Source organism: Acinonyx jubatus, chromosome F2, assembly GCF_027475565.1.
Source record: "Acinonyx jubatus isolate Ajub_Pintada_27869175 chromosome F2, VMU_Ajub_asm_v1.0, whole genome shotgun sequence".
NCBI classification, from domain to species: domain Eukaryota; kingdom Metazoa; phylum Chordata; class Mammalia; order Carnivora; family Felidae; genus Acinonyx; species Acinonyx jubatus.
The window spans coordinates 21,522,339-21,594,427 of record NC_069394.1 but is presented as its reverse complement, the minus strand read 5'-3'; the positions used below and the strand labels follow the sequence as shown (position 1 = coordinate 21,594,427).

Below are 72,089 nucleotides of genomic sequence, written 5' to 3'. Positions count from 1 at the left end.
TCATAATCAGAGAGCGCCTGACAGACTGTGATTCACATTTGCATTAAATCCAAAATAGCTGCCTACAGCTGCCTCTGGGTTAGTGTCCTTCTCAGGACCTACCAAGACAAGTCTCTCCCCATCATGTAGTCACTTTCTCTTCATTTAATGTCTTGGGGATATTGGTGGCCAATATTGGATATTGTATTTGGCAGCCATGACTTTGGGAACTTGGGCCTCTGGTTCTGCTTTCCATATCACAATATGGAAATTGCACGATAGTGTGCCCCAAATAAATGGCAAGGAAAACCAAGAATAATGTAAGCCAGACCGGCCAGTCCCTTCACAACTTTGAATAAGCAAAGCTGTACAGATAGATTCTGCCTGCTGGCACGCTCAGATTTCTGCAGAGTTAGTACCCACAACTTTCGCTGACTACCCAAGTGAGAGCAACTGAGCTTATAGCTAGAAGGTCAGCAGTCGTTCAAGTAAAATTTAAATTTGCATAAAAAAGGAAAGTCAGGGACACTGTCAAGTACATAAGAAGGACTCACCACATTGTTAGCCACTACTACAATCACTTGTTCTCCCTTACTAGGCTTAGTTCAATATGGAGAATATGGGAGCATCTGGGTGGCTCAGTTGGTTAAGATTCCACCTCTTGATTTCAGCTCAGGTCATGATCCCATGGTTTGTGAGTTAGAGCCCCACATCAGTTTCTGCACTGACAGTGAAGAGCCTGCTTGGGAGACTCTCTCTCTCCCTCTCTCTGCCCCTCCCCCACTTGTGCACACACACACACACACACACACACACACACACACTCTCTCTCTCTCTCTCTCTCTCTCTCTCTCTCTCACTTTGTCTCTCTCTCAAAAATAAACTTAAATTTTTTTTTTAAATATGGAGAATATGTATTTTTTTCCTATTTGAAAAAATGGAAAGTCAGGACACTGGATACTTTCTCCAAAGCAGAGAAATTCCCTGAGCCAAAAGTCATATAAAGGATGCTTACATTTTTCCTTTCAAATATTTTCTCTACTTCTCTGCTTCTCCCTCTTGTTCCAAGTACACTCTTCAAAAAATATATGATTCTCATGGGAATATGAATATGACCAAACTTGTCAAATTATTGTATACATTAAATATGTGCAAGGTTTTGTATCTCAATAAAAAAATCAGATGAAATTGATTCAACTCCTTTTTTTAAGTTGTTATTTAAATTCCAGTGAGTTAACATCCAGTGTAATACTAGTTTCAGGTATATAATATAGTGATTCAACATTTCCATACAAAATGGACTCATCACAAAAACTGACTCAATTACTATAAAAAATATGATTTCCTGTGGACAAAACAACTATGCTTGCATATTCCTTTCTTTGTCCAAAATGTGTTTATAAACCATACCAAGCAGATAAGAAAGGATTATATGTATAGAGATAGAGGGTTTCATGCTATTGCTATTCCTGGCCTGCCTGGATACTCTGATTCCTATCGACATTTCACAGGGAGTTATTTTGAGGACTTTGATGGGTATCTGAGATAAGGTATTTGTTGTTGGCAAGGACTTTCCTGGGGGGCCTTTTGCAGAAAGCTACTTCAATCCATCCCAAAGAATGAGTGGATCACCTTAAGACAAAGGGATACAGTAAACAGAAGTCATCCATGATCAGAGGGGCCTGCTCACCAGGGTGACATCTGGCAGCCAAGCTTTGACCTTGGGGGGCACGTGGACACCAAGGAGACGGTCTTCATGCCAAGTAGGACCTCAGAGAAAGTTGGAAAAGAAGAGCTGTGCCACAGGGCAAGCCCAGCATCACAGGGCAACCCAGTAGAAAGTGAGGAGCATGCAGAAGCAAAGTGGAAGGCAAAGCTTAGTCCTGGGAGGTGAGGCACGGGGCGTGCAGAGGCTACAGCCTGCATGATGCAGAGAGGGCGATGAGCAGAGGAGACAAAGCACAGGCAGGAGGGAAGTGAGCACCTACGGGTAGATTATATGAGCAATCAGGAGAGCAAAACCTGTGTCCTGGGCAAATCAAGTGGCAGGTGAGGAGCATCTGGGAGCACACAGAGCGAAGATGAAAGAGAAGCAACTCGAGATCAAGAGGTCCCAGAAACTGGGCTGAGACCCTCACCTAGTAAGGCAGAACTGGCCAACCAGAACCAGGATTACACTGTGGCCCTAGGTTCATAACCACTCATAATGTTTAATTTAACTCTTTAGTAATTTGAGTAATATTTAATTTATAGGATTTAATCCATTATTCACAAAGAGATAACTTTTATCTGAAAGTAGGTTTTCAGTACCTTTTAAAAACTTCCAGTTCAAAGAACTGAAACAAGGCAAATGAGCAATGGGTCAGACCCACACATGGAGCCTGGAATGTCACCCACACTGGGGCCAACTGCCCCCCACTGAAGGCCGACTGAGGTCTCCCTGCACCTGTGCCTCTCTAGTGGGAAGAATCAGAGGCTGGACAGGAGACTTGAAACAGGTGGGTATACCTTCATGTCTAGTGTTCTTAGGTCTCACGGGGATGTTAGCTGTTTTCCCACCATTTTGAGGAAATTTAGGCCTTATAAAGGTTAATATTAAATAGTTTAAGGATATAGAAGATGCCAAAAAACTCCAACTAGAATCCAGAGCTCTCAATCCTTTTGGAAAAAAACCAATATTCAAACCAGTACAAAATTTAATAGCCCATTTTCACTGGCTTTGAGATTAGGAAAGGAAAACATACCAGTGAATACCAGTGGTACTGGCATCTTTTCCTGCTCCACTGGAGAGCTTTTCAGTAAAGGGAAATGTGGCACAAGCATGATACCGACAGCAATAGCTTCTGTTTATTTATTGAGAACTTGTTTCAGGCCAGGCATTGTTCTAAGCACTTGATAAGTTAATTCATTTTATATTCACAATAATTCTATGAAGTAGATATTATTATTATCTCCATTTTACAAATAGAGATATGGAGGCATAGAAATGTAACATGCCTGAGTTCACACAGCAATGATGATCAGAACCAGGCCTGGTACCCAGCCTAGGCTGGAGAGCATTTGATCTCAACAGTTACATTCCCCTGTGTGTTATCTGGGGATCCTTGGGCAAGATCTACCAACTATAGTGACTGTATTCCTTACACATTCATAAACCAAGTCTCTAGATTAGAACACTGGCATTTATAGATTCCTGTGTCACGTGTACCATGTAACCAACACCCACATAAGCCTTGAAAGAAAGAAAGAAAGAAAGAAAGAAAGAAAGAAAGAAAGAAAGAAAGAAAGAAAGAAAGAAAGAAAAGAGAGAGAGAGAGAGAGAGAAAGAAAGGGGAAAAAAGACCCTGAGCTTCTGGAAGACAAGACCCTTATTCTACCTGGTCCTGTGTTTTTATACTAATAAATGTCTGGCATAAATCAGTTGCCTGTTATGCATTTGGTAAATGGATAAAATAGCTACTGATGAAAATCTGGCTTTTCACCATCAACAACACTATCTGCACAGAACTCTGATTCTTCAGCATAGTGAATCATAAATTAGTAGCCTATACATCTCTCCCTGAGCTCAGGCTCTATGAGCACAGGGACTGTATTTTATTTTTACTTCATCCCAACTGAAAGGCAAAGTGCATGGGGCATAATTGTGCTCAATACCTTCTGGTGAATAGGTAAATTAGGTTTATACACCTACCTACAGGAAAAACTGGATTCAGTACCACTATCAGATGAATATTGCCTGTGATCTCATCTTGACTGTAGGGGGGGATTTGTTGAGTCAAGTCAACCAACACCCACTGAAAGGACAAAAGGCATAGTTCTTGAGCACTGAGCAATGCAGGTGACAGAGGAGGAGGGGTCACGAGAGCTGCTGAATTGGGGAAGATGCCCTTGGCAAAGGAGGGGGGCTCAGTCACTAATGCAATCCCAAGTACTCTTCAGAGGGAACTTTCTGCCCTGAACAAAGGCACATAACTCAGAATGTTCACTGCATGTACTGAGAATTAATGTTTGAAAGAAAGGATGGGACCTATCAGGGAAGAATATCAGGGGCCTTGGTCAAAAAGGGGAGTGATGAAGTAAAACAGTGACATGTCTGGAGCACTTCCAGGGCTCTACTGACAGAGTGGAGATTAAAGTAGGGACACTTATGTAGAAAGTTCTGGAACAGGGTGGAATTTGTGTGTGTGTGTGTGTGTGTGTGTGTGTGTGTGTGTGTGTGTGTGTGTGTGTGTAGGGTGGAATCTTTTTAACTGGTGGAATGTCTGGCAGCATGGATGAAGAAAAAGAGGATCATTTTGAACAAAGAAGGGTCATCTTAGTGTCACAAGTCACACCAACCCTAATATGCAACATGAGATCTTAGAAACAGATCTGCCAATTTCTTATAAAGACAGAGATGGTCCCTGAGAGTTCATTTTCCTGAGGGAGTGCTTGTTCAGCCTTTTCCTACAGGTTCCACAGCCATGGGATTAGACATAGATTATCCTAAGTATTTTCCTAAGGGTATTAATTGATATTCTAGCGGGAAAAATGGTTCCAGGGTCAAATAACATTGGAAAACATAGGTGTAGTGGAAAAAGTTCTGAGCAGAAATCAGAAAATATGAGTTAGAATCCCTATTTTGCCATTTCTTGGCCACATGACCCTGAAAAGTCACTTTTATCTCTTAATTCTCCATGTTTTGAATCTGAAATATATTAACATCAATCACTAATCAAATGAAATAAAGCATGTTGAATGAAGTAAAATCACATAAAAAATGTAATGAGAATTTGCTTGGAAACTAATACTTTTCATTGTATGGAGTGAATTGTGTCCCTCCCCAATCAAATTCATATGTTGAAGCCATAACCCCCAATGTGATTGTGTTTAGGGATAGGGCTTTTAGGGGGTAAATAAGGTTAAATGAGGTCATAAGAGTAGGGTCCTAATCTGATGGGATGGTGGCCTTATAAGGAGAGAAAGAGAGAGAGAGAGAGGTTTCTTCTTATTCTTCATATAAAAAGAGGAACCTGTATATGTACTGAGGAAAGGCCATTTGAGGGCACAGCAAGAACTAAGCCAGAAAGAGGGTTCTTACCAGAACACAGTCATGCTGGTGCCTTAATCTTGGACTTCTAGCCTCCAGAACTGTAAGAAAATAAATGTCTGCTGTTTAAGGCACCCAATCCATGGTATTTTGTTAAGTCAGTCTAAGAAGACTAAGATATCCATATATGTTAATATTATTATCCATGCTTCTATTTATATTTTTCCAGTTGATATGAAGCATTCAGAAATGAAAGCTGGCATAAACATGAGAAGGAAACTGCTCTTGTCATAAAAATCCTCTGTGGGAGCAGAACTAGACTTTTGAAACTTGGGAAGGAAGATGAAATGCACAGAAATTTTTTTAAAAGAAAAAGTCTTCAGTGACACAGGTGACCCCTGTTGGAAGTCGGTACAAGGCTTCTAAGATGCAAAATGAAGCTGCAAAGAAGGAAAGTGCCATCAGGAAGACACCAATATGTAAGGCTGCAGAGTTTAGTGAACAGTCTTTTTAATGTAAGTGCCAATTCAAGGAAAATTAAAATTAATGGAACAGAATAGAGAGCCCAGAAATAAACCCATACTTAATGGTCAATTAATCTATGACAAAGGAGGCAACAATATAAGACCAAGTCTTCAATAAATGGTGCTGGGAAAAGTGGGCAGCTACATGCAAAAGAATGAAACTGGACCACTTTCTTACACCATCTACAAACATAAGCTCAAAATGGATTAAAGGCCTAAATTTAAGACATGAAACCATAAAATTCCTAAAAGAAAACATAGCCAGTAAACTCTTTCACATCAGTCTTAGTGATATTTTTTTTGGATCTGTCTTCTCAAGGCAACAAAAACAAAAATAAACAATTAGGACCACATCAAACTAAAAAGCTTTTGCACAGTGAATAAAACCGTTCATAAAATGAAATGTCAACCTACTGAATGGGAGAAGATATTTGCAAATCATGTGTCCAATAAGGGGTTAATATCCAAAATATATAAACTCATACAACTCAACACCAAGAAACAAAAACAAAAACAAACCCAAATGATTAAAACATGGCTGAGGACCTGAACAGACATTTCTCCAAAGAAGACATACAGATGGCCAACAGACACATCAGTCAGATACTCAACATCACTAATTATTAGGGAAATGCAAATCAAAATTGACGTGAGATATCACCTTACACCTGTCAGGGTGGCTAGTATCAAAAAGACAAGAATCAGCAAGTGTTGGTATGGATGTGGAAGAAAGAGAACCCTCATGCACTCTTGGTAGGGATATAAATTGGTCAGTCACTACAGAAAACAGTATGAAGGTTCCTCAAAAAGTTAAAAATATAAATACACAATCCAGTAACTCCACTACTCTGTATTTACCCCAAGAAAACAAAAACACGAATTCAAAAAGATACATGTACCCATATGTTTATTGCTGCATTATTCACAGTAGCCAATTTATGGAAAAAAACCCACACGTCCATCAATAGATGAATGGATAAAGATGTGGTATATATACACAATGGAATATTACTCAGCCATTAAAAGAATGAAATGCTGCCATTTGTGACAACATGGATGGACCTAGGGAGTATTATGCTAAGTAAAACGAGTCAAAGAAAGACAAATATCATATGATTTCATTTACATGTGGAATTGAAAAAAAATGAACAAACAAAAAAACCAGAAAAACTCATAAATACAGAGGACAAACCGATCATTGCAAGAAGCAGGCAGTGAAGAGGATTAAGAAGTACAAACTTCCAGTTATAAGTCACAGAGATGAAAAGTCCAGCATAAGAAATATAGTCAGTAATACTGTAATAACTTTGTATTGTGACAGATGGTAACTACACTTGTGGTGAGCATTTTAAAAAGTATATAAATGTCAAATCACTATGTTGTGCACCTGAAACTAATATAATGGTGTATGTCAACTATACTTCAATTAAATTTTTTTAATTAAAATTGGTATGTTTTACATTTTCTCATTCAAAATAAAAATGACTATTAAAACTCATATTCAAAAATTGTATTCTTGGGGTGCCTGGGTGGTTCAGTTTTTTAAGCATCCGACTCTTGATCTTGGCTCACATCATGATCTCACGGTTTGTGGGTTGAGCCCCATGCTGGATTCTGCACTGACTGTGTGAAGCCTGCTTGGGATTCTCTGTCTCCTTCTCTCTCTGTCCCTCCCCACCTCTCAAAAATAAATAAACACGAAAAAAATTATATTCCTGCACCTAAGCTTATCTTTTACTGAGTAGAAAATTATAAGTGAGATTATTGGTCAGCCCTCTTACCTTCTTCTTTGAGAAATAGGTCTGGAGCTCTGAAACCACAGAGAATTTGCTTATAATGCTAGTCTGTATATTAATCCTCCCTTAAAATGTTAGGTTAATTTTTTTTCATTTTTAAAAAATTAGGTTAATTTTATCTCCGTATGTACCATAGGATGAGGCAGACTACCAGTTTCATAGGCCATTTTTCTCAGATAAAATTCTGGGAAAGAATTTATTATTATTTATTGAGGTAAAATCTACATAACATAAACATAAAATTAACCATTTTGAAGTGTATGATTCCATGATACTAAGTATATTCACAATACTTTGCTACTATCACCTCTATTTCCAGAACTTTCTCACACCCCCAAAGGAAACCCCATATCCATTAACAGGTAGTCCCCATTCTTCCCACCTCCCCCAGCCTCTGGAGCAACCAATTGGTTTTTTCTCTTAAGACTTTATTTTTTTAGAGTAGTTTTAGATTCACAGCAAAATTGAGAGAAAGATACAGAAGTTTCCCATATATCCCCTTTTCCCATATGCACATAGCCTCCTCCATTATCAACATCCTCCACCACAGTGGTAACTTGGTACAACTGACGAACCTATATCAACACATCATAATCATCCAAAGTCCATAGTTTTACAGTTCACTTTTGGGGTTACACATTCTCTGTGTTTAGACAAATGCATAATGACATGTTTCCATCATTATGGTATCATACGAAGCATTGTCACTGCTCTAAAAATCCCCTGTGTTCTGCCTATTTATCTTTCTCCCTCCCCCAAATCCTGGCTATCACTGATCTTTTTTCTGTTTCCATAGCTTTGCCTTTCCCAGAATGTCATATAGTTAGAATCACCATACGGTATGTAGTCTTTTCAGATTGGTTTCTTTCACTTGGTAATATGTATTTAAGTTTCTTTCATCTTTTTTTTAAGTTTATTTATTTTTGAGAGAGAAAGCAAGCACCAGTGGGGAAGCAGCAGAGACAGGGTGAGACACAGAATCAAAGGAGGCTCCAGGCTCAGAGCCCAACATGGGGTTTGAATCCACAAACTGTGAGATCATGACCTGAGCCAAAGCCAGACGCTCAATGCACTGAGCCATCCAGGCACCCCTCATCTTTTCATGGCTCCATAGCATACTTCTTTCTAGTGCTGAGTAATATTCCACTGTCTGGAATGTTTATTTTAAACATTCACTGGGGAAGCATTTTAACTTCTCTGTAGGTGGCTGACTTAGTAGCTTAAGAGGATGTATGAAATGTTGCTTTGTAGATCATTACCCACCTCCTCCCACTCTCTTTCTTAATTCATGAAATTAATTCATTAGTTCATTCATTGATTCATTTTTTTCAACAAACAACTATTGTTCATGCTAGTGGCACAGAATTTCATGGAGCTTATAGCATAGAGGAGAGGGCAGATGATAAACAGCTAATTATATCATTAAATTTGTTTTAATTAACTATTACGATAATGGCTACAAAAGAATATCAAGTACTCTGAGAATGTAAAATAGCATATGTTAACCTAGACCAGGATGGGACAGAAAAGTCTTTCCTGAAAACTTGCTCTTATAGCTGGGAATGTAAAGTATGAGAAGGTGGTAAGAAGAAAAGGAAAAGGCAGAAGTGCCTTGCAGGATACAGGTCAGCACAGGGAAGGAAGAAGGTAAATGTGAGAGCCAGCAAAGACCAATATGACCAGAGTATAGAAAATAACTGGGAGCTTAGCACAGAAAAAACCTGGTGCTGGAGGCAAAGGCCAGGTAACTTCTGACCTTGGGAGCTTTGGCAATAAATTTATACTTCAAGAGCAAAGGGAGGCCACTAAGGATTTTAAACAGGGAGTAGGATGATCACAGGGTAATCTTTCTCTGCTTCCTAGAGCATCTCCAGTTCTATCAGGGCTTTGCGCTCCAAAGCAACATAATCCTGGTTAGAGGAAAATGGAAAGTCCTATCTGGTATTGGATAATGCCATGTGCTTGCCAGTTTGGGGATTTTGCTGTTCTTTTCTGAACATAGTTAAATATTTAAAGGCAACACACTGGACAGCTATTGACTCTGGCCAAAAAGTAATTATTAATGGCTGCAAAGGGTTTTGTGGATGGAAAGCAAAATAAGAAATATCATTACAATGACCCTACGTGAGTAGTAGCAGGTGGTAGAGCCTGAGGACAAGCTTTTCTTCTGTGGTGGTCTCCCCATATCAGCTCATCTTGTCCTGCTGCTACACGTAGATAAACACAGACCCTTTTAGGGGAAAAGAAAATCTACAGCATGAGTAAGGCTTTGTTTGCTTCACTTTAATCTCAGATGCATGTTGTCCCATGAAGAACAGTCAAGATGGGCACCCATTCCAATTTAATACAAAGTCATCAGACGTTGGGTAACTAATGTAGTCATTTCCTGGACAGTATAGAGCAACAGAATCAGAAAATCCTCCAAGCACTACCAACTGTATGAATGCAGACAGGTGACCTAAACAAAATTTAGTTAATTGGCCTTAATTAAGTCAAGCCTTAGATTACTCAAAAAGGTAGATTCACTCATTCACTCATCCATCCATTCACTTAAGTACTCATTCAATTATTTGGTAACTACTTGCTGAATGCCAGGCCTAGTCCTGGAGACAATAGCAAGCAGGACTGAGTTTTCTGGTGCTCACAAGGGAAAGATATGCAAACAGTAAGATAAGTTGTACTAAAAAAAAAAAAACAAAAACAATAGGAGTTACTGTGAAAGCATATAGAAAATGTTAATACATCTATTTAAAAAATAGTTTTTATCCTGAATTGATTATAGATTCACAGGAACTTTCAAAAATAGCTTAGAGAAGTCTGCTGTACCCTTCACCCAGCTTCCCCCAGTGGTAGCATCTTACAAAACTATGGTACAATATCAAAGCCAGGACGTTAGCATTAGTAGGATCTATGGAATTTATTCAAATTGTACCTATTTTGCATTCTTTCATTTAAATATCTGTGTGTGTATAGTTCTATGAAATTTTATCACATGCACCCATTATATAACAACCACTACAATCAAGATACAGAATCGTTCTATCACTACCAAAGAACTTTCTCATGCTATCCTTTAGAATAATATCTTTTTTTTAATGTATACATGAAGTATGCTTTAAAGACACACAGAAGAAAAATAAAAGTTGTTTCCCTCAAAGATGATTGGGTTGATGATTGGGTACTTTGTAACTTTTGATTACTTACATTGGGACAAAAGTTGATGTTTCTGAGTCTTAGCTGAGGCCACTACAGGAAAGAGGAAGAGATATATTATTTCAGTGACCTACCATATAGTAGGCATCTTGCTGGGAGCTTTACCCTACTAACTCATGTTTATCCAGTAAATTTCCTCTTCTAGGTCTATGGCCCTGCCCATTGCTGAACCACAAATGGACTCAGCCAGTTCTCACTGTGGAGCATTTTGTTCTTAAACAATCAGATTCTTAGTGAAGGTCATGAAAAGTCAGTGAGTAGAGATGGGACACTGAACTTTTTTAGCCAGAGGCTCAAGTTCTCAGTCTCCGTCCTAAGTACCACCAAATCACAACTGCCTCACTGGCAGGAACCATCCCATACACATATTCATATCCTCATTGACCAATGAGCACAACGTATGCCAACAGACACATATCCAAAATAGATTTGTTGCTCTCTCTTACCTTGGCAATGACTCTCAGCAGAACCATAGAGTCAACCAGGACATTGAGTCAGAGGTAGAGGGTCATATGTGGTGGGGTGATGGGACAATGAACTTTGCTGTGAGTCTTTTTGCCAGGCACAGCAAAGAGTGCATTAGATTACCTAACTGAATTCTACAGTAAGTCTTGAAGTATATATTAATATTCCTATCTTATTGATGAAGGTACAGTGGCTCAGAGAGGCCAAGTAAATTGCCAAAACCTATGCATCTACTGAGCTCCATCAGAACCCAGATCTTTGACCAAAGGGCTCTGTTTTTCCACATGGAAGCAATTCCAGGATAAGGACCTTCCCAGCATCAATGTATTGCCCAATGCCTAAAACTCTACACCTGGCACTCCATTCTTTTTGGTTCGCTCCATGAAAAGGCCAGTGAGACTCAATGCACTTTGCCATTATCAGTCATTTTTACCCAGTGGGAAATAATTTGTAAGCTTTTTTTCTAAACACTGCTAAAAAGCAGATTTGAAAAGTGGAAAGTTACTGAAGGATGGAACAAAATCAGGTGAGCAGGACACTAAAGACAAACTACCTATGTCAGAGGGTGGCCGGTCTACAAATCTAGTTCAGGAAGGACTGACAGAAGTACTGATTCCTCTTACACAGGGCAAGTCTGATTTTGACTGGCTTATCATGAACCGTTTAGCAATAAATTATCCTTTTACCTAAAGCCTTCCTGCACAATTGGGCATGGTAAATTCATTGCAAAAAATGGCTCCAATTCTCCATGCCTTCCTGAATCCATGCCCTCTGCATGGGGTTTTGAAGCTCTTCCCGTGCCCTTGACTCTGGATTGCCTTTGATTTGCTTTAGCCAAAAAAATGCAGAGAAGGTGAAGGCCTGCCAGTTCCAAATCTAAGCCTCAACAGGCCCTGAGTACTTCCCTTTGCTCTCTTAGACTTTGCCTCACCTGCCAAACAATTGTGGACTAGTCTACTGGAGGATGAGAGACCATGTGGAGGAAAATCAAGGCCACCCGAGATATGCAGCCCCCAGACACCCTGCCAGCTGACCACAAACACATGAATGAGTTCAGATAAGTTCACCCAAGCTTGTCCCAGAATAGCAACACCACCTCATCGACCTATAGATACATGAACAAAAACTGAATGTTTATTAACATATGCCACTGAGGTTGTGGTTGTTTTTATGCAGCATTATGGTGGCAACATATAACTGACAGAGCAAGGGTCTTAATCCCTTTTCTGTGGTGGGAATCTAATTTTCTCTGCCTAGATACAGAGTCCCTAATTCTAGGAGTTATGCTAGATTTCTATCCGTGAGAGTGAGCAGCACCCCTCTGGTAGAATGACAGTGATGTGTTTTGCTCTTGTGTATAATACAGCCCACAAATCTCATGTAGGCTGCTCTCTGGCAGGGCTAGAAGCAGGCTGCTGGCATCATCCTTCAATGTGAAAGAAGTTAAATCGAACGCTAGCTCCTGGGCCCGACCACTTCCCATCCAATCCCCGGCAAGAGTAAGAGCTGACTAGGGAACTTCAGCACTCGGTTTCTAGTTTCATAGGCCAGAGGCACAGTATATCCACATGCAGATATTTGTTACAAATATTTATAGGTGGGGGAGATCATCTCTCAACATAGCCTAAATTGTGATACTCCCCACCGTCAGTAGATGTCATGTAACTCCATAGTTTCTCTGACCCTGATAGATTATTTTTGTAAAAATATGCTGCAAAACAGAATATTGATCTTACTAAATTCCTTTTCAGATGCTGAAATTTTCTCCAATAGACAAGGAAAGAATGCATTATGATGATGTATTAACAAGCATTTCACCAATTAATTCTCATTCATACTTTATGGCTAAACCTAGCAAGTCAGCTCGCCCTGTGTACCCTGGTTCCTGATTCCAAACACAAAGCCGTCAGTAACTTCTATGACTATCTGCCTTCAGTACCCATCCTCACAATAATCCAATGAAAAGCTTTCATTCCTACGTAAGCCACAAATACAACTCAACAACTCAATACTGCCACTGCTACACATCATCTGACTCAAACTTGCAGCAACCAATCAATACAAAGACTGAGGTCTCTCTCTCTCCAATGGAAAACAGAGTACAAGGACCAAGAATCAGCAAATCAGTCTGGGCGAACCTAAATGCTGTCTCTTAAAGAAACTAACATTTCCCCCTATGCAAAGTCTCCCCACTCCAGGGCTCGAATTGCTCCTCACAGGCTGCACTTAGAGAAAAACGCAGGTCAATGCAAAATTGTTCAGGGGCTGGCTGGCACCTATGAAAACTGGTAGACCAGACTATAGACATCTAGACCCAGCTTAAGTTTTACACCTAGCTACATGCATTAGGCCTACTCAGAAGCTTCCAGAAATGGATATCCCTCCACTCAGACTGTGTTCTCACTTTTTTAGAAACAGTAGTTAAGTGGTTAAGCTAACCTTAAAAATTAAGCTGAAAAAATCAAAAATAAATAACCATAGAATAATACTCAACACAGGAGTTAGGTTCTATCAGGCCGAGTTCTGACTGAGAAAACAGTGATTTCACATCTTCCATCTCCTGCTAAGTTCAGGGCATGCATTCACTGAGTTGGTCTTGGGCAAAGGAGCCCACCCCATTGAAATTGTTAAATCTTTGTCTTTCTGAGTGCATATAATCTAACTGGTGACTGTTCATACACACAAAGTGAAATTCCATTGTAATAGTGCTGCAATTATTTCCCTCACTAACTGGGATGTAAGCCCCTTTAAGGTCAGGGACTTCCTATATCACTGCTGTATATCCAGTGCCAAGAGGGGCAGCATCTGACATACCTATGTATGCAAGACATATTTGCTGAATGAATGCATAAGTGAATGCATGAATGAATTAATGCATCACCAAACTAACTAGTGTATCAAGGCTTGTGGTTCATAATACTCTTCTCCGTCAGAGTTTAAGGCTCTCCATATTTATGGCAGCTTCCTTCACCATTCAGCCTGCAGAGACCTCTCTCCCTATAATAGATTCATTGGCACCTTGCCCAGATCCCTTTGAAAGGCTGGTGCACCCATCCTCTAGCTTTTGTGCATGTCAACTTCTAAGGGCACGTAGCTGCACCATTCTCTGGAAAATGTCATCAGTGAACAACAGCTACCTCAACTGTAGATGTCTGAGAAGTTAACATAACCCCTCCCTGGGAGTGGCAAAACAGGCAAAGACAGAATGATTCAAGGATCCAAAAGTGTGGTCCCTGTGGTCCCTTGGCCTGAAGATGGAGCAATCCTGTGTTGTCAGTCACCACAGCTCCCTGTGGGAACAGAATTAGACTAGACTTCAACTGAACTCTCATCTTTGCTTGGCTTCATCCCCTGTCATAACTCGCATTCTCATTTCTTTATTGGTTTCTCCTGAGAACATTCCTTTAATAAATTAATTGCACAAGAATCCCATTTTCAGCTCTAAATGGTAATCAAAGCCCCATCCTCAGAGGTAGATGGGTTATTGAAAGTCCCTGGCACGTGTAGCTATGGACTTGCAATTTCCACCTAGCATGAATTGGATTGTAATTTAGGTAGAAGGGTATGCACTGGCTTCTGTGTAACATCCCTGGCATTCAGAGGCATTGAGGAAGTAGTAATTACAAGGAGTGTCGAATGAGGTAGCTGCTTCATGAAGACATAACATGCAGTTTTGTGTAGATGAATCAACAGTTTAAAGCAAGGTGTGAACATCAAAAAGCCTCTTTGGTTGGTAGTATCTAAAAAGAGCCCTCTCTCCTACATCTTGGGGGGCCAGTTATGCTGAAAATTAAGCCCAAGAACCTAACTTTAAGAGTTAGAAAACTTCACAGGGAATTGAATTCTCAGCATTGACATGAAGTCTCCTAAACCAAGGTCAAGACACTGATAGGGGAAAAGTCATACCTTGATACTGAGAGTAAGCCTGGGTGTTGTTAAAAGAGGTGAAATATAAAGCTGGATGGAGATAATTTATCAATACAGAGACAGTTCTCATGATGTAGGACTTAACATCTTGGTAAAAGCCTGAGCACTGTTCCTGGTACAGGGCAGGGATGGCTCTCAGAAGCTTAGAAAGAGTAATGGCAAAATTATTATTATTTTTTTTAGTGGGAGAGCATAAGCACAGTATAGGGTTAGAGGGGGAGGGGGGGAGAGAGAGAGAGGGAGACAGAGAGAGAGAGAGAGAGGGAGAGGGAGACTCTCAAGCAGGCTCCATGCTCAGCATGGAGCCCAATATGAGGCTCGATCCTATGACCCTGGGATCATGACCTGAGCCAAAATCAAGAGTTGGATGCTCAAACAACTAAGCCACCCAGGCACCCCAGTAATGGCCATATTAAGTGCAGAAGAGATGCCAGAATGTCATTAGCAAAGTATAAAGAGTCAAAAAACTCAGAGAAGTGAGCATGCAAGAATGGATCTACTCTGTGTGACCAGGAACCCATCAACTGACTATGTTCCTCTCGAGGGCTCAGAGAATAATTTGTTTTTCCAAGCTCTGGTGATGGGGACAGAAGCACCATTGAGAAGCTCTTTGTTGTCTGTCCTCTGCAGAGAAGGACTGACAGCTGGCCATGTTATTATCAAACTAGGCTCCCTGGTAGCAATGGGGATGATAAGGGTCCAAAACAGACAGAAGGCAGGTAGCAGCATTTAACCATGAGAAGGAGGGTGGCCATAATTACCTTAACTGGCATGTAGGTTGGAATTGCTGCCAGGAGGCCCTGAACCACAGCAATCTACAGATATGGCTAAAAGAACATGGTGTTATTAAGGGCAAAACAGATGGACAATCCCTAAGAATACTGCTTAATACAAATAATCAAAATAAATTAAGGATGGCTAAGCAGGCTGAAGTCAACTGCCCCAAAGGAAAATCACAATCCTTTGGAAGGTCCACTGGAAACACGGAACCACCTAGTGCTATTTCCTTGGTTCTCAAATAAGAATGGACATGCTTAGCAGTTGGCAGAAACCTCTCAACCAAGATAATAATTAAAAACCAATATCAAATCCCAGGGGGAAGGGCAGAGAGAGGTGTGATACTGTGTGTCCAACCAGTGGAATACACATGGGTCCAGGAACCAAGGGATAAAGTAAGAATGGTCCTGTTTTCCATCACTCTCAGTGACCTAGTTAGGAATTTGTACTTCTCATCCCTGTAACTTTAGTCTGTGTGGTTACAGAGGTCTTCATTCACAAAGAAAGGATATTTCCATCAGGGATACTGTAAGAGTCTCATTAAACTTAAAACTATCACTCCTGTCCAATAACTTAGATTTTCTACGTGTACAGAGTTAACCGACCCTGTTTATCATGAAAAGTTAGAGCTATTGCTACATAATAAAAGTAGAAATACGTTTAGAACACAGAGAATAAACTGGGCACCTCTTGGCACCACCATGCTCAGGTTAGTTGTAAACAGGCAAGGACAGCAACCATAGCTAGGTAAGTAAGAGCATGGGAACTAGGGACTTAGACCCCCCCCCCCCCAAGGATGAAGATCTGGATCACACTACCAAGCAAGCCATATTGACTAGCAGAGATGCTAGATGAGAGGAGGAGAATCCAGAAAGGATAGTAGGGGAGGGATGATGTGTACTAATTATGACCTTGGGTTATTACCTTCACTAAGCCCCAGTCTTGTAAGTTTCCCTAGCAACTATGATCAATCAGAATCTTAGAGGGGCTTTGCATAAATGGAGTAAATATAATATGAGAAATAACAGGGAAATAGAAGCAGGGAACAGGAGTATATGATCAGAGCCCTATTTATATCCCCTTTGTAAGGGAAGTGCACCTATCTCCCAGAAACTGTGACCATGGCTACTGATAATCCCTAGCTATATCCTTCTCTGGAGAATTGCCATTGGTCAATGGGAGCCACCTTGCACAGGAATGTCTGGGAAGTTATACACCTCACCTCAAGCAACGGTCCACAGCAAATGACTAACTGATGCCTCAAGGTGGAATACAGCTGTGATACCATTACTGCTTCAGAGCTCTCACTGAGATAAAGATGATGCTAGCTTAGCTTCTTCCTGAGTCCTATCTTGCTTGTCTCACTTCCTTACAGGTTTCTTTGTGAGAACAGCCTCACCTCCGCAAGAATCCCCATCTCAAGCTCAGCTTCCAGGGAATCTGACCAGGGTACTAACCTCTAAATTCCTGTGGTTCTTATTACCACTAGTCAAGAACATCCATTGCTAAGACTTGCTGACAGTTGCACTTCCCTTCTGGGCAAGACGAGCTAGATCTGTTTCCTCCAGTGCTCCCTTAGTGTCTATAATTCCCTTTACCTTATCACTGATCCTTTTACATTGAAATGACAGGCTTGTCTATCACCAGTATTCCTAGTACCCCTGAACCTTAGGTTCAATGTTCATATGAACAGGGTCTGAAATAATGAAAGGACATTATGATGAGAGACAGTATCTCTCACACTGAATATTATGACTGACTAGCCTGTAACCAAATACTGTGAAATGTGCACAATTTTAATCAAACTAATATTTTGGCATCACATTAACACAAACACACACACACATGAAACCATGGGTTACTTGACAGTGTTCAAGTGTAAATTGTCTCTTTTCACTCACTTATATTAAACTGTTTTCTGTTTGTAAATACAAGCTGGGGGCCATCCTGCACTGTGTTCTTGTGTGCGAGGCAATGAAACATGTTCTCAGAGCCATCAGATATTTTGGAAAAATACTTGATTTCAGACCTTGTCTTGTGGAACAATGGCTGTATTAGTCAGGGAAGGCTAACTGCTGTCACAAATATCCCCAAATCTCCATGGCTTAGCGCAGTAACACTGTTTCTCATTCACATCACAGGTGGAGGATCATGCATGGAAGATTTTATGGGCCAGTCCACAAAATGGCATCCCTCCCTTCTGCCCACACTGTGGCATGCAGCTCCACCTACATGAAAAGGGTCTGGTGCCATTTAGTACTGTGGCCAGGAAAAAAAGAGAGAAACAAAGCCATTGGTGAGCACCAGCTCCCTCTACCAGTGTTGTGGCAGACAGAAATTTCCACTTAAGTGTTGTGCCCTGAAGCAACTCCAGAGACATCCAAATAGCCCCTGATAGGAAGGGCTTCTAGGGAAGTTGATTCCCACTTCTCCGAAGCACACAGCTGTCTTCACCAATGGCAACATCAAGTAGCTCGTTTGCCACCTCATCCTGACATAAACAGATCTCAGGAGTACGTGTTTCTAACACATACCATTCTGGAAACAAAATACTACAGGTTAACTATTTAGGATCTCAAGTTCCGGCAGTACCTTACATTTTTTGTGCCACTGATCATAATAGTTGTTAATGGATCGATAAACACAATTCACAACTGTCAACATTAGAAAGTTCCTCTGCTATTTTCAACACCTCTGCTTCAACACAGTTTGATACAAAATAAGTTTCTACTGCTTGAGAACAGTCTGATTTCACTAAACCGTTATTTCTTTTTCTCCAGCCTGTGCCTTTACATATACCCATCACACTCACGTCTGCCATCATGGGAAGTTAAGGCTTTCACCCTGCATTTTGCCTCCAGAAATACCCTGATAATGTATACCCAGTCTCCTTTTTTACGGTTCCCCTCTGTCTCTCATTTGGTTTTACACCTTCTGTCCACCTCATTGCCAATCCACACTAGGACAGACAACCCAGCTGTCAATTATCTCCTGGCCCTGATTTTTCAGCCCTTGGCATGTTAAAAGAACAGAAATAATATGGAATTCTCAAGAATGCATTCAATTTATTTGTTGAATGGCTAACATATGCCAAAGTATGATGATGAACAAGAGGGTCATGGTCTCAACTATTACCACCTGTGATGGTAGACAATGCTGACATGGGGTACACACATCACATGTTCTCACACACACACACACACACACACACACACACACATTCAAGCATGCATTTATCATCATGACCACCATTATCCTAGCTCCCTTGGCCAGCAAGTCCTTTTCACCATTGGCATTCAGCACTTATTGATTGCACATAAGACTCACTAAGTCCCACTAAGATCACTACACCATATCCAATACTTCTGGCAACACTCATTTCTAGAGAAAATGTTCTAGCCATTCCTCAATGCTCAATACTCCAGAGCAGGCTGTTCAAAACTTATTTAGCTAACATCTGGGTCTGTCACACCATTATCTATCATCTTGTGGAATAAAGAGTTGGACAGAGACTTGCCCATGGAGTAGACACATTGCAAGTCTGGGCTTTTGGAAGACAGCCCAAATATTCCACCTGCAGGACATGGGTACAGCACATAACTACCAAGGGCCCATCTAGGCTACCAGTGGTCAGACAATCCTATTCCAATTCTTAGTCCAAGTTCAATTCTGGCCACAGCAAATGATGATTTATGTCTCAGTGGGACCTAGGGTAGAAGATCTTGCCTGTCAGACTATAAGGCTTTAGAAGTTTTTCATCTGATTAATATAGACAACTAGTACACCCCGTGTTGGAGAGAGACCAGTCCTCATGACAATGATCTCAGCAAATGAAGCAAAGAGATATACACTGCTTGTTGGTGATCTTCACCTTAGTTCTTGCCTTCCCAGCCTGCAAAGGTATAATCAGGTATATCTTGAAATAAATATCCATACTATTTACTCTTCATATCAGGGTCTCTACTACTATTTGCAAGAAATCTTTGATATTTGCTTATGAATTTGCTTATGAGTTTACTGATGTCTCCCCCTCAGTACAGTCTTTGACATTGTTATTGGTGTGGAGTTTGCTTCTTTTAATAGATTAAAAAATACCAGTTGGCTTCCTCAGTTATTAACCTCAGAATGGTTACTCAATGCCAGAACTATATCAGACTTCCTCTAATCTGATCACTGTGTATTCTATCATTTCTTCATGTTGTGTCTAAAAGAAAGATATTTTTTAAAGTCCTTGTGGTAGACAACTTCTAAAATGCCTCCCAATGATCCGCAGTTCCTAATTCCTCATGTAACTCCCTCCCTCTGAGTGTCAGCTGGGTTTTTTGATTCACTTCTAATGAAGAGAATATGACAGAAAGAATGGGATGTCACCTACCGGCTTAGATTCTAAGAAGACTATGGTTGCCATCTGAGTGCTCACCTGCTCTCTCTCACTTGCTCTAAGAAAGGCCAGCTGCCATGTTGTGAGCTGATTTATGGAGAGGTCTCAGTGGTAAGAAACTGAGGGAGAACTCTAGCCAACAACCAGTGAGGAACCAAGGTCCTCATTCCAACAATCCACGAGGAACTGAATCTTGCCAAGAGTCACATGAATGGGCTTAGAAGCAGATTATCCTCCCATGCAGTCTTCAGATGATTCCTCAGCTCCAGGCCACAGCTTCACTGAAATCTCATGAAAGACCTTGAGCCAGGAACACTCACTGTTATATTTCAGATCAATGGAGACTATGAGATAACAATTGTTTATAGGTTTTTTTAAGTTGTTTTAATGTTTTCCTTTTGAAATAATTATAGATTCACAGGAAACTGCAGGATTCCTACAGAGACATCTCATGTGTACTTCACCCAGTTTCCCCCAATGATTGCATCTTATAAAACTATAGTACAAAATCAAAACCAAAAATCAAAGCAGGTAGCATATGAGTGTAGAGTTTTATGCCATCTTACCCATGGTGTAGATTCTTATAACCACCAGGGTAATCAAGACAAAGAATCAAGATACAGAACTTCTCTATCACCACAAAGATCTTCATGCTACCCTTTGATTGTCATATCCATCCCATACATCATCCTTAACCCCTGGAAATCACTGATCTCTTCTCCATTTCTGTAATTTTGTTTTGCCAAGAATGTTATATAATTTATATCATATATGGCCTTCTGAGGTTGGCTTTGTCTTTTGCATGTCCTTCACGTGCATCCTTTTTGTTGTTGTAAGGCATTGGGTTTTGCAGTGATTTGTTACACAGCAACAGCTAATACACCACTCTCGTGGGAAAAATTACTTCCTGATTAAAGTGTGAACTGAAAAAAGATTTCCCATTGGGTATAGGAACATGAACACTTACTGAATGTCTCTTAGAAACAGCCATCATACCACAGCAAAGATATTTACAATAACCTCAAACTCATGTTCCTAAGGGTCCTCTGTTCACACAGCAGAAGGGTTGGACAAGTTTATAATTATATAAATATGAACGAGCGTTTCTGAAAATGTGTTTCACTAACCGACAGTGCTGTGAGAGGTATCTCCTCGGAGTACACTCCCATTAAGTTAAGTATAAAGAACAAATTAAGACATATTGGTGGTTATGGTTGTCTCCTAAGTGTGCATGAGAATCAATTTAGGTTCTTGGGGAATAAATGAATAACCTGATATCCTTGAGCCCCACACCTAGGGAATCGGATTCCGTAATCTACAGTGGGAAGACCTGGAATTTTTCATTTTTTACAAACTTTTGACGTGCTTCTGAGGCAGATGACCCAGGACCATACTTGGGGAAATACCATTGAACAGCATTTTCTCCTTCTCTTGCATTCTGCTACAAGTCTCGAACACTTCCCACTTCATTCATACTTTCACTTGCTACCTCAGTATTATTCACTGAATAGCAGAGAACAAACGGGATTGAGAGTCATGCAGACGTGAGACATCCCACTATCTCTGCTACCTCCTCCCTGTGCAAACTTGACAGAGTTACTTAAGCGATTTCAGCCTTGGCTGCACATTCACCTCATATAGTTGGTGTGAGGCTTTCAAAATGTTGTATAAATTATGCCCATCCGTGGTAGGAGCGCTTGAAATCCCACCTGATTTGGGTTTCATCCCCTTCCTTCCTTCCATTAATTATCTGGAAGCCCGGCTGTTCCGTGTTATGGTTCCCCAGCACACTTGTCTCTCTTTCTTCAGATACTGGTAGCCCCCTGCTCCTCCACAGTCTCTGTGACACCGACAACCAGAATGCATTTTGTTATTGCTTTTACCACTGTTGTTCAGGTAGCAGCTCCATGGCATGATCCTCCTCCATATAAATCATTTGTGGGCCCATTGCCAATAAAAATAACCACAGGAAGTATCTAGAGCCTGATTTCGTTTCCTAATACAGTTTTCCTCTTGTAAAAGACCCCATTATTAAAATATTTTTAACAATTTCTGGGACCAGCTCCCTCTTTACAAGAGTCTCTGGTTGGTAATGAAAGAATGAACATTAAATGCTTTTACATAAGTGGCTGGGGGAAAAATAGGAATAGCTGTGTTAAGAAAAACAGTTATTTAATTATGAGCATTTTATGGTGCTCTTAAGGTATCAGAACCCCACAGCTTGCTTTACTAACACTGCATTTCTAAATCTAGCTTGTGCTGGTTTCCTTCCATTTTCAACATTTTGTTTCCTGGGCAATTTGAAAACAGCAGGCCAGTTTGGGGATAAACATTAAAATACAAATACTTCAGCTCTAGTGATTTTGTGAAGCAGCTACACAAAGCACTTGCAGTTCTAAGCATATTTTTTTAAAACACACATTGCTTGGGGACCGCTGTGCCATAATACCTTACCTTAAATAGGTTGTTGATTCGTGGCAACACATTTAATGTCAGTGCTTTTATTATTTAACATAAAATTCAGGCAATGGGCCTGGCCCAGATTCAGCGAGAGAGAAAGCTGACAAGCTCCTGTCTTGTTGATGTGCTGGTTCCCTTTAAGGGAGAACCTGGGTTTGAAAAACACATTGACTTGCCACTTCTAGGGACTTCCATGGGACCTCCTTTTATGACCATAGAATTCATCATATCATTGTGGTTATTACTTTTGTAAACATAGTTATGACCAAGTATACTAATAAGGAGGTCTCATATATGCTTGCTGTTTACAAAAGGTTTCCTCCTTATGTATTGGCTCAATGCTCACAATAGCTCAGTGAGGATGATCCTTGAGACTTCCATTATAGAGATGCGGATGTTGAGGCTCACACGACTTAAGCCACACATGCTGAGCTTCTAGCTGGAAGAAATAGAACGTGAAATCAGATGCTTGACCTAGTTGTTAGAGTAGCCAGCTTATCTTCTTTAGTAAATATTTCTCCAAAATGTCAAAATGATTACACATTTCAGCTCAACAGTGGATCCAAGTGGTCGGAACAAGTCAGGCAACTTAGTTATTTGGAAATGCACACTTGGTTTTAAATGGTCATATATGCATTTCCTCCATGGACTCTTCTGTACCCTGCAAAGTCCAGCTCCTCCTCTGAGTACCTTTCCTCAGCTCTGCCAGGAAGGACCCTCCACTTTCATTCTTTCTACAAATAGGTATAAAGTACTTTTGTGCCTGGTGTAGTCCTAAGCACTAGGGAATTAGCAGTAAGAAGGACAGACATGGTCTGGGGTTTCAAGAAGTTATTATCAAGTGGGATGGAAAAATGCAAAAACAATTTTTTTTAAGTTTATTTATTCATTTTGAGGGGGGAGGGGCAGCGAAGGAGGGAGAGCAAGAATCCCAAGCAGGCTCTGCACTGCCAGTGCACAGCCCTATGTGGGACTTAAACTCATGAACCATGAGATCATGACCTGAGCTAAAACCAAGAGTTGGACACTTAACTGACTGAGCCACCCAGGGACCCCTGCAAAAACAATGTTTAAGTTTACATGATAATAAAAGCTACCAAGGATAAGAACATGGAGCGTTAGGGTGCACAGTAAGGATGCCTAGGCTAGGTAAAGAGACAGGAGGGGGCACAGAGATGAGGGGATGGAGGGCTAACTAGCTGCAGTTAAAGAGCCAAAGGTGGTTTCTCTGAGAAAATAACATGGCTCTTATTCTTTGGAGGAGAGCTACTGGTTTATGTTATTTTATGTTATTCTCCCCCATTATTCTGTTTAGCCTTTGATGACAGGAAGCATATTTTATGCATATTTCTTTAACTTCTGAGCTTACAGTAGAAGCTCAATGTAGTTGTTCTGTTGTGCCTGTTGAACCAATGAGCCAGCGACCTTCCCCCTAAACTCCAAGGTAAAAGCCCTAGGCTACCAAGTTTCCAGCAGATTGTTACTTGGTGTTCTAGGGAGATGAAGTAACCCAAAAGATTTCTTGCTTGTATTCCCTCAATCACTGCCTCCAGTAATATTAATACCACAATTAATAACCTTAAGTCACAGTTTGATGTTGCTGCATGTGCTTAAAGCATATATCATGTTCATCCATCATTTCCTTATGTCAACAGGGCTGTCTACATTTAAGTAATATTAATATAATTAATTGGCATTAATGCAATTAATAATATTAATATTTATGAAGCACTTATTTTCTGCTACATCCTCTTTCTAAGCCCTTCATAAATATTTCCTAATCTTCACAATATTCTGAGGGGAAGAGAATTATTATTCCTACATTTTACAGATGAGGAAACTGATACAGCAAAAGGTTAAGTGATCTGTTCAAAGACCCAATAAAGACAGTGGCGTAATTTAAACTAGGCAATCCACATGTGGAGCCTGCAATCTTGGACACTATTCTAAAGCACGCTCTTCCGTGATTTGTGTAGTCTGGAGCCTACCTAGTCCAGTGGTCTTCCTTACTCAGCATTTGATTGCTGCCAAATTTTACCACTTTATCTAAAAAATCCACTCTGTAGATGTATCACATGAGTCAGTACATCCCAACATCATAACCTCAAAGGACTATTTATCCAATAAGGGAAGTTGGCATTGCCCAGAATCTAAAGATGAGAAGTCACAAACGCTGTATTTGTTGTATCCTACCAGTGAACCATTTGGACTGAATTGACCCATTAACGGAATGATTGACCAGTTAGCCGTTTGATTAAATAGGCTTCATGGACAATCCAAGGGCTGGGGATGTTTTAACTGGTCAGTCATTCCCAGGGAATTCAAAGCTATTCTCCTATAACTCAAATCTTTGGCAATTCGTGACAAGCGTAAAGTAAAATTTCCTTTTCTTTTTCTTTCAGTTCCATTGATTTTTCCCTTCACATTAAAGAAACCGTATGCAGACAGACCAGAATCTGTGGCTTCAGCTCAGCAGGTCCCCATAATGACACATGTGTCTCTTCTCTAGTAGATCAAGCCCATGGAGATGGGAGGCTCACACGGATTTTCACTGCCCTCCCTCTCTTTTATATAACTGACTAGTTCTGTGCTAGGTTTTGAATATGGAGTCAAGAAATATCAAGACAAAAACACCTTTGGTTCATTCAATCATTCATTCATTCATCTCCTTGGAGGGCCATCAGAGTTCACTCCTTTTAATCTTTAACAGACTCCTTTAGTTTTAACACTTAAACATTAACATACTTCTTAATGTTCACTTTATTCACATGCATATCAAATTCTTTTGCTTTCTTAGAATTGCACTCAATCTGCAGATGTCTCTTGCTCAGACTTTCTCTTTATAGGCTTTTCCTAGTTTTCCTCTTTTCTGCTATTCAATTCGAGAGCTCTAGATTGGGTTCTGATTATAAGCCAGTTACACGATTACATCCTGTCCCAAGTCCTCAACTTTCTCACCTTTAAAATGAGGTGTGGGTAGGTAACTGCATGACCATAAAGAAACATGTTGGTTGTAATTTTTTTTCCCTGTTTCTATTTTTCTAATTTTAGTTAGGTGCTAAGCTACTTAAGGTCAGAGTAGGTGGAGGGATACCTGGGGAAAAGGTGGCTGGATATCTCCTTGTATGACTTGACCACATTGCTCTGAAGAGGAGAGAGGAAGAAACTCATTCCCAGCTCACCAAGACAGGGTCTGATAAAACAAATATTCATTCCCTCTTGGATCCCTTAAGTGACAGAGCACTGGCAGCAAGGATAAACTGGAACTCAACTTCTGCTATGACCACACTCGACCTGTTTGGCATGTCTTATCCAACCGTCTGTCAACCAACAAGAGACAGACACAGAATTATGTATGCCTCTGGATTTGGATGATTCTCCCCGATACTAATCACTTGTCAGTAGATTTGTCCCTGAGCCCAGGGCTGGCACTGGTACTGTGCATAGTATAAGAAACTAAAAGGACAAATTTCATTTATTTCATTTTCTTAAAGCTTTATATATCTCCTGGCACAGCTGTAACCCCTACAGATTTGAAGGCCACCCTTCACACATATCCCAAGAGATTCCGGGGCTGTTGGCTCTGACAGGTCTTCTCATTTCTTTCCATTTCTGACTCTCCAAACTCGGACAGGGACAGCACATCAAAATAGACACTGATATCTACACTTACTGCTGCAACCATAGGTATCCATTACAACAGCTAGATCCATTCTTTCAAAGCCGTTCCAGTAATCTGAACGAGGAGAGAAAGTCTGGCCTTGGAGCTGACAATCAAAGCCCTCCAAACATTAGTCTAGAGCCTCAATTAATGGCCTGACATGTCTTGAATTTTAAGTTGCTGGAATTTTTCATTAAATATTGAAGAATTCTTGTGGTAGAATATGACAGCCTGTTGCCAAATAATTTACACTACCATGTCCTATTACTTTTTTAAAGCACTTTCTCTAGTATGCAAAATCCCGAGACACGCCATCAACCAAAAGCACTAGGTTTTTCCATAAATTGAATTTTAAGAAAAGATACTTGTGGTTTGGGTTAGCATTTCTCCTTCTAAAAGATTCCAGAGAAAAATCTTTCCTCAACATCAATCTATTTGAGGAATTTCTTTTACAAACTTTTATTGAACTATTGAGCACATTTTAATACGCTATCTTATTAACCTTTATAAAAATTCTAGCATAGTAATTCATTCCCCTTGAAGAGATGAGAAAACTGAGGCCCAACTAGAACAGCAACTTGTACAAGATTACAGAAGGAAAAAAGGCAAAACCAGGATTCAAATGGACTTGAATTCAAATCTTTCTCAAACTCCAAACCTTTTGTGTCTTTGTATCAGTCTGGTTAACAATGTTAAATGTCACTAATTTGAGGCTTTTTATTTGGTTGGTTGTTGGTTGGTCTGGTTGTTTTGTTATCCTCTATACTCAGACTTTTCCTTGAAGCTTATGGGAAGGACAAATGCCCTTGCAAATTTCCTTCCAGTCCTATGATCCTATGGTATTAACTCCCTCTCTCATTTCCTTCCTGCCTTCCTTCCACATTTCTAGAACACCTATTACGTGTTACCTGCCAAGCTTAAAGATGAAAATACACTGCACCCACCTTGCTACACACTCAGTATGCTTTTCCAATCCTATGATAGTCTCTGGCATTTCCCCATGCACCCACTCATTCCTTAACCAGGCAAATATTTATCAAGCATCTACTAAAGTAGTATACTAAGCCCTGAGGATTTAACAAATAATTCAGGCTTGGTCCCTGATCTCATGGAGCTGAGGCTCCGCTGTCTCCATCTGGGTTTATCTTTAATTTCTTTTCTCTCCACATGCTTATTCTATAAGGATTTTTCTGAAACATGAGAGACTGGTAGGGTCATGAACTGAGGGTGCACATTTTTAAGTGGAAATTGAGATTATGAGACATTAGCAGATGCTTATTTCCACTCATTCAATAGTACCTACAGAATCATAGTACCTAAAGATATTTTCATTTATTCATTTCCTAACTTCATTTTATTTTTATTTAACCTTTTATAGCTGCAGTTCACACCTTCCCCAACTCGTCTATATGCTTCTTGAGTCACTCCATGGTGACTCTACTAACAGCATAGGTTATAAAAATATCCATGGGATAAATTCCAAACCCATGTCTTTGTCTCTTGTTGTTGCTATGTGTCCGTAAACATGAGGTAGCAACTCTAAAGTCTTGTTATAACAGGCAAGCCTGTAAATATGAATAATACATATATTCCCAAGCAAGTTCCCTGCCCCAGGCAGCAGATACTCAGTGAAGGATACTACCAGGGGCTATAACTTTTTGATAAATATAGCAAGTGCTCCACTAGAAGTCATACAACTCCCCAAAGTGGATTTTAGACATTTCTCTCCTTCTCAATAAAAACATTGCAGAACTAGATAGGAAGCATGAGGTGGGAAGAGGCATTTGAACAAAAGTTGCCACATTTGTCTTCATCTGTGCCTTGGTTTCCTTATTTTGAATGTATTCTTAGTAGTGAAAGATGCTTGGGGCACCTGTGTGGCTCAGTCGGTTGAGCGTCCAACTTCAACTCAGGCAGTGATCTCATGGGTTCGAGCCCCACATCGAACTTTGGATCCTCTGTCCCCTCTCTCTGCTCCTCCCCCACTCACATTCTTTCTCTCTCTCCAAAATAAATTAACGTTAAAAAAATAGTAAAAAATGCTCTACCTACACCTCTTGGGATAGTTTTAACTACCATGAGATAAAATGTTAAAGTGTTTTATAAACAATAGCTATAAATCTATGTTGTGAACAAACTTTAAATTATATAGTATGCTACAGACAAAATTTAATTTGTATTCCTTCACTTTTCATTTATGCTTTTGACTTACCAGATTTGTGACCCATTCCCTCTAGGCTATGTTCCCAGCTCTGATAACTTACTAAATAACATGTAAGATAAGCAGATCAGATAACATATCAGATAAGCAGATGTTAGTGCCTAATAATGGTTTAACTATGAACTATCTTCACTGACCAGTAAGGTTTAATAAGTGGGTATCCCCATTCCAAGTAGGGGAAATATGGTAGAATAGAGAAGAGTTTTCACTACTCTTCTTGCAACATATAAAGAGGTGTCTAATCGGGGCACCTGGGTGGCTCAGTAGGTTAAGTGTTCCACTCTTGATTTCAGCTCAGGTCATGATCTCATGGTTTCATGGGATTGAGCCCCATGCCGGGCTCTGTGCTGGCAGAGAGGAGCCTGCTTGGGATTCTCTCTGTCTCTCCCTCTCTCTGTGCTGCCTCCTGCTCATGCTCTCTCTGTCTCTCTCAAAATAAATAAATAAAACTTTGAAAAAACAACAAAAAACTGTTTAAAGAGGTGTCTGATCCACCTATCTACTCCCAGGGCCAACCCTGATAGAAGATCAAACTTTGGAATGTTGCAGAACATTCCATTTATTGATGTTTGAAAGGGAATGCACATACCAGTTAACATTTTTTGTACTCTACTGCCTATGCCAGGTATAATTCTAAATGTCATACATAAATTCATTATATCTTCACTGCACCCCTGTGAAGGAGACAATATCACATCCCCATTTTACAGATGAGAAAAGTGATACACAGAGAAGCCAGGAAAACTGTCCAATGTCACTACACTAGCACGAACAAGAGAACCCTGGCAGGCTGATCTCTGAACCCGCCCCGTTAGCCACCATGCCACATTGAGAACCCCCACAGCGCTGGCTACAGATGAGTGGCTCCAAGTTTCAGAATCCCCCAGGAAGAAAACAAAGGTCCCTTCCTGTGAAGACTAAAGGTATCTGACTAGCCCCCTCTGGTTTCCTTTCTTTTTTTTTTTAATTTATCTATTTATTTTTGAGAGAGAGAAAGCATGAATAGGGGAGGGGGAAAGAAAGAAAGAGAGAGTGAGAGCGCGCGTGCACGCAAGAGAGATACAGAATCCCAAGCTGACTCCACACTTTCAGCATGGAGCCCAATGTGGGGCTTGAACCAACAAACCATGAGATCATGACCTAAGCTGAAACCAAGAGTCAGATGCTCAACTGACTGAGCCACCAAGTACCCCACTTTACATGCCTTCTTATGCCGTCTCGTGCCTTCATTTGTTGTGTACTATGTGCCTCTCACGTTAGCTTAATGCTTATTCATTTTCTAGGAGTTAGCTTAAGGCTCCCCTCCTGTAGACAAATGTAGATGCTTCCCACAACCAGTTCCCATTGCCCAATACATATTCCCCCTCCCCCCCCCACCTGTGAGTGCATTTACCTTCACATACTGCAATCGCCCACTTATCTGACAGCTACTCCTTGAAAGCTGGTATGGGTCTTTTCATCTCCATTTCGCCAGGATCTTGCATGACATCTGGCTCAGGTAGAAAGATCTGTACAAGCCCATCAACTCTGAGTGGGGATAGAAGGAAACAGATTTTAAATTAATGAAAACTACATCCAGAATCAGATTCACGTACAAATTCATCTCCACAATTTGAAGGAGAATTCTAAAACAAGAATTCTGGAAAGCATTAAACATTTCTATTTTCTCTTATGGTTTTCCAAATCAGAAAACTACCTGGGAGGCATATTAAATGGCTTCAAAAATCAAGTAATGAAAGAAATCGTTCATTTCTTGTAATCAGCACTCTGCCATGTGCAGCCAGAACAAGATTTAGAAGTGGGTGTTTCTTCAATCAGCAAAACTAAAAGGAAAATCAATGGAATGGGAGAAGATATTTGCAAACGACATATCAGATAAAGGGTTAGTATCCAAAATATATAAAGAACTTATCAAACTCAACACCCCAAAAAACAAATAATCCAGTGAAGAAATGGGCAAAAGACACGAATAGACACTTCTCCAAAGAAGACATCCAGATGGCCAACCGACACATGAAAAAATGCTCAACATCACTCATCATCAGGGAAATACAAATCAAAACCACAATGAGATACCACCTCACACCTGTCAGAATGGCTAACATTAACAACTCAGGCAACAACAGATGTTGGCGAGGATGTGGAGAAAGAGGATCTCTTTTGCATTGCTGGTGGGAATGCAAGCTGGTGCAGCCACTCTGGAAAACAGTATGGAGGTTCCTCAAAAATTAAAAATAGGACTATCCTATGACCTAGCAATTGCACTACTAGATATTTATCCAAGGGATACAGGTATGCTGTTTCAAAGGGACACGTGCACCCCAATGGTTATAGCAGCACTATCAGCAATAGCCAAAGTATGGAAAGAGCCCAATGTCTACTGATGGATGAATGGATCAAGAAGATGTGGTATATATATACAATGGAGTATTACTTGGCAATCAAAAGAATGAAATCTCGCCATTTGCAACTACATGGATGGAACTAGATGGTATTATGCTAAGTGAAATTAGTCAGTCAAAGAAAGATAAATATCATATGACTTCACTCATGTGATAACCTTAAGATACAAAACAGATGAACATAAGGGAAAGGAAGCAAAAATAATAATAGGGAGAGGGACAAAACATAAGAGACCCTTAAATATGGAGAACAAACAGAGGGTTACTGGAGGGATTGTGGGAGGGGAGATGGGCTAAGTGGGTAAGGGGCATTAAGGAATCTACTCTTGAAATCATTGTTGCACTATATGCTAACTAACTTGGATGTAAATTTTTTAAAAAATAAATTAAATAAATAAATCAATAAAAGAAGTGGGTGTTTCTCGGTTTTCCATCTATCCTGTTTTTAATCTGAGTCTTTCCCAAATCAGGTACTAGAATACTTGTGATGCCAAATACAAAATATGGGTGGAAGGGGCAGGCCCAGGAAGGGACAGGCATATAGGAATATCTCCTATGGATAGGAGAAATGACTAAGCCAAAGTCACCATGTTGATCTACGTAATACAGAGCAAGGCCATGGGGAGAGGACCAGAGAGAAAAATCAGTAGCATAAGTAGCATGGACTGGGATAGAGGATATGGAGGGGTGGAGTGCCTGGGTGGTTCAGTTGGTTAAGTGGGGTAAGCATCCAGCTCTTGATTTTGGCTTAGATCATGGTCTCACAGTTCATGAGATCAAGCCCTGAGTTGGGTTCTGCACTATCAGCGTGGAGCCTGCTTGGGATTCTCTCTCTTCCTCTCTCTCTGCCCCTCCTTCACTCATACTCCCTCTTTCTCTTTCAAAATAAATAAATAAACATCAAAAAAAAAAGGCTATGGAGGGGTACCTAGTGAAGGGAATGAGGATTTGTACATTTGCAGTGGAAATGATGAGAAATATGGTATGGCATGGATATGCTTTCTATGAGAGACGGGAGTAAATACAAATTTTTGTTACTATTATTTGTGGTTACTCAACTGCAGTTCCCCTTGAAAAAATAGCCACTTAGGTTTCCAGGATACTTAAAATTATATTCATCATTTAATTCCAGAATTTTGGCTATGACTACAAGGGTGCTTTACAAAAATGCTCAAAAGTCAAAAAAGTCTCCGTTTTTAATTTCACTCAAGGGCAATGTCCAGGAGTGAGATGAATTTGCATTTCTTTTTCAATTTATTCCAGCAATGATTTAGCATTCCTTACAGAGGGCACTCCAGGAAGCTAACTCTCTTCTTTCCTTTAACCTGGTTCTGCTTAAGGCTGAAGACATCCTGGATTTAGACAGATTTGTGGCTATTTGCTATGGAGGGATATTTCCAATGTTTTCTAGGACCTGTATCCCTTTGAGAATCCAATGGAAAGTATGGATATTCCTCAGAAAAATAAATGCACACAAGAAAATACACACAAAATTTTGCTTACATTTTGAATAGACTCACAAATGCCCTGAACCGTTTCCATGGACCTCTCAGGTATCCATGGACCCAAGTCACCCTGGGTAACTACATGGATCCAAGTAGGGACAGTTAGAACCTACTGTCCCTAGATGAATTCACTTGCCTATCACGTTTAGCCATGTTAGAACATTTCATCTTACTTACTGTCTCAAATAAGGAACATCTATAGCCAAAGTTACTCTGGGAAAATCTGGAGTTTTGCTTAACCCTAATGTGATTCTGGTACTCTAGAAATCCCTAATTTGATCCTTTCACTTATCACTGGAGACAAAGAATCACCCAGTGGGTTAACAAAGACAAATGTTGGTCTTTGTAATTTCTGAGACAATTTAAAGTCACAGTCCTGCAGTGGGCATTGTTTAATCATTGATATCCAGTGTGGAGTGCAGGTTCGTGATAAACATTTGAGGTCTTTAGGTAAGAAAGGTCACCTGTGAAGGAAGAGGTGGTTAGAGGAGGTCAGAGATAACAGGTTCCTTCAAATTTCCTGGACGAAAGCACTCAAGGGTACTCATGCTACTATACCAGGTACCATCTGTAATTGATGAGTGGTTTTCAAAGCCGTCCCCAGCTAAAGCATTTTGCAGTAATCCACTCAGGCAATACTTAACTTGCTGCCAATAAGTCACATAATTCAGGCTGTCTACCTGAATCATCCCTCATGGAGTGTAAGTAAAGGCTTCTTCCTCCTCCCCACCTCCTTCTTCTCAGCAGCTAGTTCTCAGGAATGGGCCAGCAGTACTGAAGGCCAGTTAAATTCGTCTCTTACCTGACTGCCAAATGAAATGTTAAAATTCCCTCAACCCCTCCGAAGAAGCTTTCAATAATCAAATAACATAATTCCAACCAGATGTCAAATACTTTTAGAGTACCATTTCTCTTACATTTCTACTTCCCTCTAATGATTTTCTATGGGGAACATTTATAAAAATATTATGCTCTGAAGAATTATATGACGCTACTGTTTTTTCCTTAACTGAAGTATGAACGTTTCTTTTCCAATAAGAGCAAAAGAGCAAAAAATTATTTTAATGCTTAATGCACAAATAGCACTTAACATGCTACTAGGCCAGAAAAAGACTCCAATATTATATATTACATAACTATATTTACATTACACAATAAAACAAAGTTTGAGTGAGAAACAAAAGTATGTTGAGTCTCAGACAGTAGATATTAGGCCAGAGCAGAGGGCTGGGCTTTCTTGAGAGACATGAACTGAATATTTTCTGAAACAGAAGAGTCATGTGAAATAACCTCGTCATTTTTTACAACAAGAAATAGAAAAGGAGGAAACTTCAAAATGTGTATGAAAGAGAATGAAGAAAAATATATCAACATCCAGAATAAAGCATACTCAGAATAAAATCAATCCAGCTGAAAACAAAGGGCTCAACTTTTCCGCGCAACGTCAGAAAGTGGTTAAATCTCATCAAGGCTAATTTCTTCCATATCAACACTCAGTGTGTGTGAGTATATGTGAGTTTGGACCTAACATCTGTGAATACTTTACTCCCTTCAAGTTGAGAGAAATACACTTTCCCTTGCTCCTACCTTCAACAAGACAATAGCAGGAGTGTATTTTGACATCCTAAGCGTGGGAATACAAAAGCCATCTTGCAACAGACCTCTATCCTTGTGGGTTGTGCTGTATCTGAAACTCATTCCTCCTCGGGGAATTCCTCTCTTTGTGGCAAAGCAGAACTTGTGTTTCACCTCTGGAGATTGCAAAGTCTCCATACTCCTGTTACAAGTCTGACTTGCTTCTAGGTACAAGCCCACAACGTGAGCTCTATCAGTCTGATTCTTGCAGCATGGACTTTGACGGTCACGTAGCAGAGCTAAAAAGGAAAGGTCCTAAAGACAGTCCCTGGCAGTGGTGGTGGTGGGAACAGCAGTAGCAACTGTGCTGACAGTGGTATAGCGTTGGGTACCAGCCACCGCAGCAATGCAAAGGGCAGTATCTAGCGCATCATGGAAGTGGCTGCTCTGTGGCAAAGGTCAAGCTCCTTGATGTTATGTGAAGCACTGTTTCCAGTTCTGAAGCCTTTTGGCCCGAATTTCTTGCAATCTAGGCTGTTCTTGGGCTATTCACTAAGTATCCTCCTCATTGTCTTTAGAGAATTACTAAAGCAAGCTCTTGTAACTAATAAAGCACTGCAACCTTAACTTTGTATAGCTTGCATCATTAAATTTTTTTTAACTAGATATAATTTCAAACTTCCACAAAAGTTGCAAGAGCAGTTCAAAGACTTTCTGGACACCCTTCAGCCAGTTTCCCCAATATTATTATTCTGCATTGCTTTCTTCTGTTTCTCTCTAGAATTCTTCTAAACTGCTTAATAGTAAATTATAGACATGGTATCTTTTCCCTAAAATGTCATTTGGTATTTACTTAAAAAAATTATCTTACATACAGCACAATTTTCATCATATCAGTATGGATAAACTGCTATTATCTAATCTGCAGACTTTATTCAGAATTTGCCAAGTGTCCCAATGATGTCCTTTATAGCAAAAGAAAATTTAAGATCATTCTGGAACTATTTAGTACATTTTAAATAAATGTATGTCCTGCCTCAAGCAGCCAGAGTTGTTTTCTGTTGCTTGTGGCAGATAACCCAAACTGATAAAAACAATTGGAACTGGGAATGTAGACTTTAAAATGTGCAACTGCCAGTGTGGAAAAAGGTAGGGACAGAAGGAAGAGAGGACGCTGGTGTGCTGCACTGGCAAGTTGTTGAACTATTTTTTGCTGAACTCTTGAGACCATCTACATGCCTAAGGAAGGCTGCCAATGCCAGCAATTTGTTAGGGTCATCAGTGGCATCATAAGAAAGAGACATGAGGAACAATGGCCCTTCTTTCTCTAAACAAAGCCATACCTGGAGGTGATGCCTACGACTCCAACAGCCGTTTTGTGACCAGAGAGGGACAAGTCTGAAGGCAAGGACAACCCTTGGAAGACAGCACGGCATCAATGTGGAAACAATGGATCCCTCAGGATATGGCTGAGCTATCCCATCTCTGGACTTTTAGCTTTGTGAGATACGTTTTTTATCCATTATTTAAGCCAGTTTCTGTCAAGGTTTTCCATTACATGCAGCTGAAAACACCCTAAAGATAAACATACTCGCCAAATGACTCCGATTCCATGTTGACATTTTGTTTGACGGGTTAGACATTCTCATAAATATAAAACTGGAGGAGGTGCCATTATTCTCTACTGTATCATAAAGCTAGTTTCCTAGATCCTCCTAACATGGTATTTCTTTTTTCATAAGCATCATAGAGGATAGAATAAAATGTGTAAACCAACAATGACATGTAAAATACCACTAGTGAAAATAACAGCATAAAGAAGCCTCTTAAAATGAGTTTCTCAGTGTTTTTTGCATAATATGGATTAAATATCCTGTCAACATTTATTATAGACTTAATGGTACAGTTAACACTTGCACAACATGGATTTGAACTATGCAGGTTCACTTACATGTGGATTTTTTTCAATAAATACAGTACTATAAATATATTTTATCTTCCTTATGATTGTCTTACTAACATTTGATTTAGCTGACTTCATTGTAAGAAGACAGTATATAATATATATAACATACAAAATAGGTGTTAATTGACTTCCAGTCAATTATGGGTAAGGCTTCCAGTCGACAGTAGGCAATCAGTAGTTAAGTTCTGGGGAGTCAAAAGTTATATGCAGATTTTTGACTGAGCAGGCTGGGTGTCACCCCTAACCCCCGGCATTGTTCAAGGGTGTAAATTAATAATGCTAAAGAAATCTTTTGTGCGGGTTGATTAATCTCCATGATACGCTATGCAATAGTTAGTCCCGTTTTACAGATGAGGAAACAGGATTAGGGAGATTTACCAACTGCATCAAGATCACAGAGATCTTAAATGCTGGACTCAAGATTCAAACTGAGTGAATCCCACTCCATAGAAGGTGTTCTACCTTTCTGATAATTAGGCCAAGGTGGTAACTCTCCTCAAGGGAAAATTAATTTAACAGGTTAAGTTGAACTGAAAACTAGACACATGAATTGAACGGTGGGTGTGGAGCATTCTTTCCAAACTCAAGATGAGATGACCTCAAGGAGGGGCTGGGGGGTTTCAGTCTGGAGGAAGGGGCTGCCATATCTCCATCAGCACAGACTCCCTGCCCTACTCCCGGGCAGTCACTGCCACCCAACCGCACCCACAGATGAAAGTGGTTGGCGCAGAGGGACTATAAGGGGAACTGTAACATTTGCAGAGGAATTGTTATGCTTAACAAAAACCTCTCAGAGAGCGGCTAGGGCTAACAGCCTCATTTGCTGGAAAATGAATCCAAGACACTTGCTCAATTATATCCCTGACCCATTCTCTTGTGCTTCAGAGGATAAGGTAGGCTTGTGAGCTGCCCAAAGGTGGGGAAATGCCTGCTTATTTTAACAGAGTTCACGACCCTCTCTTAGCTCTACGGAGGCCCCTGTCCCTACCCTATCTGCTCACTTGCAGCCTGATTTGCCAGTCTCATGGCTAGGCCTGGATAATTCTCCACAGAGAAGCAGAGGTATGCTTCTATCACTGATTCTCCAACTCTTAAAACATCACTTAACTGAATTTTACATATAGTGACTCTGAAAAGGATCATCAGTTGGGGCAGTGAGGACTAAGGTTGCAGGGGGCATTTATTTATTGGTGGAGTGTTTGGCTTCTATCCTATAGCAATAGTAGGTAGACTCACCTCTCCAACATAGTTCTGAACAATTAACCAATTCATCTTCCCAGGATTACTTGATAGTGATCCATTTCCATAGTTAGCCAATTAGCATCAGGGGAAAAGTAATAAAAACTACCGTTTGTGATCTACTTACTTTCGTCCCAGCACTGAGCTTAGTGCTTTGTATATATTATATTAACAACCCCCATAACAAAACTCTGGGTATTCTTATCCCCAAGTAACACATGAGGAAACTAAAGTTCTGGGAGATTAAGAAACCTTCCTACATTCTCATAGCAAGTGAGTTCTTATCATCAGTCATGTCAATGTAGACCCATGACCTTCCTGATCCATCAAGATGCCACTTCATCCACCTCTTATTATAATTCACCAGAAGGGAATAATAATACAAACAATGGGGGCACCTGGGTGGCTCAGTTGGTTAAGCGCCCAACTCTTGATTTCAGCTCAAGTCATGATGTCACAGTTCATGAGTTTGAGCCCTGAATCGGGCTACACACAGCATGGAGCCTGCTGAGGATTCTCTCTCTCCCTCTCTCTATGTTCCCCTCTCCTCTAAATAAATAAACTTTTAGAAATTATAAAATAATACAAACAATGACTATTCTGTAAATAACCTCCTTTCCAGTAGGATCAAATGCTAGGGAGAAGGGCATGGTATTGTGGATGTTCAGGAGAAATACAAAGCAGGAAACAGAATTAGGGCATTAATCAAATTTCAGCATTTGACTTTCTTCTTGCAGAAATATCTTTATCACTCTTGATTTTCCTCCAACCTCAACCTTGCTCCTTCTTAATTTCCATTTCTGGTTCCTCCTCCTCTGCTAACCCTTAACTCTGTTGTCCACCCTCTTTTCTCTCCAAATTCCTTCTCTAGGTGATCTCATCCTCTTCCATGGCTTAAAATAACACTTTCGTACTGATGACTCATAAATCTCTATCTCTAGCTCTTAACACTCCCCTGGGCTCTAGATTTATACATCCAACTGCCTACTTGACATCGCCTCTTAGCTGTCTAATAGACATCTCAAATTTAGTTATATCCAAAATAAAAGTCTTGATTTACCCCCAGCTGTCTTCCTTATCACAGTTGATGGTATCATCACCACCAAGCTTCTTGGGCCAAAATACCTTTTCTCACTCCTCCCAAACAATCTATCAGCAAATCTTGCCAATTCTTATCTCCAAAATACTTTCAAGAGCCCGCCGCTTACCACCATCTCCATTGTTCTGGCCCTAATCCCAGCAACCAATATGTCACACCTGGACTTCAATGGGCTATTTCTACTTCTTCCTCTGCAGAGTCCATTCTCCACACAGCAGCCAGCCAGAATGACCTTTTAAAGCATAATACAGGTCAAATTGATTAGGGCTTAAAAGCTTCCAACAGTTCCATTGGACTTAGAGTAAAAAACTCCTCCACATCACCAACAAAGCTATCCATGATACATTTCTTGCCAGTCTCTCAAACACGACCACATATGTCTCTCCTCACCATTCTCCAGCTTCCCTGGCCTTCTTCCTAGCCTTCTAGCACACTGAGCTCCTTCATGTCACTGGCCTTTGAACCTGGTATTCCTCTGCATAGACTTTCTTTCCTCAGATCTTCTATGATTACCTCTTTCTCCTCATTTGAGTCTCAGCTCTGATGTTCCCTCCTTAGAATGACTTTCATTGGCCATTCCAGCTAAACTGTCTTCCTCCATTCCTTCCTCCAAGTTCCATTACATCCCATCACCTAGTTTTATTAGTTTAAAAAGACTAGGGGTGCCTGGGTGGTCAGTCGGTTAAGGCGGCTGAATTCGACTCAGGTCATGATCTCATGGTCTGTGAGTTCAAGCCCCGCATCAGGCTCTGTGCTGACAGCTCAGAGCCTGGAGCCTGCTTAGGATTCTGTCTCCCTCTCTCTCTGACCCTCCCCCACTCACGCTCTCTCTCTCTCTCACTCTCTCAAAAATAAACAAACATTAAAAAACTTAAAAAAAAGACTTACATTAAGTGGTAAGTGACATTTTGTGTTCAGTATTTGTTGTCTGTCTCTGCCCCTTAGAACATAATCTACAAGGAGAGAGTCCAGTCCAAGAGTCCTGGTCAAAGAATAGCTGAGCCCCATGGTGACATAACAGAGGTCAAGCTCCACAGAGATTGGATGAAATATCCCACAATGATACCCACTCGTGATTGAGCAATACTAGTTTCTGGAATCTCTTGACTCAGAGAATAACATGTTCTGGTTAGAGAACACTTAAGTAGACTTTTAATTTTAATTAACAAATCAGCATTTTTATCCATAACTTCTTAGGAGTTTGAATGTATATTCCAGTTGCCTGGGACAAAATCATTTGATGACAATCATATTTAAGGAACCTACAAACCTAAGCACTACAGAGCTCTCCCATCCTGGTCAATACAAAAATAAGTGCCTAGAAGTGCAGTAATAACATATCAAAAACCTAAAGTGTGTGGCATTAGCTCAGTGCTCAGCTGGTAGGCAGCAAGGAATCTTTGGTTACAGCTGCAAAATAGATTATCTATTTTGTAAAACTGTCACCTGTGATAACTTAAAAGGTAATATACTTTTTGAACTTATAGCTTTACAGGAAGTAATTTGGAAAGAGAACTTTTCTAGCAGGTTGTTGACTGCTGTTGACTGAATGTGACAAGATACTATAATAAAAACGATGAGCTAAGAACAGAACTAACTGATTTGTAAGCAAGCATGGAAAGTAACAGAGATGGTCCAGAAAATAGGAGATTTGCAGGATTGGAACAGACCATTATTTCTTATCATTGATTGGTGAAAAACTGAAAGATTAGAACATAGCCTTGTGTCAAGGGATACATCAAGGGTATGGTTTTCACACCCAGTGTTAAACTTCTGAATGAGTTAAGATGGCACTTAGTTAGACTTACACTTGGACAAAATCATCCAAATAAAAGAGACTGAAGTTGTGGCTCTTTCCAATGAAGGCTGATGGGCTTAATACACCTGCAGTTAAGATGAAACAGAGAGAAGGATGTCTCAATAAAGAACGGTGTATGTGGCTATTGGCACAAGGAGCTGACCAAAATCAAGTATAAAAAGAAGCTGATTAAATTCTTAAGAAACTTGTACAGCCAAAGAAACTATGAGCCTTCTAAAAATGTTTGTGACAGTTTTGCGTAGTCTAAAGACAGAAACTTTAACAACAGTTGGGCTTGTGAGCTTCTATGAGCAAGCTGGAGGCTAAGAAAGCTTCTAAACCTTGAAGGAGGGCACATTCCACAATGCACTTTCTAGAAGTAGCCAAGCCAAATAATAGAAAAGGAAAGGCCCCTAAAGTACAGAGTCAGGGGCCCTGGAGAACAATGGACTCAGAAAACCGGTCAGAAACTAATCAAGAAGCTTTCTCACCGCCAGGGGACTGGGACTTGCAGTTAGATTTCAGAATTGACGTGAAGCAGCGACTTCCCCTTTCCAAACAGGAATGTTGTAGACACCCGGCCCCTGTTCTATTATTGTGTACTAGATATGGGGGAAAGAGAGAATCTATTTTTTTCCAGTTGGCTTGGGGATCAAAAAGAACCACGTCCAGGGGCACCTGGGTGGCTCAGTCAGTTAAGCAGCTGACTCAGGGTCACAGGATCAAGCCCCACATCAGGCTCTGCACTGAGAGTGAAGTCTACTCGGGATTCTCTCTCTCCCTTTCTCTCTCTCTGATCCTCTCCTGCTTGTGCGAGCATGCATATGCACTCTCTCTCTCTCTCTCTATCAAAATAAAACAAATTTTTTTAATTAAAAGAAAAAAAAAGAACCACATCCAGACCATCAGGCATTACCCAGAAATCATGGACTTGGAGTTTTTGATGCTCTGATGGAATAAGGCTTTTTTTTTTAACTTTTATTTAAAGTTTATTTATTTATTCATTTTGAGAGAAAAAGAGAGAGAGAGCAACCAGGGGAAGGACAGAGAAAGAGGGGGAGAGAGAGAGAATCTCAAGCAGGCTCCAAATCGCCAGTGCAGAGCCCCATACAGGGCTTGAACTCAAGAACCCTGATATCATGACCTGAGCCAAACCCTGAGATTATGACATAAGTCGGATGCTTAACTGACTGAGCCACACAAGTGCCCCTAACTGAACAGGACTTTTGAGTTGTCTCCCTCACTCAGACTGAGTGCGCTGAATATTGGTGACCATGAGTGGTATCTTTAGCGCTGCTTACTGAGTATTTCTAATTCTCTCATTCCCAATTACATGCGAGAATTACACTTCCTTGTTCCCTTTTGGGTGGGTGGGACATGTGACTAGACCTGGCCAATGAGTTATAAGAAGAAATGTCATCTTTTACTTCCAGGTCAGAACATTTCATTCCTTTTATAAAAATGAATTTTGACTCTATGCACTGTTTTATGACCTACTTACAAAACAGTCTCATGCATCTTTTTGTACCATTTATATATTTTTCTGCAACATTATCATTTATGGCTGCTTAATAGTCCATAGTAGGGATGTTATGTAATTTTTACTCTATCCAATATCGGTAAACCTAAATGAGCTGTTCTGAGCTTTTAGTATTATAAGTAACAATATAATGTATATTCTTACAGCTAAATCTTTTTTTTAATATACTTTATTGTCAAACTGGCTAACATACAGTGTGTAAAGTATGCTCTTGGTTTTTGGGATAGTTTCCTGTGGTTTATCCCATGATTCATGCAACACCCAGTGCTCATCCCAACAAGTGCCCTCCTCAATGCCCATCACCGATTCCCCCCCCCCACCCCCTCATCAACCCTCAGATTGTTCTCTGTAGTTAAGAGTCTCTTATGGTTTGCCTCCCTTCCTCTCTGTAACTTTTCTTTTTCCCTTCCCTTCCCTCGTGGTCTTCTGTTAAGTTTCTCAAGATCCACATATGAGTAAAAACATATGATTTCTGTCTTTCTCTCTTACAGCTAAATGTTAACAGTAGGCTCATATAATTTCTAATTCTTATAAGTAAAATTTGTGCAACATTTTATATGCAGAATTGTAAACATTTTGGCATTTATTGATTTATTTATTCAAGTTGATTTTTAGGCATTAAAGATTGCATAGTAATCAAGATGCAAAAAGACTTCACAGAGCAGGTTACTAAAATGCTTCTAGAGAGAATCCACTGATGTGCTCTGATGTACCCTACTACCACCGAAGTATGAGTGCCCACTTTCCCACAGCCTTAGCTACAAAAATAACTTCTTACAATCATAAAACCACCTATTCAGAATGTCCTGCCCAGATTTGAAGATGATGATAATAAGCAAAATACACTTGTCTATTTTCAGAAGAGTGTGCCTCAAAAACTAAAATGAGCAGTCAACATTCTTTTCATCAACTTGGGAAAAGGGACAAAAGCACATGTTCATGGCGCTTTGTTTAGTCCACTTTATAACACTTCTCTCACTCCACAAGTTATTTGTTCATGTCTGTTTCCCTCACTAGATTATCACATCCTTGAAAAAGAATAAGGAAGAAGGAATGTTTAAGGAAGTGTTAGGTAGCCAATCACCCAAGCCACATCTTCAGATAAGGGTAAATCACTTCCCTGCCTATACTCTCCAGCTCCACTTTCTCAGTCACAACAAACATTGAATGTCCATGTTTTCCCTCTGTTCATACCATCCCAGTTCCCTGAAAGGCAAGTTAATTATGCAAATAAAGGAGGAAACTGTTGTGCTATTGAAAGAAACTGGTCACGATTACTGGACATCTTTTGCAGACTCATAAAATTGGAATAGGAGAAATAGCTGTAGGCTGGCATTATTTATGTGGATATAAACTTTCTACTTACATTGTAAGAAACCAAAAATTTTAAAAAGTAGAAAGCTATAGATTCTTCTTCCATACCAATTCTACAGGCATACACAATGGCCATACACAGTGATGTTACAGAACAGAATCTGGTACACCGAATCCGTGGAAGTGAAAACCCAAACCAAAAAGTCCTCCCCTGAAAATTCCCTGGCAAATTTGTATGATGAAGCTTTGGTCAGATTATTTTTTAAGCCTCTCAAGGGAGACTTTGGGGGAGAGCATAAAAGGAATATGATTCTAATACTTTATAAGGAAAATATTATTTTTCAATAAGATATAAAATATTTACCATATGCCAGTGATGGCAATCTGAGTGATTTGTAGGTATTACTGTGACAGCATAGTGTTTAAGGATGCATTTCATCCTACATAAGCAATAATTTGAGCAGTATATCAAAAACCTTAAAAAAAACCAAACCCCAGTAGAGTAGAAATGGACTATTTCTGAAAATAAGTGCATGCATATCCTTAATATTATTAGTTTTGGGTTTTTTTTTCAAATATTCTCATTTAGATTTTCCACCAAACTAGCAAATTTTGATCAGACATCAGGAAGTGGTGTGCAATATAAAGATATGAAAAAGGAAACCTGATACGCTTACTGCCATACTTATCTAATTTGCCAGAATGATTTTCTTTCCTTTGGGTTCCTTGCTGGGTCCTTGAAGAATACTTTGTCTTTCTCTAGAGTGGGAATGCATTGTATAAATCTTCCAAAAACGTGGCTTACACTTTAGTCTCTTGCTAATAGATGAAAATTTCTCCAGGAGGCATTAAGCCTTCTTACATCAACAGCACTCACCTCACTGACCCAATCTCACCCCACCTGCTTCTCCACAGAGGCCCTTGGCTCCACTAGAGGTCATCTCTACCATTTCTGTTAATACTTGTCTAACCCAACTGTCTCTCTTTCCCTTCTCATCTGCTCAGTTCCCCTTCCCTTGCCTTTTTCCTTGGTTGGTCACACCTAGAGTATCTTCTCTCTACTGTGTACATCCCAACTTCTGTATTTCCTTTAAATCCAGCTCCACACTCACTTCTACCCTTCCATCTTCCTTTTATACTCAATGTTGCATATTCTTCAAAGTCCCCCAAATCAGGTGTGCCTGATGATCCTACACTTGCTTACATGATGACTTGGAATTATTTATTCTCTCACATTTTAGGTGGATAGATATATGTCTGACTAACCAAACTGGTATCAGTAGAAAAATTATTAGAATAGGAATTAGGGATCCTGTGGTCTACCATAAAATTCTTTTGAGTATTACATTACACAAATCACCTAACAACTGTTTTTTTTTCTTTCTCTCTAAAAAAGAGTGTTGAATTACAATAACATCATCTTTAAAATATCTTCACACCTAGAAGATTCTTTTTAGAGTCACAGAACTGTCTTTTGTTTCCCTGGTATCCCCCATAACATCTACTACAGAGCTGGGCAAACAGTAATTTAATACATGTAACTTAATAAATGTAATAGGTAACTATTGGTAGATTGATAGATGAGTGGGTGAGTGGGTATAAGATGCAGCTCTGTGATCTTATCAACTTTATAACCGTTCATTTCTCTGAACTAGCTAACATAAAAATCACCAAATATTTAATTTTCTTTTCTATATTGATCACATACATTACTAATGAATATTACTGTTTTTCTTCTCTCGTTTGCTGCCCAAATCTGCTCTAAAAGAAGAAAACTCTCTTCCTCCCTTCAGAAAAGCCCTGTGGAACCTACCTGCTCTAATGAATATACAGAGCTGCTTTTACAACTTTAATTACTAAAAAAGAAAAGATTCAACTCAACACTGAGAGATGTTATGATTTTTTTTTAAATGACTGGCTCTTATGAGATGAGATAATGTTCATAACCAAGACCTGAAATTTGATTCTCATCTATGGTAACTCTGGCTGTTTCAATTTTGTGAAATAATTTTCATCAACAATTTGACAGAGAAAAGCAAAAGAAAATGATTTTGTATCTTCTAACAGCTGCAGATTTGTGAGCGGAGAGTAAATGACAGGCATATATTTGGATCAAAGTGTGAAGATATTCTTAATTCTCATCCAACACTTACTCTCAGCCCCATTTTTAAGATATAAGAATTAATTCCCATGCACACAAACCAGATTCAGATTTCCATGTGAATCACTGCTTACATTTCCAGGCAAAAAATTGCCTGTGGAAAGCTTCTATGGGGAGAACGTACAGGAAAATTACATCTAGGAATCCTTTCTGGAAGATAGGGATATCTTGCAAATGGACAGGAATATTGCTTTCTCAGGAGCCTCTTCTTCATTGGTCTTTAGTCCCCATAACTACTACCCCCTAGTTTCCAGATTCCATTCCACAAACCAGTACAGGACACAGATCCTTATCAGGGTGACCAGTCACATGGGACAGCAAAAGTTGTTATGACCTAAACCCTTCACCCAAATATCCAACCTGTGAGATAGCTCTCTTCCTCACACAACACTCCATCCCATTTGGGGCATAATTAAAATACCTGTCCACTCCAAAATCAAAATACTCCATGATGTCAGAAGTGGTGACCATGTATTCTGGGTTTTTAAAGAGAGTTCCCATCTTAAATGTCATATATGACTACTACTTAAGTACATACCCACTTATTAGGCTATATTTCAATTTCTAGTTTCAGTCATATGATCATCACAGCTGTGGGTCATAAACTAATTTCAGTGAAGATCCTGGCAATACAATTCTCAAACTTGTATTCACTCAACAAACATTTCTTAGATAGACATTTATTCACTCAGCAAACATTTATTGTGTGCCAGGTATCGTGCAATGATTTGGAGATACAATGATGAATAAAATGCAATCTCAGCCTTCTAGGATGTAAGCCAGCAAACTCTTTGTAAAGAGAGAGATAGCAAATAATTTAGGCTTGTGTGCCACATAGTCTCCATCCACCATAACTGTACAACTTTCCTGCTATAGTGGGAAAGTGCCATAGACAACATGTAAATTAATGAGCCTGGCTGTGTTCCAATAAAACTTTATTTACACAAACAGGTAGCAGACTAAATTTGGCCCACTGAGCATAGTTTGCTGAACCCTGCTCTGGTTGTTTACAGCCTAGACCAGTACCATCCAACAGGAATATGATGGGAGGCACAAATGAGTCATGAATATAATTTTAAATTTTCTAGTAGGCACAGTTTAGGAAGTAAAAAGCAAGAAGGTGAACTTAACTTTAATAATGTATTTAATTTGACTTGATATTTACAAAATATTATTTCAAAATGTAACCAGCATTTTAAAATTACTAATTAAGTCATTCATACTCTTCATACTAATTCACTGAAATATGGTATTTTATGCTTACAGCACATCTCAATTCATCCTAGCTACGTTTCAAGTGCTTGATAGCTACTATAGGTGGTTAGCAGCCACCATATTGGATAGCCCAGGCCTAGACAGATGAGCAAAGATCTAGTTGATAGGAATAAGCACAAAATATTTAGAGTGAACACGAAGGAGGAAAAGCCAACCTCATCTCCATGATGGTTGTAGCTGGAGGTCAGAGAGAGTTTCTAAAAAGAGAAGCATCCCATGATATGAAGAGGAGTACTTCAGTTGAGGATAGAGGGAACAGGATAATTCTGGACAGAGGGAAAGACATGCATAAAAACCTGGAGAGAGAGAGAAAGATGCAGCCTTCTTCAAAGTGCTTCAAGTAGCTCGGGATGCACAGGGCCAGGGTGGAGATGTTGACCATGAGCTAAGGCAGTGGCAGTGGAAATGGAGTGCAGTGCATTAGATGTGAGAGATATTAATGAGGCAGTATCGATGGAAATTGGAGACTGATTGGACGTAGGGGATGAGGAAGAAGGATGAGGAAAGGATGATGTTGAGCATTGCAGCTTACACAAAATGCAAAGACAGAGCTGTCATTTGTCAAGATGGGATGCTCAGGAGTAGGAGCAGATCGAGGGAAAAATGAACAGTTTAGCCTTGAACACCCTGGGCTTCGAGGCCTCGGGAACACACACAAAGGTAATGGGAGACACACATAAGCAGCACCCACACACAGAATATGTCTTCACACTCAGGAAAATCCCTTATGTCAGTGGCTGCCCTCATTCTCTGATCAAAAGTCTGTCTCTCTCTCCCTGCAACCAAGATGTTTTTTCTAGTGGCTTTGCCACCACAAGAAGGGCCTAACATCCTGCTTCGCTCTGCCTGGAATGCTGGCTTTCTCTACTCCTCTTTATCTAGGTAGCTCCTGTTCATTTTCAGGGCCCAATTCAAATGTCACTTCTCAGAGAGACTCCTCAGATCCCCCCAGATGAGGTCAGATCGCCCTTGCTATATAGTCCATGTATCTTCTTCCTCAGTGGCAATCCCCACATTTGTAATTTCACATCTATTTGTGTAACTATTTGATTAATTACTTTCTGCCTTGAAGGTAAAGATTATTCAGCAAGAGCCGTGTCTAGTCTTACTCCACATTGTAATACTAGCCTCTACCACTCACCTACCATTCATCCACACAGTGGGTGCTCTGTGTTTGTATACACACACACACACATACATATACATATAGTACTTTATGCATATAGTATTTTAATATGGTATTACAAGTCACTGTTGACATCCAAAACTATCTGGAAAGGATCATAAGCCTTAACATGAATCAGTGCAATGGATTCCAATATCATCTACCAACACAAACAGGCAAGAAATATTAACTTTTTCTATTTTTCTATAATTTCACTGAACTTTTTTTTCAATCCCTCATTTACAACCGAGGTGATAGGAACATAATCCCAGGCATTTCCCAACCTTGCTAGAGGCATTTCCTGCCTGTAACTGGTGTGGGTTTTACCAAGAGTCCTACCCCTTCCTTTGAGGGCATAGGCTTTTACAAACTACAGCCAGGAAGACTGACTTTTCCCCTCAGTTTCTTATAATATCCATTTCTTTTGGCAATGTGTGTACAAGGCTTCAGCTGCATGAATGGAGGCGGGGCAGAAGAGAGAGATAAAAGATAAATGCTGGGGGAGGGGTGGAATGGGTCAATAATTTTAAAATGTTATCCTATCACATTAGTTTATTTAAAAGTAAGAGATCATAAATGACTGAATCCTAGACCACAGACATTTCATCTGCAGCAAGGAATATGTGCAGCTGCAAGAAACATGAAGCAAAAAGCATAAAGTACTTCCCAGGGAAGGTCTAACTACTGAATAGAACAAAACCATGTCTTTTTCACTTCTGCGACCCTCATGGAATGTAGCACAGCATGGCATAGAAAAAGCCCTTAGGGTGTAGTTCCTGAATTAAACAGCATCTGAAATTTCTCCATCAGAATTACTCATGAAGTGCCTGTAGGATCACCACCTCCACCTCTGGACCCTCAGTTCTATCCAGCATGGACACTCAATCAGAGACACCGTGCCTCACCAGCACCTACCACAACGCCTTGTGAACATAAATGTTGGATAAATATTTATTGAATAAATAAATATGTTGAACAGGAAAAGGGCAGATGAAAATGCGCAGAGCCAAAATCCTCCTCTCCTTTGAGTCCCAGCTCAAACCCTTTATCATATTAGCAGTTCCTTCTAGAGAAAAGTCTTTGCTCCTACCTCTGACCTCTCCAAATGCCTTGGTTATCTCTCTTCTAGCATGTATTAAGGAGCAATATACATAGTAGTTAAGGGTACAAGCCCTGGAACCAGAAGGCCATTGTTTAAATACCAGCTAAGACATTTACAAGATGTGTTACCTTGGGCAAATTATTTAAGGTCCCTGAGTCCCTGCTTCTCCTCTACAAAAGGAAGAAAATTATTCTATCAGTTTCATAGGGGTTGTTGTGAGCACCGAGGAGAATAATAATACATCAAAAACTTAATTCAATAGTCAACACAGTCAGCACTCAAAAATTATCCATCAGATTTATCACTCTCTACTTTCATGATGACAGTGTTAAGAACTGCTTAATTTTTTAATGTTTTTAATATATTTAATACATTTAATACATTAACATTTTTAATGTCGATTTATTTAGTTTTTAAATATAATAAATTTATAATATAATTTATAATTTATATATATAATATATAAATTTATAATTTATATATAACATAATTTATATAATATAATATAAATATGATATATATAATAAATTAAATATAATATATTTATAATATAAAATATAAATGTCGATTTGTTTATTTTAATGTCGATTTATTTAGTTTTTAAATATAATTTATTGTCAAGTTACCTTGTATACATCCATACGGTACGTATACAGCATTCTCTTGGCTTCAGAAGTAGATTCCCATGATTCATCACCGACATACAACACCCAGGGCTCCTCCCAACAAGTGCCCTCCTCAGTGCCTATCACCCATTTTCCTCTCTCCCCCGCCACTCCCCCCATCAACCCTCAGTTTGCTCTCTGTATTTAAGAGTCTCTTATGATTTGCCTCCCTCTCTGTTTGAAACTATTTTTTTCCCTTCCTTTCCCCCATGGTCTTCTGTTAAGTTTCTCAAATTCCACACTTATTGAACACATACTATACTCGGGGGCATGGTGGAAAGTGTTTTATATGGGTTTTCACAGTGAAGTCACAGTTGGTCTCAGGGGTTATTACTTTAGCTATCTACAACTATGAAGCTGATGCTCAAAGGGGTTCATAAATTGTCTGAGGTCATACAACTAATCATTACATTCACTGTCATTTGAGCCCAGACAATAATACAGCAACTCCATTCACTCTTTCCATGGATGTGTACACCTTATGTCTTACACTAGGTCATAAGTTCCATTGTGGGCAAGGATTTGATCTGATCTATCTTCATATCCCCCAAAGCATCTAGTGTAATGCCTCCTATGTCAACAGTAGTTAAGTATTTATTAACTGATTAAACATAGAGTGAAGGGACCCCAAGGTCAAATTTTATCAATGTCATCATTTTGGCCCATTGGTTCTATAGAGGCTGTTCACATGCAGATCGAATAGAGCCCTTTCCACATTCGAGCAGCACCTACACGAACACACACATTAAAAAGAGCAGTGTTCCCCTAAGAGAAACACCACGTAAATTGGTCCTTTGTACAACCAAATCCATCTGTATGTTTGCTGGGTTCATCAAATGTGTAGTATCTTAAAAAATTTGTATTTACACCATGTCAGCAGCATGGCGACACAATTCATTAATGCCACCTACACATGTCAAATTTTAAAAATGCATTTATGCTGGGTGCAGTAGTCTTCCTCAGAAAACAGCGATGGCAACAATTACACACAATAATGCACTGAGAATACATGAAGCTTCAGACGCAAAACAGGAGCAGCCAGGCAGTCACCAGCTCTGAAGATGAGATGACTTAAAGGGAACAGAGTCTGAGTTGACAGGATCACAAAAATGCCAGAGCAGCAGTTCTCAGAGTTTGCCCCACGGACCATGAGGCTCTGCACCCCTTGGGAACTCTGCAGTAGTACAAATTCTCAGGTCCCAGCCAGGACTTCAGAATCAGAAACTCTGATGCGGGACTTAACGATCTGTGTTTGCCGACCCTACTGATGACTCTAATGGACGCCCAAGTTTGATAACCACTGATCGAGAGCAAGATCTGCACGGCGCACATCCTAGTTTAGAGACATGAATTATCATGTACACGGTTTCTCCAAGATCACACCGCTAGTTGGTAAAGAACTTCTATCCTCTGGTTCACAGTAAGGAAGGTGGGGAGAGGTGATGGCAGGGACAAAGGGACTTTATGTTCCCTCGGTCTAAGCCCCATTTATACCTAAAGACTGTGTTCATTTGCTTTTATTTGAGCAGAGTTGACATGCGATGTTACATTAGATTCAGGTGTACAACATAGTGATCCCACAAGTCTATAGGTTATGCTGTGCTCACCACAAGCATAGCTACCATCTGTCACCAAACTATTATCATATTATTGATTATATTTCCTGTGCTGTGCCTTTTATTCCTGTGATATACTCGTTCCATAACTGGTAACCTCTATCTCCCCCTCCCCTGTTCCCATTTTGCCCATTTCCCCTATCCCCCCTCCCCTCTGGCAACGATCAGTTTATTCTCTGTATTTATACGTCTGATTCTGCTTTAAGTTTGTTGTTTATTCATTTGTTTTCTCTTTTTTTTTTTAAGATTACACAGATGAGTAAAATCATATGGAACACATGGCCTGCAATTCCACTCCTAGGTACATACATAAGAGAATTAAAACAGGTGTTCAGCCAAAATCTTATACATGAATCTTAATGGCAACATTATTTAAAGTAGCCCCAAGGTAGAAATAACCCAAATGTCCATCACTGGATGAATGGGCAGATGGAATGTGTTGTATCCATATAACAGAATATTACTCAGCCATTAAAAGGTACTGATATGCACTACAACATGAACAAACCTTGAAAACACCATGCTAAATAAAAGAAGCCAGATGCAAAAGGTTACGTATTGCACGACTCCATTTATATCACGTGTCCAGCATAAGCAGAGGTACAGAGGCAGCAAGTAGATTAGTGGTTGCCTAGGGCAAGAAGAGAATGAGGGGTTAGGACAGTGACAGCTACAGGGTACAGGGTACAGGGTTTCTCTTTATGGTGACAAAAATGTTCCAAAACTGACTGTGGTGATGGCTGCACAGATCTGTAAACATACTAAAAACCATTGAGCTGCACGCTCTAAATGAGTGTGTATGAAATTGTATGGGATGTGAATGCTATCTCAATAAAATTGTCACAAGAGAGAAATTTTTTAAATATAAATAAATAAATAAATAAATAAATAAATACCGACCATGAAACCATTTAGCAGCCGTTCCTGGGTGAAGCCGGCAGGCACAGGCTCTGACTGCCATTAGGTCAATGGTGGCAAGTACTGCAGTGAACAGAGTTAAGCCAGCATTCTTGGCTGCAGAACATTTAGTAAGGACATAAGTAATATTAATCTTCCAGAGGATAATAGAGTATGTAGCAGTGTCCAAAACTGTTTGACCACAAACTCTATACTAGCTTACAAAAAAAAAAAAAAAAAAAAAGGTAGGAAATGCTGATCTACATAATGTCTAAACGGTAAACCATTTTTGTTACACAACTGATTGATTTCATTGTTTAAGGGCCAATCAAATCAGTCAGACTCGAAGATGCTTAACTTGCAGTCCACAATATCCTAAATGCTGCCTGGCTCTCAGGGATCTGTAAAGCCCCTGAAATTACAAGCAACATTTTATGAATATGTGCAAATGCGATTTTTACTGGAGGGTTTCCAGAGATTTTTATTATGTTTTCTAAGGGACCTATGGTTTATTCAATCACGAGACACCCCAGTTTCATGAAGATACAGCTGATGAAATCTGGGCTTTTCCTTCAGCTTAGGTTCTCAGGATTTCTCATTTACGCTATTACAAAATTCTCCCGACTGCCATTTCCACTGCCCTTCCAGTCTCTCTCCACCCCACGCTCTAATTTTCTTGAACTCCAAGCCTATTAACATTCCTCCTCAAAACCACTGCCTACCAATTCAAGTGCAAATGTTTCAGACCTCCACAATAGGCTCTGCTGGCCTTGTCTCCCTATCCTTCAGGGCTCCCACACTCAGATGACTCATTTTCCCCAGGCACACTCACCTTCGCCACCTCCACATGTGGAACCACTCCACTCTATTTTCTCTTTAGACATTCTTTATACCCTTCTCTAAAATCTTCTCTTCCATGAAGTCATTGTGAGTCCCCAAATATTCACCAGCTTCTCCTCCACTCATGTCCCCAAAGCAAATACACGTCAGTCTCTTATGATACTAATCATACTCAGAAAATATATAGTCATGACTGGTGTGTTTATCACCCTTCTGTGCTTTAGCACAGTAACTATTATTACTCTTGTTTTTAATTGGTCAGTGAGTCCTTTTGCTAGGTCACCCTGTTCAGGGCTGTCACCAGGAAAGTGGTATTGACTTATCATAAGTTGTATCCTGAAATGATCAGATTTTGTTAGGGGGAAAAAAATGTTCCTTTCTGTTCAGAAACAAATTCTTATCCATTTAGAAATCAAAAGATCCTCAGATGTTTTGTATGGTTTTGTTTGTAAATTAACAGGCTGCCTTTGACAGGGGCTGAGGAATGGCAAAAGCAGTAGGAATCATAGGGACACAGAAGCATCCAGCCAGACAGCATGTACAGGCAGCAGCTTCCATGCAAGCTTATTTCTGAGATGAAAGAATACAATTAAGGCAGATCAATAAAACAACAAAGATTTTCGCTTTGTGTTTGTTCATCTTTTTCCTTGTGATGAAGAACCATCACACGTATTTTCAGAAGTCATGAATCAAAAATAATCATTGTGTTTTTAATACATTAATCAACCTCCGGAATTCATCTTTCCCTGTTCCCACTTTATTTCTCCTTCAGTAGAAAAGCCTTTATTTGAATCAAGGAAAAGAATAAAAACAAGATGTTGGGGATGGGGTATAGGAGGCCAAAGCCTTAATACATTGTTAGAAAAATAAATACAAAATTCCAGACCAGGCTGGAATTTCCCAGGAAGAAGAGCAGAGGATTAGGATCCTATTTATAGACTTTCTAGGATGGCCCTCTTCATAGAGATCGGCAGGGCCCAACCTAAAGCAAGACACATGTTCCTTCCTCCACTCAACGCAGGCTGCAGGCTCTAAGCAGCCTGCTTCAGCCAGAGACTCAGGGTCAAAATCACAGTAAAGTTAGGGCCAGAGCAGTAGTGGGCAGTCATGACCATGGAAACAGCATGGAAGGAGCTCGGTGTCAGCTCTATGTTGGGGGCCAAGGGGAGGGGGGGGGCACTGCAATGAGGAAGCTAAAATCCCCTGGTGGTCTTGGATCTCTTTTATTCCTTCCAATCAAAAAGGAGGATTTTAAGGGCACCTGGCTAGCTCGGTTGATAGAGCGTGTGACTCTTGATCTCAGGGTTGTAGGTTTGAGCCCCACGTTGGGTGTAGAGATTACTTAAAAGTAAAAAGAAGGATTTAAAATGTTTTTAAAGTTTTATTTATTTTTGAGGGAGGAAGGGAGAGAGAGAGAGAAAGAGAGAGAGAGAGGAAGAATGAGCAGGGGAGGGCAGAGAGCAAGGGAGATAGGCAATCTGAAGCAGGCGCCAGGCTCTGAGCTGTTAGCACCACCCAGGTGCCCCTAAAAGGAAGCATTTTAAGTAATACCACTGGCTCTGGACCTACTGACAAAACCAGACTGTTTTTCGAAATAAAACTAGGCACAGAACTTTGTTTCCACATTGAAAAAAAGTCTATCCTATCCATCACTTTACACACTTATAAAAGATAATCTGGGTTTACTATTTCCCTTTCCTGTCCCTTCCTTGTCTCATTGGCTAGTGACTGATCTCAACTGGGGAGACTGGCAAATGCAAACGGGATGCAAACAGAATGATGGTGAAGTAAATACACGCGTTTAATCACCACTCCTCCAAATATTTATAGTTAAGCATCCCAACTACCATTCTAAGAGTCTAAGAATTAAGTTTTCTTTTTTTCAATACACTTTATTTCTTCCTGAGATATACTTTTCCAGCAAATTCGGCTTATATACAAATGAAAAGGATAACCTAGCTAGGTTCTGATCTCCTCTCAAAATTTTCTGTCCCACTTTGGATGAGTCCTTCTTCTACCCACCTGCCTTAGTTACCCTCGCTGCAAAATGGGAATAATGTCTTGCTTTCCTCATTACGTCTAGTGTCTGCTCTAAGCTGTATGATGCTATAATTCAATAAACATGAAATGATACTAACAATTTGCATCATATCCTTCAAAAGCATCTTGAGTGCCTAGGATGAATCCAATAAATAAACTATAGTAAGTTCGATCCCTAGGAGAATTACTTAATGGAAGAGTAACTGAGATGCTCCCAAGTTAATTACTACCAATCAGGGTAGGTGCGAGAGATGATTTGCTTTTTTCCCAACTTCAATTTGAGGGATTGATTTTATGGCTTCTCAGGTCTCTTTCACTGTTGAAATCCTACAAAATAAATGGATAATCAATGAAAGAAAAATCTGCTGGTGCTTAAGACTGGGTTACTATTCCCTCCATCTCCTTATTTTTTCTTTACCAAAATAAGTGTTGCCATCATGGTAAAAACACCCTTTAGATTCTGTTCTGATTAAAAATCTAGATGCATAGTTTTCCTTTTATAATACACATACGTGTAGGTAACAATATTCGTTGCCATGGCCTTTTGCACATGCTGTGTGACATCCCACAATATTGGAAAACCCCACATTCAAATATTAAAACATTTGAGCTTATCCATTTGGTAAGCCATTTGAACTAGACTCTCATTCTGTTACTATGCCTGAAATTTGACTAGTTTGCTGCCTTAGGAACCACCATAAAGTTATGATATTGCAAAAATCATATTTTATTATAATATAAAAAATTTGTTCTGCACCACACAATGGCACACTCAGCGACACAGAGTAATGCCTCATTTATCAGGATGGTTGGGTAATGAGGTGGTCCCGTGCGATTTTTTTGATAACCAAGACTGATTCCCTTGTCGTGCCAAAAAGTCTATTCCAACTAATTTTGATGGAAAGATTTCTCAAATGTATGACACAGTTTCCAGCTGAATTAAATATATACAAAAGCTATTAACATATTCTGTGATAAAGTTAGCACATGGCTATCAGCCATTGCACAGGGCAACATCACAGAGGAAGCCTGGAAGAGGAAGGCTTGCTTGCTCCTTTGCTGAATGTTCTCGACTCTTTCTGCTTTCAGAGTCAGGTATAAGAAAGCTGTAGCCCTTATTTTTTTATACCTTGCATGTCCAGTAACTCACTGATACCACTTAAGCTGTGCCTAAGTCAAACTTCTTTGGCCAGTCAAAGGATCTCTTTCCTTTGATCATGACAGTCAAAAGAATTTATGTGGAGACTGGTCCTCAGAAGCAAAATGTAAAGGCACTTTACATTAATTTACATTAATTTAAATATATCTGGCCCATTTAGATATTTATTCTGAAATTTTCATTTATCTCAATTATTTTCACCCTGCAAAAGTCACTTCAGGATATCATCTTCCTTTATGACATCAATTTTCTCAGCACCGGGTTCTTGATTTGCCCAGGATGTGAAAGTACACACTTCCCTGGCCACACTGCAAAACATGTCTTGCCTCGGTTTTGATTGCTTCTGAAAACATTCTCTAAACCTGTAATGTGTCCACACCACTTGTCTGTAGATGCTTGGAAAGTGGAGTCAGAGATCTAACTACAACACATGGTAACACCAGGCTCTGGTTATCATTTTGCACCTGCACAGGGATTTGTAGAATGACACAGACTTCTACACATTACCTAAGACCAAACCCTTCTGGGAAGGTCTGCTTAGATTCTAATCCTAGACAGTAATTCACTGGGTATCCCCTGTAACATGCCCTTCTTTTCTCAAAGCTAAATTTTTAAACACCCTCTCATCGACCTGTGAGAAAGCAGCTGCAAAAGTCACTTTTGTGACTTTTAAAAATCCAGAATGACCACAGCCTATCCTGATCCCTAAGCCATATTCTCTATAAACAGAACATGAGAATAACACAATAGAGTCTGATGGCTGGCTGAATATATTTTTACAATAAAATATATGTATTAAAGAGTGAATAAAAATTTACACGTACTTCTGAGAAAGAAATAATAAAATACCCATGTGCTCACCAAAGTTTTGAGATATTCAGCATTATTACCCCATTAGTGCTCTGAGTAGCCCATCCCCAATACTTCCCTTCCTCTCCTCCAGAGGTAACAACCATTCTGACACTGATCTTTCTGTCTCTTTCTCTCCCTTTCCTTCTCTTTCTTCCTCTTCTTTCTCTTTTCCTAACAAAATAACAGCTACCTTTTTTTTTAAGTTTATTTATTTATTTTTAGAGAGAGGAAAAGACAGCAGGGGAGGGGCAGAGAAAGGGAGGGAGAGAGAATCTCTAGCAGGCTGCAGGCTGTCAGCACAGAGCCCAATGCAGGGCTCAATCTCACAAACTGTGAGACCACGACCTGAGCCTAAACCAAGAGTCAGAAACTTAACCAACTGAGCCATCCAGGCGCCCTTCCCCCAGCAGCTACCAGGGTTTTTTTGCAGAAATTAGCAAAAAATTTCTGACATTCATATGCAAATGAAAATGACTCAGCAAAACAATCTTGTAAAAGCATAATAAAATTAGAGGACTCCCTCACTTCCCAAAGTCAGAACCTACTACAAAGCTATAGTAACCAGGACTGTGTGGTCCTGGCATACCGGTAGACAAATAGATCAATAGAATAGAATTCACAGTCCAGAAGCGGATCTGTATACATTTATGGTTAATTTCTCTTCAACAAAGGTGCCAAGACAATCCAATGGGGGGAGAAGAGTCTTTCAACAAACGATGCTAAAAGAACTGGAGTTCCATATGCAAGAGAGTGAAGCTGGATCACTATGCCATACCACATACAAAAAGTAACTAAAAATAAAAAATACCCAAATATAAAGGCTGAAACTCTTGGAGAAAAATAAGGTACAAACCTTCAAGACTGTGGATGAGGCAATGGTTCTTAAATATCACAACAAAAGTACAAGCAACATAGGAAAAAACACATAAATTGGGCCTTGGTGGAGAGTCTGGGTGGGTGGATCTTCCAACTGAGGGGCCACCCCCCACCCCATGTTGGTGGTTCCTCCAGGAGTCAGAGGGCCTGGCCATCCCTCTCAGTGGTTCCTCCAGAAGTCAAAAGGGACGGCCATCCCTTTTGCTCCTGTGGCTGCACCCCTTCAAGTTTCCCTACCGTCCCCTGCCTGGGGCCGCTATGGCCATGGCCTAGGGTGCCGTGGTGCCCACCAATTTGGAGCGGGAAGTATTATTATTACATGTACCTGGAACTCCTGGCCGTCTAGCAGAGCTTCAGGCAGAACCCCAAGAAGCTCAGGGTCACCTGGATCCTGTGGGTGTCCGACCAAGGAGCCCAGCCCCGTTCCTGAATCCTAGAAGCAGGGGCTGCTGGGCCACCTGACCCGGGCCGCCATCTACAACCGCTGGGGCGAGACTTGCAGAAGGGCCGCAAGGCGCTGCTTACCTGGCTGCTGCTGGCCTGGCGCCCGCGCCGAGAGTCCTCCTGGCTTCGAGGCCACCGAGCTGCCCTTCCGCCCCAGGAGCACCACGGGGCAGGGCGTCCAGCTGGTGCGCGCGCTGGGCACGCTGCACCGGAGCTACCGCGAGAGCCCTCGCCGCACGCGGGAGGCCGTACCCTTCACGCCGGGCCTGCGGCGGCTCACAGCCACCTGGTGGCGCTCGCCGGTCCATCTGCCGGTCAATGACAGGACGCCGCCGGAGCAGGAGGTGGAGATCCAGACCCAGGCCGGCGTCGTCCCGACACTCAAGGACCCCACCGGCTGGCTCCTGACCCCTGGAGCGCGCACGTGCAAAAGCAGCCCCGAGGTCCCGCCGGAGCTGTACGTCCCAGAGGCCGAGCGCGGCCACAGCCACCCCGCCTGTGCGCTGGGAAAGGAGCGGCCCCTGCCTCCCCTCTACTCCATCAGGCCCGCAGGGAGGAGCGGCCGTGCTCCCCCCGAAGACCCCAGGGCAGGAAGCTGGGGACATTGTAGGAGAGACGCAGAGCCTCAGCCAGTGCCTCCTGAGCACCCCCAGAATGGACTGAGGGACGCCCGCCCGCTCTCCAGCCTCCAGGGGGCAAGCCACCCACTGACAGGGTGTTTGAGGAGCCCAGAAGGGAGAAGCCAGATGGGCATGGTGGCTGGGCCCGGTGGTACCCCCACCCCCTGCCACTTGGGTCCCCAAAGCACTACAGCCCAAGCGGGGACACCCGATGCCTCAGTACAAGAAAGCATCTTGAAGTTTGTACCCTTTATCTTAATGTCTTTAAAATACAATAATACTTGATTTTAAGTATATAGGACACTTTGGTCTTGGGAATGATCATTTCCCTTTTTGAAATGGCTTTTCTCTTAAGATTTTTTTTTCCCAATGTCTTTCCATTTGTACTTTTTCTATTTGCTCACCTGGGGAAATGGTGGCCAGTCTTTCCCAGTTTCTCTGGCTATATGTGCAGGCCTCCAGCCAGGGTCTGTATGTTTATTACAAATCAGTTAAAGGTGTTGGAGTCAAGATTAGCAGCTTTGTGAGGCAGAACATGGCCTTGACAGTCAGTGCTGTGCACGTGGGCACCCATAAATAGCATGCTCATTAGAAAAAAAAAAAAAAGTAAACTGGACATCATCAAAATTAAAAATTCTTGTGCTGCAAATGATACCATCAATAAAGGAAGAATGGGAAGGTACCATCAATAAAGGAAGAATGGGAAGGTATTATTTTAAAAAATATTTTTATGTTTTATTTATTTTCTTCTGTATTTGAGAGAGAGACAGGGAGACAGAGAGTGAGTAGAGGAGGGGCAAAGAGACAGAGACAGAATCCGAAGCAGGCTCCCGGCTCCGAACTGTCAGCACAGAGCCCAACGCGGCGCTTGAACTCAGGAACCTTGAACTCAAGAACCCAAGTCGGAAGCCCAACGGACTGAGCCACCCAGTCGCCCCAGGAAGATATTATTTTTAAACCATATATCCTTGCAGGCCCAGTATCCAGAATATACAAAGAACTCTTAGAACTCAAAAATTAAAGGGGCACTGGGTGGCTCAGTCAGTTAAGCATCCGACTTGGGCTCAGGTCATGACCTTGCAGTTTGTGAGTTCGAGCCCCCCCCCCCCCCCCGCCATCGGACTCTGTGCTAACAGCTTGGAGCCTGCTTCAGATTCTGTATCTCCTCTCTCTGCCCCTCCCATGCTCATGCGCTGTCTCTTGCTCCCTCTCGCAGATAAATAAACGTTAACAAAAATTTTTAAAAAAGAACTCAATAATTAAAAAGACAACCCAATTAAACACTGAATAAACATTTTTACAAAAAAAGATATACAAATGGACCAAGAAGTACATGAAAAGATGCGCAACATAATTAGCCACTGGAGAAAAACTATGAGATACCACTTTACACTCACTAATGGCTATAATAAAAAAGATAGAAGTAACAGGTGTTGGTGTTGATATGAAGAAATTGAAACCCTCAGACACTGCTAATGGGAATGGAAAATGGTACAGCTGCTTTGAGAAACAGTTCGACAGTTCCTCAAAAAGTTAAACATAGAATTACCATCAAGACCCAGCAATTCTACTCCTAGGTACATACCCAAAATAATTTGGTATATGTAAGTATAAACATACATACCCTTTATACCCAAGCACACCCTTGGATATATATAGGTATAAACATATGTCCACACATATGAAAAACTTGCATATGAATCTTCATGAAAGAATTACTCATTGTAACCAGAAGATTGAAACAACCTAACTATCCATCAACTGATGATGGATAAACTGGTGATGGATCAACTGATGATGGATAAACAAGTGTGATATATTCATACAGTGAAATATTATTTGACCATAAAAAAGATGAAGGTCTAATACATGCTATAACATAGTTTTGGGTTTTTTTAAGCACTGAAAGCATTATGAAAAGCTTTGAAATCACTATGCCAAGCGAAAGAACCCAGTTTCAAAAGGCCGCATATTGTATGATTCCATTTATATGAAATGTCCACAATAGGAAAACACTTGGTGACAGAATTCATATTAGTGATTGCTGGGGGTGGAGAACTGGCAATAGCTACAGGGTTTCTTTTAGGGGTGATGGAAATGTTCCAGAATTAGATAGTGGTGATGGGTGTACCTATTTGTGAGTCTACTACAAAACATCTTAGTGAATTGTCCACTTTAAAATGGTGAACATCGGGGCACCTGGGTGGCTCAGTCGGTTAAGTGGCCAAGTCTTGATCTCTGCTCGGGTCATGATCTGATGATGCATGAGATGGAGCCTCACATCAGCGCTCCTCGCTGACAGCGTGGAACCTCCTTGGCATTCTCTCCCCACCCCCCTCTCTGCCGCTCTCCCTCTCCCAAAATAAATAAACTTAAAATAAATAAATAAATAAATAAATAAATAAATAAATAAATAAATAAATAAAACGGTGAACTTTATGTTGCATGAATTATATTTCAATTAAAAAAATCAACCTTTGGCTTGTTGATCCTCTCTTTTATGTGTTTGCGTTTTCTTTTATTACTTTCTGCTCTAATCTTCGTTCTGCTGTTATTTTTCTAATTCCTTGAGTTAGAAATCTAGCTCATTCTTTTGGACCCCTCATTATTTTTAATGTTGACATTTAAGGCTACAATGTTTTCCTGTAAATACTGCTTAAGCAATTACTTATACGTCTTGATAATTAGTATTGTAATTATCATACAGTTTTAAGTATGCTCTGATTTCCATCATTATTCCATGCGAGTTGTTTAAAAACGCATTCTTCGACTTTGAAGGATATAGCTTTCTTTTCCCTCATTTTTTATTCCAGATTTTTAACCTATCTGCAGTTTGTCAGAGAATATAGCTTGTAAAATTCTATTTTAGGCAGCTACTTGATATGATGAGCTGTTCTAGAATCTCAGTGGCTTGACACACACACACACACACACACACACACACACACACACACAGCAACTGGTCAGTGGGCTTTTCCAGAGTGGCTCTCCTCTGAGCAACAGCTTATGGGGCCTGGCAGCATCCGTGTCGTAGCTTTGCTTTGCTCCGGCCCCACTGGACAGCCTGCCACACTGAGCTGGCTGGTGAGTAAAGAGAGAAAGTACGTTGAGATCATGTAGGATGTGTGGAGATGGCATAACCACATTCACCTACTTTCTTTCCTTTGATTGGAACGAATCCCATGTTCCCATTCCAGATACAAGGAGAAAACGTGGGCCCAGAAAGAGGAAGCTCGGTTACTGAACATCTAGCTCGTTCTTTGCCGCAGATGGCCATCTTTTGAAATCTGCTCAGACTAGTTTTGTGGTGGAGCTATGGTAAAATTTCATTAATTTTTTTTATGTTTGCTTGGAAATAAGATGAATTCTGGATTCAGTTGTTGGATACAGGACTCCGTAAATGTCTGTCAGTTTCCCTTCAAGTCTTCAACGCTCTTACTGATTTCCTTATGTGCTTGACCTATCACTTGAGAGAAAAATTGGATCCCCAAAGCGCTACAGTTGCACCTGATACTGAAACAGTCACTTTCTCCTTGTAGTCTTACTAATTTTTGTCGTATATATGTGAGGCTGTTAAGTGCATACAAGTTTAGAGTTATTACATTATCCTGGCAAATTGGATATTTTTTCATTAGTTAGTGGTCACATTTGCCTCTGGTAGTACTTATTTCCTTCAAGTATATTTTGTCAGTTATTGATATAATTATATCAGCTAGCTTCTGTAAAAAATAATAATTATATTAGCTAGCTGAAATGATATGTTTTCAACCGATACAGTAATTTTTTAAAAGATATTTTTACCTTTGATGTACCATTCTTGTGTTACATTAATAAGTTAGGTTTTTTTTAATTTTATAAGACATTTTCAGATGTAGTCTTATAATTTTTTCCTCAAAATATTTCATTCAAGAGCACCTGATGTCATTCTCTCACAACATCTCATAGCTATCAGCTGCCAAGCAGCATGCAATCATGTCCATGTCTACAATGATCTCAAATGATACCTAAGAATGCTGACTTAGTTAACATCACATAGAGAAACTTCTTAATTAATCAGCTAATTCTAATCAGAAATTAGAATTCCATAGTCATAAAATTAGGTTTAAATGTGTTCTCTGTTCTGCACATATTTAAAATGTGCTCTGACCTAGCTAGACATCAAAATGAGTCATTGATTTTTCACCAATACTTGCTTCGGACTTACATTCACTCCCGAAATCATAAAACTTCTTGATCAATAACTTCAATCCATCAGTTTATTATTTGATCACTTTCCATTGCCTGCTTTTGCTGACCTGTGTTGTCCTGGCAATTTCAAGTATGGTACCATTCCATCAGCAATGACAACTTTTCATCTCATATATTTCATTGAAGAATGCAAAACACTTTTAGATAGCTCAGTAGGTATTCAATAACCATTTGTTCAATTGAATCATCCTACTTATTCATGATCACCAAATAGGAGTTTAATAATGACACAATCAAGAATTTTCTGTGTGTGGCATTGAATGCCCTGAAAGCTGAATTTGTTCCCAATTTCAACGTTGCATGTCTGCAGCCCCATGAACTTGAAATGTCTGCTGCTATCTCATTCTTTATTATGTGCTAAGAATGCAGCCAAGAAAGACTGCTCACTTCTATGAAGTAAATCTAAGCCAAGGACATTAAATTCCATCTTTACCATTGAATACAGATTTCTATGAAAAGGCCAATCCATTTTTAAAAGCTGAATGGAGAGCCTCGAAGTAATTTACAGCTGATTAATATTTACGAATCCCCCCCCCCCAAATCCAGCAGAAGAATATTTCCCAGATTTATTGAACTTTACTTTGATTAGGACTTGATTGAATTTTCATTCACTCAGTTCTTACCTTTCTTCGGTTCTGAACTAGTCAATGGTATGTCGCTGGCCATGTTGAGCTCCATGGTTCTGCCACCCTTATTGAAATGATCTATTTCTATGGCAAGACTGCCAGCTTGAGATAGTCTTTTTCCTGCTGAGCCATTTGCAGTGATAGATGATAGAAGGAACAGTAACGCTTTCCAATTTGGCGTCTTTTAGGCATTAACTGGGTCTTTTATTCCACATCCTTTCAGCCCTACCCTTATTTTTCTTTGAGCTCATTGACTTCTAGACAAGAAAATGACACATTTCCTTAAGGAATTCCCGTTAGCTAGGACTTGATGTCATTTTTTAAAAGAACTTTTTAGAAAAGGCAGAAGTGATTCTTAAACCTCAAGTTCTGTTGGAAACAGGGTGGGAATTTTATTAAAATACGTGAACAAGGATTTGTTTACCTAATAACAGACTGTATTAAGTAGAGGGAACCACCTGAAGCTTGAAATAGGGCATTTTACAAAAAGAGAGACTAATAAATCACAACATTTGCAGTAACTTCACGTGTAGCAGTGATTATTGCTGTTTGGCAATTATTTTCATTTCTCCCTTTGCATACACACAGCAGAATTATACTTCCTGGCCCTCTTGTGCTTGGGTGGCCCATGTTTTGCCCAATGAATTATCTGGGCATATGAGTATGTCACTTGTGATCTGGATCATGTCATGTGAGTTCCTCAATGCCTCTCTTCCCTCTTGGCAGGTAACTGGCAATGGCTATCTTGTGGGTCTGCTTCCCTGAGTTACTACCTTGAGGAGTTAATCCCTGCTAGTTTGCAATAGGCAGGTAGCATGACCCAGTAATAATCCCTTGTTACCTTAAGCTACTGAAATCTACAGGCTATGTGTTATTGCAGCATACGTTCCGTTTATGGCTTTATGGTTAAGACATAATTGGAACTTGCTATTGCCATCAGGTAAAAATTACAAATAGGCTCAGAACACTGTTCAGATAAACTTGGAGATGAAGCATCCCTGACAGGCTTTTATGGATTTCTAACTCTTTGATGTTGTTAATAAGAAAAGACAACCTTATCTTTTCATAAAATCCTACCTAGTATTGATGAGCAGAACCATAGGTTGGACATTCCAGATGTGGGTAAACTGTGGACGTTTTTAACTTCCAAAAAATAACATAGTCAGAGGTAGAAAGTATGGGCTTAGGAGCATGGGTTTTATTTCTGATGACAATCCTTGTGAGCTCTTGTTCTCTAACCTCTTGAAGCCTCAGTTTGCTCATCTGCAAAATGGACGTGATGGTGTTACTGCCCCCATGTGGCAGTTATGGAAAAAAACACCAGTATGCTATTATAGCCCCGTTATAAAAAGGAGTAAGTACCTGTTCCAGGGCTGGACTTAAAGAAATGCTTCATAAATCATGGTTCTCCTCCTGTGTTGAAGAGCTAATGACACAAATTTAAACCATCATACCAATACTGCAGGGCCATTACTCCAACATAACCATCGACCTACTTTTCTTCCCTTTTCTGTTTGCCCTGAGCCTTTCTGATCCTGCTTCATTTTTCACGGGAAAAATTAGCCTGAGTAGCAACCATCTCATGGTATTGATGCCTCATAAGTCATTGGTATAAGTGATTGGGCTCTTAACTGCCAAGTAGAGGAAGTATATACCAGGTTTGCCTCCAACAGTCTCTATTTATGTCTAGTATTCTGACATTCCATCTGGCTTAGCATGTGTCTCAGATTTTTTTTGTTTTTATAAGAGTATTATTATTAATAGCTGCATTAAAAAATGCTGGATTCACTTTCACCTCCAGCTTCTGCCACAGTTTCATCTAGTCTATGTGTGAAACGTGCATGCCATAGAGTTCAGAATTTAACAGTTAGTTATATTTGGAAAGCAACCACAGCTGACCTCTTTCTTCTCTTTGACCCTTTCTAGATGCAATGCAATAATACCTCCCTTTGAAGGAAAGGAAATGATATTGTACACTAGGAGCTGGGAAGACGTGTTCAACACCAGTTCCCCTCCAATGAAGGTAACATATGTGCAGTTGGGGCCATCGCCAGTCCTACAGCCTGCAAGATGCTTGAGACCACCAGAACAGCAGGCCATAGAGGCAGAGAAACTTGGGAAATTTTGGATGGGTGTATGTAAAATGCGTGAGAAATAGAGACTGAGCACCCCTCCATAGAAAGTGTAGAGCATAGTTCCTACTACTGTGGTTTTAGCATTTATTACACCCTCAAAATGTACAACTTTTTTTATAAAAAAAATTTGTAATGTTTATTTCTGCGAGAGAGAGAGACAGAGTGTAAGCTGGGGAAGGGCAGAGAGAGAGGGAGACACAGAGTCTGAAGCTGGTTCCAGGCTCTGAGCTGTCAGCACAGAGCCTGATGCAGGGCTTGAACCCACAAACTGCAAAATCAAGACCTGAGCCGAAGTCAGATGTTTAACTGACTGAGCCACCCAGGCATCCCTGTACGACTTTTTATTTATGGTGCTGTTTGGTCACTCACTGCTTTAAAACTTTTTAATAAATCTTTTCAGCAGCAGCGAATTCTAGGAGGCAAATGTACATGTTTAATAAAAAATTTAAGTACTGAGTTTCTAGTTATTAAGTAACTTTATGAACACTTAACTCACACAAAATGTTTTCTGGTGTGTGACATCTAATGTGGGGGCCATGATGATATTCATGACCATATGAAGATTCATGACCATTGAAAACTTACCATGCAAATCTACTAAAAAGGCATCAGTATCTATTTCAAAAGCTAGTAGTTACTTTGCTCAGGTTTGCCTGAAAGTAACAATTTGATGAAACTTATCATGAAAATATCAAAGGAGGAAGTGAATAAATAAAAAGATGAACCCTCGTGCTGTGTATAATATTTAAATTTGAAATTCTAGGAAAGACTGGGTGGCTCAATTGGTTGAGCGGCTGACTTCAGTTCAGGTCATGATCTCACAGTTTGTGAGTTCGAGCCCCGGGTCGGGCTCTGTACTGACAGCTCAGAGCCTGGAGCCTGCTTTGGATTCTGTGTGTGTGTGTGTGTGTGTGTGTGTGTGTGTTCCTCCCCCACTTGCACTCTGTCTCTCTCTCTCTCAAAAATAAAGATTAAAAAAATTTTAATTTGAAATTCTATACATGTACTTTGGAATGTCTCAATTTGTGGTGAGATTCTGAATTTAACTCTTCCTGTTAATTAAATAAATTTATAGTCCATACTTGGAATGGAGTGAAAAATAAGCATCTGATTTTGCAACATAGGAGTTTGTAGAAACATTCAAAAAAAAAAATCACAAAGACGTCTCAGCCTCTGATTTTGCAACATAGGAGCTTATTTGAAAATAAGCCTCTGATTTTGCAACATAGGAGTTTGTAGAAACATTCAAAAAAAATCACAAAGACGTCTCAGCCAAAGAACTTCCATTAAAATATTTTTCAGGGATGCCTGGGTAGCTTAGTCAGTTAAGCATTTGACTCTTGATTTCATCTTAGATCATGATCTCACGGTTGGTGAGATCAAGCCTAGCATTGGGCTCTGTGCTGACAGCATGGAGCCTGCTTGGGATTCTCTCTCTCCCTCTCTCTCTCTGCCTCTCTCTCACTCTCTCTCTCTCTCTCTCAAAGTAAATAAACTTTAAAAAATAAAATATTTTTCAAAGGAAGATATTCTGAATGGAGGCAAAAAGAGCATAAGTCTGAAAACATTTGGGATGACATATTTACCCATTTTGATTTTAGAATGGAACTGAGAACATACTCCATTAGCAGCATTTTCTCTTAGCTACCAAGTCCTTCTGTATCTAAAGAGAATTTTCTTCACTAAAAACATTATGGTCCATAGATGAGTCAATTAAATATGCTAATAATTATTTCAAATTTATTAGCCATAAATTGCAGTTGGAAGAAGACTGTGGGCAGTTTTATGGGAAAAAATTAAAAATGAGATCATTAGAAAAAATACATTTTTTTAAATTTTTTAAATGTTTTTATTCATTTTTGAGAGAGAGAGAGAGAGAGACAGAGTACAAGCAAGGGAAGGGCAGAGAGAGACACACACACACACAGAAACAGGCTCCAGGCTCTAAGCTGTCAGCACAGAGCCTGACGTGGGGCTCAAACTGATGAACCATGAGATCATGACCTGAGCCTAAGTCAGATGCCTCCCCAACTGAGCCACCCAGGCACCCCAGAAAAAATACATTTTTGAGAGTATGAGAATAAAAGGCATTGGAAACAGATAATGCTAAGGAATTGATTAATATATGTAAAGTAGATCAAACATATTCTGTTTATGTTATTTTTAATGTTTCCTATAATCACATAATAACTAATGTAAAACCAAGACATAATAACCAAGTAATAACCAAGGCCTTTTTATTTTGTTTAAATATAAATAGATATATGCTATGTTTTAGAAAGAATTATATTTTTGAAATGTTTTTTTCTATAGAACTATTCTACAAATACAAATGTGTTCTATAAAAACAAATACATTGATCAATAAGCAAACGTTTCAGAAAGCGTAATTTAAATTTTGAACCATCCCCTTTTAGTCTAACAATAATTATATGGCCACGCATCCCAAACAGGCAGTCTGTATGCCACCAGAAAGTGGCATAGCCTGTGGGGTGTGGTGACCTCCTGTTTCCTTCCAGCTGTTTCCTTCCCAGCTTTCTGGATATGGTAGGTCAGCTTCATCTCAGGCATCTTGGGGAAGTGTTTTAAGTGAAGAATTGAACATAAGCTTCTCGCTGCCTCTCCTACTTTTAAAAGGAAGCGTCTCTTCTGGGTTCTTTTTGATTCGAAGGTATCAAGGATTCCAGGACACACAGTCACCTGAGAGTTATGGCTGATAAATGTCTTCATTGCCTCAAAGAAATGTTCTGGGGCTGTGACGCTCTCCAGTGTTGCCTGAATTCCAAACAGAACTACATGCCTTTGTGACTTTGAAGATTAATCTCTGTCACTCACAGCTCGTTGGCTTCCCCTGCTCATTTCTGCAATGTCTGCAGATGGTGTGGAGCTGTGTGCCAGAGTTATTTATCTACAAGTTCACTTCTCACATAGCTCCCTCTTTGAGCCATTCCAGGGAGAGTTAAATACTGAACAATTACACAACTCTTCTGTCAACCCACGGGTCTTTGCAGCTCCCATCCAAAAGGGTGGCTGTCCAGTAATACCCACTATTCCTGAAGGCTGCTGCTTCTATCTCACAACTGAATGCAACAGGGACGTTGCCTTCAGGAAGTCGCTCAGACCACAAAATGAAACATTTTCAAAATACACATGAGCAACAACAAACTTTTCAGTTATAAGAATTCCCTACTATGCTTCCGGTGCTGCCTACTTCTCTGCTGAATACTTATTCTAGAACCTGAGTCATGGAACTCACCAGTCCTCTAGCTTTTTATTAATTGACAAGTCAGCAAGCATTTTAACACTGAGGACCACAGCTATGGAAGAAAGAGGTAAGGTGGAAGTGAGAGTTGGAAAAAGGAAGAGGGGAACACAGTAATTGTGGTAGTGAGTCCTTCACATTCATTACTAATGTTTCCATCAACTCTATGAGTATTTTTGTATCCCATTTTACTTGTGAGGAAATGGAGACTCAACAAGATGAAATAACTTACACAAAGTCATATCCCTACTAATGACAGAAATAAGGTCCTGAATCCAGGCAGTTTGCATTTAGAGCCTGCAAACATAAACCGTTAAGCTGTATCTCTCCAACACTCTCAGAGAGGGGGAACAAAAGGAAAAGAAGAAAAATATATATGGGGGAAGGAGATGAGAAAGAAGAGAAAACAAGTGGGAAGAAGAAAAGTAGGAGATGATAGAGGGATGAGGAGGAATAAAGGGAAAAATATGGGAGAGACTGAAGAAAAGTGAAATATGGGAGAGACTGAAGAAAAGAGACTGAAGAAAAGAGCAAGAGAAAGGCAGATGGAGTGAGTGATGGCCCTAGAGCCTTCTATGGTTCAAAGCTTAAGTAATCTGTGCCTTGATAAGTCTCGCATAAATTTAACAATTATTAAAATAGCTCCTGTCTTTTTTTTCAATAGCCATCTTTTTTTTTTTCATATTGTAAGAGTCTACTGCTGCTGATTTGCTACAGGAAGCTTCAAGTATTGGAAGAATACTGACTTTCAAATTAGTGAAGTTCATTTTCCTCTTCCAGAAATTGGGAACAAATACCCATCCACCTGACATCTCATAAATAAGGTACTGTAAGTAAAGCCTTGGAAATTACAAGTCAACCTCCTGTACACTAAGTACCATTATTTTAGTCAAGAAATTAAGGTGTAAAAATGGGGAATTGGACAAGGGAAGGACAAAGGAAGAGGACGAAATAATAATAACAAATAGAATTCATTGAGCACTTGCTATGGGCCAAGGACAATGTGTATTACCATAATGCACTCAGGAAGTTTAAGGTCTCTTCCTCTCTCCTCTGGAGGGAAAGCAAGCACTGGCTGTTACTTCCAGACCCCCTAAACCTCAGGCAAGGGGTGGAATATAAAGCAGCATTTTAAGAATAGGATCAGAGCAATACTGGGTTTAATTGCTACTCCACCATCAAGTTCATCATTCTCATTGTCCCCTCAGATGATTCTCTGCTTTGTGCTGACTTCTATGGACTGCACCTCTGGGATCCTTCACCTTCTAACTTCTGGTTAGATCTGACCATTGGGAAGCACAGGCTCTCCCCTGTGCTCCATTCCTCCCAGCCAGCCAAGACATGGTAGGTTTGGGAAGTAAAGAACATCTTCTCCTTAAGGAGACAGCTCACATCCAGGGATCTCTCTCACACACCTGTATTGCTGTTTCAGTAACATTGTGCTGAAGATGGGAAAGGATTCCAGTTGTTGCCTATCTTTGGAGACCTTGGAGCTATCCTTCAGGGGTTCCCATAATCCTACCCTCACCTCTGTAAACTTTTCTATCATTGAACTATCTTCAGTTGTCTTTTAGAATCTGCCATCTGTTTCTATCAAGACTTTGTCCAACACAGACGTGTACTTAGATGTGATCTTAGGTAAGTTTCCTAGCATTATATGCCTCAGTTTCATTACCTATAAAATGGACAACTTGTATTTCAGAAAGATGCCATGAAAATTAAATTAAATTCCATGTCCTTTGGTGCTTAATACCTTTGGTGCTTAAACAGCAGCTGTTATTGTGTGCAGCCTGTGCAGGAAATATGAATGCATATAAGATCAAATCTTAAATACAAGTCCTCACACCCCCAACACACACACACACACACACACACACACACACACACACACACCTTTACTCTAAGAAGTTCTCTGCAGTATCCATAATTTAAGTGATTATCTTAGTTTTAAGGTCTCTGGTAGTTCCTGACACATTCTATTTCAAATGGGTCTAGGATTCTTAGCATTTTTATTGAGTTTATGAAACGCAGAGTATGAAGGATGAAGGGATATAGGTATATGAGGAATCAGTCTGCCTGGAAGACAGAACACTGGCCCTTTATCCAACTAGATAGAGGCCAACACAAATTCTAGTAGGTTCTTCCAGAACTCAAGGATCCCCAAAACCATACTGTAAATTTAAGGAATAAATCCCAATTTATTGTATAGTATCGCAACAGTAAATTGGCCCAGTATCTCCAATTATCGCATCTGTTAGATATGTTAAATATAAAAACACCCCACTGCTCTATCACTGTTCTGTATCTTGAGATTGCAAATAGGTTTCTTTTTTAAGTTCCAACTCGGATCAATTGGCAGTGGTTGCCTGGAGTGCTGGGTGGAGAAAAATTCTCAGGCCAAGTGCAGGCTCAGCAGGAAAATTAAGTGTTATAATTGATTAACAGTATTTGCTATGGACATGGAATGAGGGGGAGCACTCCCACAGTTGCCTATTTGCTGACCATGCATTAAAGCATTGAGATTTTCTGGAAAATAGCAGAATAGGGTGGTGGCACTCCAGTGACTTTTCCTCTTTCATGTAATGATACTCTTCTTTGCACTCTTCTACAGAACCTATTTCAAATAAAAGGTAATGATGGAGATTACAGATACATTTTCTCATTTGGATCTTCCATTTTTACATCCATTTGCATTCAGCAGTGAAATTATAACACATATTTGGTATCTGTTGTAAGCATCTGGGGATGGTTTACATTAAATAGATTCAAGAAACAGAACTCTCTACTGGACAGTGATTCAGTCAAAGATTTTCAACATAGCTCACTGAGCTCATCTCATCAATGACATGTTCACGCAGCTAAAGGCAAATGTTTAAACATTTGCTTAATGTACCATATGTCTTAAATGTTTTAGTTCCATCTGACATTTTTAAAAATCTACTTTAGTGGGAAGACGCCAGGCTAGGTAGCTCTATCTGATATGGTTTATATCTTGAGGGCCACATGGCTTGTTGTAGGCAAAGAGGTCCCCAAGAGAAACCAATTGTCAACCATGGGGGCTCACAGTAGTGGTAAGAGAAGAACAAAATGGAAGACTAATAAAACAAAAGGGACAAGGTCAGAGAGGTCAAAAAGTGGAGGAGGAAAAAAATGAGAAAAAAGACAAAGGCAAATAAAGAACATTGGCCACAGGATACAGTTATAACTCTTATTTTTCAGATCACACTTTCCTATGG

The 72,089-nt window shown here is 40.1% G+C and overlaps 1 long non-coding RNA gene across 2 annotated transcripts; it reads right to left on the bottom strand.

The window, feature by feature from the left end:
* Nucleotides 1-20,515: 20,515 nt before the first annotated feature.
* LOC128312852 (uncharacterized) lies at nt 20,516-51,570 on the bottom strand. Of its 2 annotated transcripts, none has more exons than XR_008292686.1 (3): nt 51,364-51,570; nt 29,827-29,960; nt 20,516-22,990 (listed from the first exon to the last, which is right to left on the bottom strand). It is a non-coding gene; the product is annotated as an uncharacterized LOC128312852 (long non-coding RNA). The 2 variants fall into 2 exon arrangements; XR_008292685.1 differs by lacking the exon at nt 51,364-51,570 and adding an exon at nt 38,329-38,596.
* Between the last annotated feature and the right edge of the window lie 20,519 nt (nt 51,571-72,089).